This window comes from Hemicordylus capensis, chromosome 6 (genome assembly GCF_027244095.1).
Source record: "Hemicordylus capensis ecotype Gifberg chromosome 6, rHemCap1.1.pri, whole genome shotgun sequence".
Lineage (NCBI taxonomy): Eukaryota > Metazoa > Chordata > Lepidosauria > Squamata > Cordylidae > Hemicordylus > Hemicordylus capensis.
The window spans coordinates 33250139-33312411 of NC_069662.1; the positions used below are offsets into that span (position 1 = coordinate 33250139).

General features: G+C 43.6%; 1 protein-coding gene and 1 pseudogene across 1 annotated transcript; one reads left to right on the top strand and one right to left on the bottom strand.

Annotated features, from left to right (window-relative positions):
* Positions 1–17756: 17756 nt before the first annotated feature.
* LOC128330560 (semaphorin-6A-like) lies at positions 17757–48346 on the bottom strand. The gene is made up of 15 exons (XM_053263624.1): positions 48232–48346; positions 45830–45950; positions 43977–44037; positions 43285–43347; positions 39392–39493; positions 35227–35317; positions 34102–34221; positions 29827–29915; positions 28560–28777; positions 26961–27092; positions 21396–21551; positions 20352–20528; positions 19418–19558; positions 19227–19301; positions 17757–17814 (listed from the first exon to the last, which is right to left on the bottom strand). The coding sequence occupies exons 1-15, from the start codon at positions 48344–48346 to the stop codon at positions 17757–17759; spliced, it is 1719 nt and encodes a 572-aa protein (XP_053119599.1).
* A 10597-nt stretch (positions 48347–58943) lies between these two features.
* Positions 58944–59909, top strand: LOC128331290 (olfactory receptor 1038-like; annotated as a pseudogene).
* The last annotated feature ends 2364 nt before the right edge of the window (positions 59910–62273 follow it).

Here is a 62273-nt window from a genome sequence, read left to right on the forward strand (position 1 = left end):
TTTTGAATTGGTCCTGGAAGCAGATAGGTAACCAATGCAGCGACTGCAAGAGAGGTGTCACAATATCCTAGCACCCATAAACAGGTGGGCCACTGCATTCTAGACCAACTGAAGCTTCTAGGTCATCTTCAAAGGCAACCCCAGGTAGAGCACATTACAGTAATCCAGACGAGAGATGATGAGGGCATGAGTTACCATTGCCAGGGCCTGCAGGTTGAGATAGGGTTGCCACTGGCAGACCAGCCGAAGCTGGGCAAAGGCACCTCTGGCCATGACTTCCACCTGCTGCTCGAGCAGGAGCTGCTAATCCAAGAGGACCCCCAAGTCACGGACCACCTCCTTCAGGGGCAGCGCAACCCCGTTCAGGAAGAGCCTCAAAAAGGGTGAAAATCCAGGAAGAGACCCTCTTGAGCCTCAAAAGTTTATGGTTCCACCATCTTGAATAGGGTGGATGACATTATCACAAACTACACCACTGAGGCGTCCCTGTGGTGCCGCTGAGTGCGTTTGGAGCTTGGCCACACACACTTGTATGGCCACGTCCCACAAGGGGTGAGGCGATGCCTGTACTGGCTCCTCCAGAGCCACACACACACAAAAATCACTGCAAATAAGACTTGTAAATATTTACAACATATTGATATGTAATATTACCCTTCTTTGTCTAACAAAATTGTACTACAAGAAAAGAAACTCAAATAAAAAACTCATTATAATCTGATACTTTAAACAAAACAAAACAAGACTCAAGGAAAACTGTGTTCTGTCACATACCCCTTTGGTCTGAAATCATGTCATCCTGGCATGGAGTACAGTCATAGCAGCAAACTGGTTGCCCCTCCCAAACTCTCCTGCTGTGTCCAAGGTGGCAGCTCTTGACACATGTCGAATGGGGCATCATCTAGCCATTGAGAAATTGGGAGATACCTTGAACCAAACTTTAACCCAAACCCTGCAGACCCTGTGGCTGCCTCCTCAGTTGCCACCTCCACAGTGGCTTACCAGCTGCCCCTCTTCCCCCACCCTGCCAGCCTCTGCCTCCACCTCCTCTTCCACCTCCATTTCCGTGACAACTCCGAAGCCTCCAGCAGGCTCACTAAGTTTTGCCCAGCCTCTCTGCACAGTTTAAAGATGTCCCAGTCCAGTGCTGAGCTGTGTGTGATGTCTTTATACTCTGCAGCAGCTCGACAACTCTTATTGACCTGTGACAGCTCATAAATGTTTGCCCAGCCACTGAACTATATGAAGACTTCACAGGCTAGCGCCTGGTGCCAGACCATGATGTCTTCATACAGTGCAACAGCCATGCAGAATTTAGTGAGCCATTGCAGCTGCTGGAGGCTTTTCAGCCATGGTGGGAGTGGCCTGGGAGCAAGGGGAGGGGAGGGATGATGGGGGGTGCAGGGGAGAGGCAATGGGCAAGCATCACCTGGTGGCTAATGGCCTGTGTCCACAGAGGACAGCTGCTCTGTAGCTCCACCACTGATCTGAGATGAGATGTCAAATACCACCTTGCCCTGCCCCCCAGTTAGGACATGGCCCTCCTGCAGGCTTTAAGGGGAGGAGCAAAGAATGGAATGGAGGATGTCATCAACCCCCGCCCCCTCTCCCCCCCCCCCAGTGCACTATTCAAAGTCAAAAGTGTTGACTGTCAGTGTTCTCAGCTGGCAGTGATACAACAGCTTTCCCCCCAATTTACCTGTACAGTTTAATTGTGGAATTAATTTTACCTGTTGTGGCGTTTATTCCTACCTGCTTAAATTTCTCATTCCACACAATTGCATCCTCATTGATGGTGAATCCTTGCCATGGTGAAATCTTCCCAACACGGACCTTATGGAAGGATTCATTGGGGGAAATGATCCAATTAATGATATCATATCCAGATGACAATCCTTCCTTTTCCAAAAGGACTTCATGCCCAGCACCATTGTTAAAATGGATGTGTTTGAGGAAAGAATGCAGCTAGAGTGGGAGAAAATAAAAAGTTATAAAATGGAGTCCATTTTCTCAGTGTGAACATACTATTCATTTTGATACTACCACCACCACCCAAAAAACCCAGCAACACCTTTGTTATGGACCTGAAGTGTACAGTCTACTGGGCTGTTAAAGTGTGCATGCATTATTTTATTAGTTATCTTCCTTGAGGTTCTAGAGTTTCCTAGTGACAATGCCTGACATATTGCACAGTGCCCCATGGATCCAAGAGCAGGATGCATGCACAGCTTCTGAGCCACTAATTTCTCCTTGCAAATACGGTGTTGTTCCATTTCTCCTAAGGTGTGTGCAATTGCTGGCGTGCCACAACTGTTCCAAAGGCAGTAGTGGTGCTTTAGCAATGATACCCTCCTTAGGAGGCACAGAAAAGCCCCCTATCCTTAGGCAGTAAGTGGTTCAGAACATGTGTATGTTTCCTGCTCTTAGATCCGCAGAGCACTATACAGTGTGTCAGCCGATATTGCTAAACAATGTCACTTTTCAACCATGATTTCATCCACATTAGCAGTGCAATCCCAAGCATGCAGCATGGTGAATATGGAGATTATACTCAGTACTATCTCACTGTGTCATGGGTCCCAAGGAGTCGATGGATTTTCTGAACAAGACAACTGAAATGCTACTGGAGAACTAGAGGCTGTTACTACAGGTTGTGAATCCATTGCCCACCTGGGCTAGGTGGAAGAATAGTCTGACTCAGTATAAGGCAGCTTCCTGTGTTGCTATGTCCCCATGTTGCTACATGTTCTGTTGTAGAACTTCTGTTGCTGTGCTAGTCGTGGCCCTTCCTTCAAACAGAAGACCTATCATTGGCTACTAGTCTGAGGGCTATAGGCCACCTCCAGCTTAAGATGCAAGATGCCTCTGAATAGCAGTTGCAGGGGATTAACAGCAGGAGAGAGGGCATGCCCTCAGCATTGCCAGTGGTCTTCTCAGAGGTTTCTGGTGGGCCACTGTGTGGAACAGATAGGCTGAGCTAGATAGGGTTTGGGCCTGATTCAGCAGGGCTATTCTTAGGTTCTTATGGGAACTGTTACCCATATCTTTTATATGTTGCATCTGGGATACTGCAATGGACTTTGCATAGTGTGTTGCCTATGAAAAATATTTGGAAATTAGAATGGTCAAGTTATTGTCAGGAGCTGCATGTCATGCTAATATAACTCAAATTTTGAAGGCATTACAATGCCTGCAGATTAGTTTCCATGTGCAGTTCAAGATGCAGTTCAAGTTAATATTAGTTTTAGAGCCCTAAATGGTTTGGTTCCCAGATATTGTCAGGCCCTCCTGTCCTCAGCCTATTTTTTCCATTTCCCCAAATTCATCAGGAATGCTCTTTCATGTGCTTATGCCTAGTGAGGTACATTTGGCATACATGTGCGACAAAGTGATAGTCTCAGATTCTAGAAGAGTCTCTGAACTTAAGCATGTGTGTCTCATCCCTCCAAATACTTTGAAAATGAGTGGAAAAGTTGATATTTGCCTGTTTTTTTAGTTGCTAGCGAATATTAATTGCTACCTGTTTGTTTACTATTCACGATTGCTGTTTATTTACTATTTACTGTTACTGTTGTTTTTATATGTGTCATATATTTGCGTTGAGATCAATAAAGAAACCCAATAATGGGAAAGTGACCTGGGATCTTAAATGAATTGAGGTTTTTCAATGGAAAACTAAAGAAATAAATTAAATATATACACCAATGTAGTTCCTCTTGGGACCATTTAAGACATATTCACTATTAAATGTGTTTCGGGCTGCACTGCGGGATATTTGAGGAATTTACCTGCCATGGCTGTATATTTAAGTGCTTCAGTCTGCCTGTATTTAATGCTGTCATTTGTCTGGATGCTAATATGGCATGCAAAGTTTGTGCTATAGCATAGACAGCATTGTAGATATTGTAGCTCTGACTACTCATCTCCATTTCAAACTGAGTACCAGGCAGGTCCTCAAATTTCTCTTCTCCACTACAGGATTTACAATCTTTCACTCCTGTCTTGCCAAGACAACACTTAAATGCAAGTTGCAGAAATACGCAGAGAAACTGTGTCAGGGATCTATCAGGCTTTATGTTCTGAAGAAAGTTCTGGAATTCTGGCACTGGATTTGTATGGCCTACAAAGGACAAGGTGCCATGGAATGTTTTTGTACAAAATCTTGGCACGGCAAGTTGATTAGTGAAATCCCAATGAGGTGGTGTGATCCAAACTTTCCCAATATAGGCCGCTCTGTAAAATTCAGTGTTATACAAGGCTGTTGCTAAAGCATACAGAGACTGAAAATTGCCATTGACAACAATCACATTGGCTTCAGATAAGATAAGTGATGATTGTATCTTTAATACATTTTTAAAGTGAAGTCCGATGTCATCAATCATGATTGATTTTTCCATGAAGGCAACACAAATGCTATTCTGGACAAGCAAAGATGTCAGGATCTGCAAGAAGTTTTCTCCACTGTCACTATCATCAACAATGAGGCCGATCCATGTCCATTTGAAATGCAAGAGCAGTTGGACTATTCCTGTGTGCAGATAACCTTCTCTTGGTGCCATCCAATACAAAGATGTGTAATGCGTTATTTCACTGAGCTGAGTTTCAAAGGCACCATAGGTGAGCTAATGGGCAAAATAAAGTTCAATACAGCTTGGAGAAATAACTACAATATTCTGAAAGAACATACTTATCCCCAATACTAAAACGTCAACTTTTGTTATTGTTTTTAATTATCTTTTCAACTTATGGCATTATTAGTTAGATGATCAACTGATCATTCATTATTGATATCAGAAGACATCCCAGACCCAATCTGCTCACATTCTGTTCAGGATTAATAGGGTGGTGCAGAGCAGTGTGGCTTTACCTGTCTTGGAGCATGGACTTGGAGTTCAGCTCAGGGCATTGCCAAGCAGCCAAACACACATGGAGGGAGAGGAGGAACAATTTTTTCTGTTCTCTCCTCCTCCCAAAAGTATTTCTTGACCTCAGAAATGTGTCCCTGAGATTTGTGCAGCCCTCAGCAAAAGAAGAGAGCTTGAGAGAATCATGGAAACAGGGAGTTGAGAGGGGACTGAGGAAATTCAGAGAAGATTGGAGTGAAATGATTTGAGAGAGGGGGACAGAGGGAGAGACACCTCTTCAAGCAAAGAATAAACCTTGGTCCATCACACAGATGTTATGTTGTTTGCATGTACAGGTGTCTGTACACTCGTACATCTTTTTGTGTCAGCCAAAGCTGGATTCATTTTCAATGTGAACCTGGGTAGGCTCACTTGAATGTAGATAGACTGGATGAGTACTGTTGTACTTGTATTCATGTGAATAACTATGCCGTTATGGAGCTATGTATGAGCATAAACCGAAGTCTTCTATTTACCTCTGTGAAATCTTCTGGAATTCAGACCAGCAGCTGATACATTGGAAGAAATGGTCCAGAGTGTATTAATTCAATGGTCAATTTAACAAGAGAAGAAGGGGATTGGCATTCCACCCCTCACTAGAGGGCAGGATCTACACATAACTGAATGGTCCAGCTGTGAGCCCCTGACCTGCATTTATGCAGCTTATTACATTCTGGTTCAGAACACATCACATCTCTAATTAGGGTGTGCACAAAACTGGGAAGAGAAGAAGGTTCCAAGTTCCTGCGCTGACATCTCCAAGATAGCTCCAGCCTGCCACCTAAATGCCGGCCTGGGAGTGGTAATGGGTTGGATGATGGATAATAAACTGAGACTGAATCCAGATAAGACAGAGGTAGTTATAGTGTGGGGTCAGAACTTCAGAGATGATTTTGATCTGCCTGTTGTAGATGGTGTCACAGTTCCCCAAAAGGCATAGGCATGCAGTCTGGGACTGCTACTGGATACACTCCTCTCTCTGGTATCTCAGGCTGAGGTGGTGGCCAGAGTGCTTTCTGTCAGCTTCAGCTGATATGCCAGCTGCCCCATTTCTTGAGTTGAACGACCTCAGAATGTTGGTACATGCTGGTAACCTCCAGACCTGATTTCTGCAATGCACTCTATGTGGGCCCGCCTTTGTACATAGTCCGGAAACTGCTGTTGGTACAGAATGCGGCAGTCCGGTTGGTCTCTTGGTCATCTCGGAGAGACCACATTACTCCAGTGTTGAAAGAACTACACTGACTGCCGATAAGTTTTCGGGCAAAATACAAAGTGCTGGTTATAACCTATAAAGCCCTAAATGGCTTAGGCCTAGGTATTTACGAGATCGTCATAAATGAGCCCCATCGCCCATTGAGCTGGAGAGGCTTGCCTCTGGTTGCCACCAGCTCATCTGGAGGCCACACGGATATGGGTCTTCTCTGTTGCTGCCACGACACTGTGAAATGTTCTCCCTACTGAAATAAAAGCCTCCCCATCTCTGCCAGCCTTTTAAAAGCACTTGAAAACTTATCTGTTCACCCAAGCTTTTTAATCTGACTTCGGTTTTAAATTGTTTAAACATTTTTATTTTCTGTGTTTTAACCTGTTTTATGAAAGCTTGTGGTGGTGTACAAATTTGATAAACAAACAAATCTCTGAGAAGCCACTGCCAGTCTGTGTAGACAATAATGAGCTAGATTGACCAATGGTCGTCGTGGTGTATGGCAGCTACCAATGTTCCTAAATTCTCCTGCCTGAAATCTTGGACAGCCACTGCTAGTCAACATAGACAACACTGAGCTAGATGTACCAATGTTCTGGCTTGGGTTAAGGCACCTTCCTGTGTTCTTATGCTCCTATAATCTAGGCATTCTCCACCATGCATTGTACATATTCAGAACACATTTAGGCTTTCTGATATAAATCTTCCAGTGAAGTGAATTTCTCATGCAGAAAACAAAGGAATTTGCATTACAAAAATTAGCTAATTACTCCCTTTTCATCATGGTCCCTTTCATAAAAGAATGCAAAAGGGAAAGTAATCCGGATGATCTCATCCTTGACATGAAGTCAAGACTTCGAAGAAGTTTTGGACCAACCCATCAACTCGTGGCTAGCATGCATGCTCTTCACTCATTGTAATATATTAGTAAATGATGCTTTTTACAGATGAATAAACCATCACAAAATATTCACCCCGGTGGGGGGGGGGGGATCATGACACCTGCTGATGAGGCTTAAAATGCTTCTCAGTACTGACAGTTCATACAACTGACTAACAGATATTAGGAGTTCATTGGTGTAGAAATGAATTACTCTATCTGTTTGGATCCATATGCACATACCTGTGGAACCTTGTAGAGACCCAAGATGGTACCCATTTGGATGGTGTTTTCTATAGTGAGACCACCAATGACAGACAGGACATCCTCTTTCTTATGACACTTGTAATTGGATATATTTCTTTGCTCTCTGAAGAGTAGGTCCAGGATGATTTCATATGTGAGCACTGCATGATATAGGTTGTCATAGATTTTAACCCCCAGGGTTATGTTGGGCAAGAGTTTGGAATTTCCATTGATTTCATGAATGGCAAAAATGAAGGTCAGGGCATGCTGATAATCTTTAAACACTCCTCTGCAATGAGATTGACACTGAGACATAGAAACCTCTTTGACAGTTAATATCTACTGCATCATCGTTGTTGCCATATATAAAAAGGCAGAATAAGAAGGGAAGGTAAAAATACAAATATGTGTAAATTAGAGGAGTGGATTTGGGTACTACAAGCGGGAGTAGAGTAAAAACATCATTTACTAGCAGAAAAGGGATGATTAAGAAATATATTTGGTTGGAAATCTTGGTCATAGCCTGGTAATAATCAACCCTGTGAGTGACGGCAGGGGTGTAGCCAATTGTGCAGACGGGTTCAAAGAACCCAGGCCACCAATGGTAGGGGCCACTGAAGCTCCCTAGGGGGCATGGCTTGGGCTCCAGAAGAGCCCTGAGCGAACTCCCCCTGCTCATACCTGGGCTATTAAGAGCCCTGAGAGAGCACTTTTCCTCCTTTTCAGGCAGTGTTTGCTACCTGAAGGCATCTATTTTCCTCTCTCTCCCTCCAGAGAGGGAGAGAAAGGGAGAATAGGTGCTTTCAAGCAGCAAGCGCTGTCTGAAATGACACAGAAGCACTTGTTCAGGCTCTTTGGAGTCCAAGGCCATGCCCCTTTGCATGTGACATCACACGCAAAGGGGGCATAGCCTCAGGTTCCCAAGAGCCTGAGCAGCACTTCCTTGTCATTTCAGGCAGTGCTTGCTGCCTGAAAGCACCTATTCTCCCTTTCTATCCCTCTCTGGAGGGAGGGAGAGGGAAATAGATGCCTTCAGGTAGCACACACTGCGGAAAAAGGAAGGGGAAGTGCTCACTCAGGGCTCTTAGGAGCCCGGGCATGGGCAGGGGGAGTCCGCTCGGGGCTCTTCTAGAGCCTGAGCCAGGCCCCTTTAGGGGCTTCAGAGAAGCACATGGGATGTTGTTGAAGGGGCCAGCAGGCGGGGCCGGACCCAGGCCATCGCTTGGCTGGCTCGGTTTCTAAGTGAGGGGAGAAAGGCAAGCATGCCAACCTCTTGCTTCTACCATCTTTTGGTGTTTACTGCTGCCACCAAGTGAAAGTCTTTATTCCTTGGCTGCTTCCAGAAAACAGCCCACAATATTTCTGAGTCTCCTACAATAACAGGCAGAGTGGTAGGGCAAGTAAGCGTGGGGTGGGGAATAAAACACAGAAAACAAATATCTAGAAGCTATATTCTAAGAAATTGTTTGCTAAAAATTAAATAAATGCACAAAGGATAACAAATTAAAGTAGCTTTATTTTCAGTGACTTTCTTTAATGTGCAATTGAAAGTTTTAAAAACTTATAAACTAAACCACAGATGTTACAAAATAGCAAAAATTGCAAACGTTTCTATGTAAGACACCATCCTCCATGCTATACAAAGGTGGCTGAGTCTTGTTCTTAAATACAACTCCACACTATGTGATGCAGCTAAAGAACTGAAGGCAATCAGCCAATCCTATGCAGCATGTCAGCTCCCAATATCACATACAGGAAAAACAGTGGAAGGAAGGAAAATAACACAAAAGCATGATGAAGTTCATACACACAATAACCAATTTATTTCATTTCTCCCCTCATTTCCTCTTTAACATTTATAGTTGGGTGCATCTGCTCTCTCTCTCTCTCTCTCTCTCTCTCTCTCTCTCTCTCTCTCTCTCTCTCTATATATATATATATATATATATGACTTCTCTGATTTTTCATTTCCTCACATCTGTCTCCACAGCTAAGGTGAATATCTTTGTATTCACTACTCTGCGTTGATGTTGTTCTTTAACATGCACTGCCCGTGGTTTTGTCCTATCTCTATACTGTATGTCTGCCAGATGTTCCTTATATCTGTTTATATCCCCAACCCTAATTAAAAGAAGTATTAGAACTTTTGTGCAACAGTGTGAGCACAAGAGCACTGGGGAAGCCACATGAGAGCTCCCAATGCATTCCCATGGACTGTACTGTGCACGCTTCCTTAGTCAGGATGTCAGCCACTCACTTTATTAGGATCAGAACCAGGAAATATCCTGAAAGATTTAGTGATTTCAGTACCATGCTTTAAGTTTCATTCCTGTTGTGGATTTCCTTATCAGGAAGTGAGTAGCTCATATACGAGTGGCTAGAGAGTCCTTAGAAGGGGAAGCTAAACATGTTTCCCAGGTCCATTGGGACAGCATCATAATTTTTCCCCTGACATCAGAGAAACTTCTTTCTTCTATGGAACCTTCCATCTATCGTACCATTGCTGATTCTACAGCTGCTCCACCACTGAGATTGCAAAGCCAAGGGTAAGGGGGTGGGATGGAGAGCTAGACTGGGAACAGATGGAAAACCTTTTGAGCTGCCCAAATTGACTCTGCAAATGGTGTGAGTTCTTCTCAGTTTTTGTGAAGAACTCATATATTTTCCTGACCAATTCAAGGCAAGCACTGAAAAATTCATCTACCTTGAATAATGAATATCAAACAAAAATAACTTACGTATAAGCAAGCCATTCTCTCTCTTGTGGTTTCTGAAATTTGATCGGAATGAAGACTGGTGCTATAAGAGATAGGACCCCACCAATTATGGTGTCTCCTGGCATATACACTCGGTTTTCAAGGATTCGTTCAAGATCACATTTACCATGCAAATCTTCCCAACACACAACAGAAGGGAGCAGCAGGAACTGTAATAACCACCACCAAGATGTAACTATATGTCTAACACGATGACACTTGCGCCCATACATGCTGCACTCCTTGCTAAAATCATCTCCATGGAAGGCATCTTGCTAGGACTTACTACACACACACACACATATTCAGAGAGCAAGAAACCTATATTTTTTATCTGCATTCATGTGTTGTTACTGATTGTAGAAGCAGGAAAATAATAGTGATTTGGATAATAAGCAGATTGTCCCTGTTGTCACCAATTCTCTGTGGAACTCCAAAAATAAGTTTGCAAGATTTCATAACATTTCTACTCTTTTCCCCAGTGGGACAGGAATTAGAAAAGTTCAGTCACACTGCATGACTTATGAGCATATTGATAGTGAACATGTATGTTTTTTTCTCTCCGTTTAGTGATTGTGAGGGGATAACATTTGAAAAAACCTGGAGAGATACTGACTGGGAGGTCATCATGTCCCTCAGTAACGGCCAATCACATAGTATCAGTGAAGTGTTTGGTAGAAAGAGAAAGGAGCAAGATAACATAGTCCAGATTCAGAAAAAGAAATAATTGCTTCATTAGGCCAAACATCAGCTAGTGCTGCTGGAAGAATTCAGCAAGTTCTTGCAGAGCTGGTATTGGATGTGAACTTCAAGCATTTTTAACCACGCAGGATTGTTGAACATTTCAGTCTTGATACAGTTTGGTAGGGAGGCCTCTTGCAATTTAATGCATTTGCCTAGAACTAACTATGGGTGTGTGCCTGAGACCCAGCTAGGGAAATTAAAGTGAAAGGTTCCATTACAAGTCAGCACAACAACAATAACAACTTCACTTATAGGTACCCCAAAATAATTATTCTCTGGGCAGCTCACAAAATAATGTTCTATTGTCATACAACTTAGTAAAAGGAGAAAGCTAACCAACTTCCTCGATGCAACTGGGGGGGAAATACACACTTTATGTAGGATTCTCCCCAGGATCATGGAGTGTCTGTATGAGGATATCGAAGAAAATATTTCTGTACGCTCCCTGCAAATCTACTGCTGGTTTCTCTGTGAGGCACCATGAAAAAGGATGTTCATTTTGCTGTTTCATATCACTGTATTATTTAATCTTAGGTCATAAATTAAGCATTACTGCATAAATATGATCCATATAATTTGACGTGTGTAATTTTGTCACAGTCTTTCACCTGGAAGAACAATGAGCAATATACTGTATAGCAATTCAGCTCACTCCACTTGTCAATAACAACATCGATTGAGGGATACAATTTTGTTGACTTTTATTTTTAATTGTTGCAGAAATGTAAAAAGAAAAAAAGAGAAAAAGAGATAGAATTCAGCTCAGAAACAAATAAAGTTAATTTTATTATTCTTCCTTCACAATTGATTTAGCATATCTTTCAATACAATTATAAAATATAAATCATTTCAGCTTTTCAGGTCTTGTATGCTCAGGTTTTTTGGCAGCAATACAATTTTTAAAAGTTAGCCAATCTTCCAAAAGCAAATACTTACAACTGGCATGAACCAGAGTCCTTTAGCTGAGAAGAGAGCTTGTCCTATACCAGCAACTTCCAAATTTTATTCAACCAGCTTATAATGTTTGGAGGGTACATTTGATCAGAAATTTAAAAATATTTTGTAAGAGATGTTTGCAATGTATATGGATTTTTCCTATTACTACATTCCTTTTAAAAAAAATCCAGCAAATATTCATGGCCAACAATAGTTAGGATTTTCAGCATTATCCCTAAAGAGATGCAACACAAGATTTATCGTGCCAAGCATGCAAATACAAAAGAATATAGCCCAGATTAAATATTGCACTCTATAGCATCTAAATAGTGAGATGGAAGTAAAGGAACTTGGGCCTATTTCACTATCTTGGGATACACATAGAGTGAGAAGAGGATGGAAGCTATTTGCTTAACTAAAAATAGAAAATAAATTATTTACTAGAGTATTTGGGACTTACAGAGGCCAAAGAAATGAATACACCTATGGAAACAGGTTAACAAAAACAGAAAGAGGAGATGGAACTTCTTCTAGACAACAGTAGTACAGGAAAGCAATTGGAAAACTTCTATATGTAGCCATGATAACAAGACCAGATATAGCTGTATCTGTGGGATTCTTGAATAGGAAAGTGAGCACACCCAGCAAAGATGACTGGACTGTGATAAAGAGACTAGGCAGGTACCTAAAAGGGACAATCCATCAAAAATTAAAATTGTCTTCTAGTAAAATTGTCTGCTATCCCCTCGCACAGGGGATACCCCTCCGGGAGTGGGGGCCTCCTTGTAGTGGGTGGTTTGATCATTAGAGGTATAGAGAGATGGGTTTGTAACCCGCGTGTTGACCACACAGTGACTTCCCTGCCTGGTGCGAAGGTTGCAGACATCACACAGCATCTAGATAGGCTATTAGGCAGTGCTGGGGAGGAGATAGCTGTCGTGGTGCATGTCAGCACCAACGATGTGAGGAAATGTAGTTGGGAGGTCCTGGAAGCCAAATTTAGGCTGATATGTAGTGTATTGAAGTCTAGGACCCCCAAGGTAGCATTGTCTAAAATGCTACCTGTTCCATATGCAGGTACAGTGAGACAGGCAGAGCTGAGGGGTTTCAATGTGTGGATGAGACATTGGTACCAGGAGGAGGGGTTTAGATTTGTTAGGCACTGGGATACATTTTGGAGGGGAAAAAGCTTGTACAAAAGGGACGGGCTGCACCTGACCCAAGATGGAACCAGACTGCTGGTGCTTAAAATCAAAAAGGTTGCAGAGGAGCTTTTTAAATGATGCCTGGGGAATGGCCAATGGGAGCTGGGCAGTTTCCCGTTTGGCAAAAGCCATTCTTTAAATTGCGAGGGTGCAAAGGATTTAGATAAAACAAAAGGGGACAGAGCAGAACTGCATAAGAGCAGATGGGAGCCTGTGCCATCTGGTCAAAGAGTCAGAAGAAAGATAGCATACATCAGGCGAGAGATTCAGCATATAGGTGCTTATATGCCAATGCCAGAAGCCTCCGAGCCAAGACTGGTGAGCTGGAGTGCTTGGTTGCTAATGCAGAAATAGATATAGTGGGCATAACAGAAACATGGTGGAACAGTGAGAACCAGTGGGACACTGTTATCCTGGATATAAACTCTATAGATAGGACAGGGAGGGGCACCTTGGAGGTGGAGTAGCACTGTATGTTAAAGAAGGCATTGAATCTACCAAGCTAGAAAACCTAGGTGGACTGGAGTCCTCCACAGAAACCCTGTGGGTGACAATACAAGGCCTGAAAGGGAATGTGCTACTGGGGATGTGCTATCGCCCTCCGGATCAAAACGCTGACAGTGACTGGGAGTTGCAGCAGGAAATCAGGGAGGCATCAAGGAGAGGCAGGGCTGTAATAATGGATGACTTCAATTACCCACACATAGATTGGGTAAATTCACAGGCAGATCAGGACAAAGAGGTCAAATTTCTAGATACGCTGAATGACTGTGCCCTAGAACAGTTGGTCTTGGAACCAACCAGAGAGAAGGCGACATTGGACTTAATTCTGAGTAGCACCCAGGACCTGGTGCGTGATGTCAGTGTCATCGACCTTTTAGGGAACCGTGACCATAGTGCGATAAAATTCAGCAAACATGCGGGGAGAGAATCACCAAGGAAGTCTAGCACAGCCATTTTGAATTTCAGAGGAGGAAACATCTCCAAAATGAAGAATATGGTGAAAAGAAAGCTGGAAGGGAAAATCAAGAGAGTCACTTCGCTCCAGAGTACATGGAGTTTAATCAAAACCACAATACTAGAAGCCCAGTTAGATTGTATACCCAAAAGGAGGAAAGGTACCACTAAGTCCAGGAGGTTGCAAGCATGGCTAACAGGTATCATCAAGGAAGCCATAAAAGGGAAGAAGACTTCCTTCCAAAATTGGAAGGCCTGTCCAAATGAAGAAAACAGAAAGGAACACAAACTCTGGCAAAATAAATGCAAGGTGACAATAAGGGAGGCAAAAAGAGAATTTGAAAGAACATTTACCAAAGGTATAAAGGGGAATAACAAAAACTTCTTTAAATACATCAGAAGCAGGAAACCTGCCAGGGAAGCGGTTGGACCATTAGACAATGAGGGAGTGAAAGGGATTATTAAGGAAGATATGGATTTTGCAGAGAAGCTAAATGAGTTCTTTGCATCCATCTTCACGGCAGAGGATACTGAGCATATACCTGTTCCTGAAACAGGCTTTTTAAAGATGGAGGCTAAAGAACTGAGTCAGATAGAAGTGACAAGGGATGATTTTCTAAACTGTCCGGAAAAACTGAAAACTAACAAATCGCCAGGGCCAGATGGTAACCATTCAAGACTCCTCAAAGAACTCAAATGTGAAATTGCCGACCTCCTTACTAAATATATATAACTTATCCCTGCAATCAGGCTCTGTACTGAGGACTGGAAAGTAGCAAATGTAACACCATTTATTAAAAGGGCAACAGGGATGAGCCTAAAAATTATTGCCCAATCAGCCTTCTAAACATGATTAGTAAGATCTATGCTAAACATCTATTTTATAAATTGGTGGATTGGATTGAGTCAAATGATGTTCTGGCCCCGGAGCAAGCTGGCTTTCGGGTGGGCCGGTCTACCCTGGAGCACGCCCTCACTCTACAATTTTTATCTGAAAAATACTCCAGTAAGCCAGCTTCCAGACTATGTTGCTTTTATCGACCTTAAATCCGCATTTGACCTTATATCCCGAGAAAGGCTCTGGAGTAAACTGTGGGATCTTTCAATAGACAGAAGGCTGTTATTATTGATCTCTTCTTTGTATGAAGGCACCCTTCTGAAAGTATGCTGCAATGCACTGGGGGCCCTTTCAACTGCAATACCTACATACAGGGGCGTGAGGCATGGTCGCATCCAAGCTCCTTATTATTTAATTCGGTGGTCTCCTTTGTATCTACACCTTCTACGCATCCTCCCAAAATAGCAAACAAGCATGTATCTATCCTCTTATATGCGGATGATATGGCAATTATGTCCCAAACCCCAATCAGTTTGAGACGTGCCCTGGGTCTCCTTTCAAAATTTTGTTCCCAAGAGTTCATTGAGATAAATTATGAAAAAACTAAGGATAGACTGGCCCACCCGAAAGCCAGCCTGCTCTGGGGCCAGAACATCATTTGACTCAATCCAATCCACCAATTTAATTTTCGCAAAACGACCCAGGCAATATTGTTGGTCCATCAATGGTCATAGGATTGCACAGGTCAACTCCTTTAAATATCTAGGAGTGGTTTCCCATTCATCAGGGTCACGCAATGCCCACCTTAAATCGACTTTGCTGATGGCACAACTAACCACAAATCTTATTACATCTTTTCATTTCTCGAGGGGGGCTTCCTACATCCCCTCTGCAGTTAAGTTATTTGAATCTAAAGTCCACCCTCAAGTGTTGTACGGAGCCCAAATAGGATCTGTTAGCAACTTTCTGGCTTTAGAAGGCCTGCAGTCCAAATTCTTGAGATCCATATTGTCAGTTCCCCGATGCATGCCTAATGTTGCACTAAGACGAGAGGTGGGTATGATAAGATTGGAAACCTGTTATTGGAGGAATATCATTTTATTTTGGTTAAAATTCATCTTTTCTCATGTAGGACTGGCCCCCCTTATTAAGACTGATTGCTTTAGATTCAAGTGGAAGACCCAAATTATTGATAAATTGGCTCATTATGGTTTCTCTGAGGATGAGATTATCAAAATGGGATATGATCGAGCCAAGATCGAGATCAAACGACATATCATGGATATGGAACTGCAGGAAGAGGTTGCTTCCTTGCCTAAGAATGTCTTCTTGGGGGATCAAACGCTTAACATTAAACCAGCTAGCTATCTGAGTCTAATTACCTTTCCTAAATTTAGACGTGCTTTGACACTCGCCCATCTAAATGCGCTGCCATCTGCTGTCATGGAGGCAAGATTTAAAGGTATTCTTCTCTCTGCTCGACTTTGCCCCTGTGGGTCTGGTCAAGTGGAGACAAGTGCGCACACTATTTTATATTGTAACTTTTATAGGTACGCCCGCTTAAGATTAGTGTCCCCTTTGCTGCAACGTTTTCCTGGGCATGTGGATGACTTCTATCTGAAGTATTTACTGTCCAGTTTTGATGATGAGCTTATTAACAAAATGGCTAGGTACTGTTATATCATTTGTAACATCCGTTTAGGTTTTCAGTAATGTTTTGCTTTCTTTTTTCTGCGACTTGTTTTATGATTGTATTGGAGGGTGCTTTGTTCCTTTTGGTTACCAGCAAGATCTGTCTGGAGCTTCCCATAAGCGTCTTAGCTTTAATCTGTTAATATTGTGTTGCAATTTGTGTGATTTACTTCGTTGTGTTTCTGCAAGTATGTATGTTTATGTATGTATGTTTTATTATGTGTTGGTCTATGACCGCAATAAAGTATCTGTTCTGTTCTGTAGTTGGCTGATGGTGATTTCTGTGGCCCCTATGGTGTTGAGGTGCTCTTCAAGATGTTTTGGAATTGCACCTAGGGCGCCAATTACTACTGGGATTATTTTGGTATTATTATTTCTTGTTTACACAGTCAGACAGGTGTTATTGACTGGTTTGTTGTTATTTATTTATTTATTTATTTATTTTATTTGATTTCTATACCGCCCTTCCAAAAATGGCCCAGGGTGGTTTAAATAGAGAAATAACAAATAAATAAGATGGATCCCTGCCCCCAAAGGGCTCACAATCTAAAAAGAAACATAAGACAGACACCAGCAACAGTCACTGTTGTCTCTCTCTATTATTATTATTATTATTAGTAGTAGTAGTAGTAGTAGTTGTTGTTGTTGTTGTAGTATTAGGCCAGTTACTCTCCCCCTGCTAAATAAAGAGAATCACCACATTAAAAAGGTGCCTCTTTGCCCAGTTAGCAGGGGACAGGTCTATCAATGCCTGTCCTCCACATTCATGGAGGACAGGTCAATCAATGCCTACAAGTCTAGGGGCTATAGGCCACATCCAAATTCAGAAGCAAGATGCCTCTAAATACCAGGAAGCAACAGAAGTAGAGAGGGCATGTTCATCCGTTACCTGTGGGCCTCTTAGAGGCATCTGTGGGCCACTGTTGGAAACAGGATGCTGGACTAGATAGGCCTTGGGACTCATCCAAAAGAGTAGTTCTTATGTTCTTAGGATGGAAGTACTGGCCATCATGGTTATGCCATGACCCTCTTCACACAAATGGTGCCTTAACCATGAGTGGGACAATTGGAGGGGACGAAACTTCCTACTCACTTTTGACACTGTAACCATGAGGTGGGTGCATTTTTAAAAGTCTGAATGGGGCTACTATCTAGGTAAGAGCTATAATTCAATCTCCTGGGTTTTAATTCTAACATACTTGCCATTTAAACAGATATCTTGATATACCCAATTTCCTTGAATACTTGTCTCACTTTTTTAAGTTGCATTGTTCTAAGTGCTGTTTTACACTACTGTAATGATTGTCCATCATTTCCTTCACTGATTCCAGACTAGGAACATTCAACTCTAATGTCAGAATAAATGAAAGGTTAAAACACTATTGCCTACTTTAGCAGTCTTCCAGGCCATCTGTATTGCCATTCAGTATGTCCTGCTCAAATTTTACTCTAAAAACAGAAAGAAATGAAATGGCGTAAATTACTGAATTTTACAGGCTCTGCCCTTTATAGTTCGTAAAATCTGCAAGTGAAAGAAATGTGATATTCTTCTAACACTTGCATAATGCAAATACACTTTCCCCCCTCTAGTTGCTTCTTTGGATAAACAATATTTGTGAAGATTTTTCTATAAATCTGACTACTATCAGATAGATACATTAACACTTCAGACATATACAGTCCAAAGATACAAATAGGCCAGTCAATCATCCACACCACTGAGAAGTGAGCCAAATTTTGCTCACATGCTATTTCCAGGTGACATTTAAATGGCCTTTATAGTTAATGCAACCTAAGATCAGACCACAAGCACAGCAGGATCCTCACACAATTTTCCAGCACCCACTGCTGGCCAGCTCTTGCTTTCCATGAACCAAGATTATAATAAACATGATTAATGCACTTATGGTGAATGGTGGTTCTTTACAGAAAGCAAGAGCCAACCAGCAGGTGCTGCTAAGAAAATCACACTAGCACCCTGCTGTATATAAGGGGAGAGTTTGGATCCGTGCTGCAAAGGACAATGCAAGCCCACTAGACAATGCAAGCCTGTTAGAGTGTGAGGAAACAGAGTAAAGTTGCACTTGGAAAAGTACTGCCCAAACATTTCTTATTGTTCTCTCTCTATTATTTATTTATTTATTCATTCATTCATTCATTCATTCATTCATTCGATTTCTATACCGCCCTTCCAAAAATGCCTCAGGGTGGTTTACACAGAGAAATAATAAAGAAATATGATGGATCCCTGTCCCCAAAGCAGGGGCGTAACAAGGCTGGAGTGGGCCGAGAGACAAAATTTTAAAATGGGCCCCTCGCTGATACACACACACACACTTCACAATATATAGTCATGTGACTTGCCTCTTGGGGGCCCCTCGAGGCATGGGGGCCCCCAGGCAGCTGCCTCCCCTTGCCTAATAGTAGTTACGCCCCTGCCCCAAAGGGCTCACAATCTAAAAGAAACATAAGATAGATACCAGCAACAGTCACTGGAAGTACTGTGCTGGGGGTGGATAGGGCCAGTTTCTCTCCCCCTGCTAAATAAAGAGAATCACCACATTAAAAGGTGCCTCTTTGCCAAGTTAGCTCTAGACATGGGGTGCCATTGTTTGTGTGCTGAAAATGGAATGTAACTTTTTTGTGCTGTACTGAATGTAATATGTATTTCTAGCAATCAGAAATGATATCTGCATAGGATCATATTGTGGAAGCAGAGAGAATGCAAGTGGGAAGAAAGTGAATATGTATCACGATCTTTTATCATGAAATTCATTAATGCCTGTAGCTTTTCAATGAAGCATATTTGAACATTAGTGTTAGGAAAAATCACAGGATCCTCAATGCTAATTATGACTTACGGAGCTCCAGGTAAGAGATGCATACATGACTCATTCACCCATCCACAATACGGGTCTCGAGAAGCTATGCAGGCCCTTCATAGAGAAAACAAACATGATTTATTCCAGAATTCCTTTCAGGGACTCTCTCTGCTTGGTATCATTTTAAGAAAGGGTATGACAGAGAAAAAAACCATGTCAACAATACCTACTTTTTGCATGCACCGTGACGCTCACAATTTCCCAGAGGAGCCCTTATGATACAGTTTGGAAATGCTACATAAAGAGCACCTCGTTGCTTGTCCAACTCCATGGCTATAATTCTTGTGTCATCCAACCCTTCCGATTTACACCTGATTTGTCAAAAAATAAACAAATCCATAATTCTTGAACAAGTTGATTATAACTCTTGGTCAGGTTGATTATAACAATATATATTTCTAAATCAGAATAAAATCAGGAAAATTTATGTTTTTCTATGACATTACTAACCACAATGTCAATATTTGTATACTGCCTTGAGTTGCGTAAGGGACAGGCTGTGATTTTCCACTCTACATTTGCAGCCTGGCTGATCTTTTGGGCAGGCAAGCTGGGAGTGGAAGGGAGCCGAGCTCTGTACCTCCCTCCCTTGCCAGCAGCAGTGGTGCTTTAGAGCAGAGGAGCCCCTCCCCAGACCGTTATACAGACAGAAATTTCACAACTATAAGCAAGTTTAAGGTTGCTCTAATGGAAAGGTGAGTTTGATGCTGTGCGATATTTTTTTGAAGGTCTTTCAGAAATCATGTTTCTTAACCCTAGATTTCATTATTTGGATTTTGTTTACTTCCAGTGACACAAGAAAGATGGCACTTGTGAACAAGTTCTCTGTGCAGTGTGTGTGTGTGTGTGTGTGTGTGTGTGAGAGAGAGAGAGAGAGAGAGAGAGAGAGAGAGAGAGAGAGAATGAACTGTTGAGATGTTCTAACTTTAAATAAATCATTCTCTCATGACAAAATTAATATCTTCCCTACCATAAAATACATTTTAAAATGTATAGGCCAACTGAAAAAAATACAACATCATCCCATGTTTCCCCCCATGAAAGTAGCACTACAGTTGAGAATGCAGAACTAAGGTTCAAAAAAGCAAAACAGAGAATACACACTTTTCCGGATTATAAATACTCATCTCTTCGAGGAAAAGGCTGCCATCTGGAAAGTGACTTCCTTTTGTCATGGCCAAGAACTTCATAATCTTTCCCTTCTCTGATCCAACAAAAACAACAGTATAATCTTGACTTGGGCCAGCTGTACTATCTGCAATAATTTTTGTCAGGCGGTCTCTGGAATAACAGTATTAGATCTTTAACCACTGGATTCACTTGTCATTTGCTTTATCATTCCTTCCACTTCATAGGTAAGTGTTTAGTAATCTTATAGGCAGAATGTATGTGTACATACATAATATAATTTCCCACTAAAACAGGAAAAGTGTTTCTACGCAGTATTTCTACACAGTACGGAACTTTTGAAATATCCAGAACAGAGTCTATTTGTGTCATCACTCCAGAATGGGAGATGAAGTGGACAGTTCAGGAAGACCCTACTGTTGGGATTTGCAACAGACATTGTCTTAGTTCTGTGTATGGGGCATGCTTGTCTGTATCTGAATGTAGCTATATACTGCCTTCGCAGTAGAGTCTGGGTTTGTTTGCTTCTTCACTTGCTGCCTTGAATTCAGACTGAGAGATTCTCCCTTTCTCTGCATAAGAGACTGTTAGTCTGTTTATTGTTTTCTTAGCCTATGTTTTAGTAAATATAAAACTCTTGTTTCTCAGTTAAAGTTGGCTTCTTGCTCAATTCCTTATAGAGGTTAAATACGGTCTCTGCAATACCTACAACCCAAATCCTGGACAACCTCACAAGTACACACCAGAAGAACCAGAGGACCGAAGCCAGCACTTCCACTACAAGCTGTTCTAAGCAGCCATTGGAACATTATCCCTCTTATGTTACTAGACCCAGTTCTTGTGGTTCCTGCTTGGAACTAGCCAAGGTCCTGGCCCTTTTCTCCTTGGAACTGTCCAAAGTCTGTGGTCCTCCCAGGTCCCTGCCTTGATGGAAACCCCAACTTGGCTTAGAAGAGGATAATCAGCAAACAGGATTGGGGGTGGAGGGAAGAAGACATTAAAAGTATCAGAAATATTTACCTGCCGACTGTCCTCTGAAACCATGGCTTGAAAGCAATTGATGGTACCGATTTATCCATGAGAGTATGTGTTTTACTAAACAGTAGAGTGTTTAGCGGAAATGCATTGGAGGATATGTACCCTTTAAGAGATGCAGAGCCAGCACAAGATCCTGGCCTAAGTAAAAGAGAGGGAGGAAGGAGATGTAATTTTTAATTGCTTGTGTGTAAATAATCTTTGTGTATTGGTTTTTTCCTAAGCTTCTGTCATTAGCTGAAAGTATGCTATAGGCCTTGTAGAATAAACAGAAAAAATGCTTGATGTCACCAGTTGCAGCACTCTTAGATTCCCTCTTAGATTTCCTCTGCTAGTCAGTCTTCGAGGATCACACTTATTCTTCAATAGCTTCACTGGATGCCAGTTTACTTCTGGGTCCAATTCAAAACTCTGGTCTTGACCTTTAAATTCCTACACAGGTGGAGCTGGGGACCACATTTGTCAGACCACATCTGCTGATATGCATCTGCCAGGGCATTTTGTTCATCTCAAGCCGTGCTCACAGCCCCACCATTGACTGAGATTTGGTTGGCAGGGACAAGAGACATGGCCTTCTCGGTTGTGGTCCTTCGGCTGTGGAATGCCCTCCCAGAAAAACTTTGCTATGCTACCTCCGTCTGGGTTTAAAAAAACAAAACACCCTCAAAAACCATCTGTTTAGAGTGGCATTTAAAATCATTTAATGATAAATTGATTGACTTTTAACATTTTATTTTATCTTTATTCATTTGTTTTTAATTGAGTTCGTTTTAACTGATTTTATTCTATGCTGTGTTTTATTTGTTTCATTGTCTTAAACTTTATAATACCTTTACTGCTGGGAGCCACTCCAAGCAGTATTGTACTGGAGGGGTGGTGTGTGTGTGTAATTATTATTATTATTAGTAGTAGTGTTGAGTTCTGAGTATCCTGGGTATACTTAATCTGTGACCATTAGAGCACATCAGTTTCCTAAACAGATTATGAAACCTTTCCCAGATTATGAAATAAGCATCCATAATTCATCCATCTACAGGAAGAATAACATTCACATAGATAATTTGTCAAGGTTCTGCCACAGGCATGTTCCAGATTGACTTTTGTGAGTTCTTGGATTGACAATGCTTTCATATGATTTGCAAGGGTTAAGTGTTTTTCTGAAAGTGTGAAATAAAGCCACTTCAAAATAGTCTTGATAGTGAATCCAAAGAGAATTGTCTTTGTTGTGGGTCCCAAGAACATTTTATCATTGCCAAGTATGAAAACCCTAACCTTTAAGCAAGCACATGCACAGTCGTTTAACAAGACACAGAGGTCATCCACACAATATAAAGCTGAATTCTACCTGGATTTGGGAAATTTGGTGCTCCCAATTTTCTGTTCTGTAGAAGCAAGGTAGGAGGAAAACCTGAGTAGAAGTTGAAGCTGGGTTGCTTTTCCTCCTACCTTGTTCCCACACAATCACTTCTACTAAGGTTTCCCTCTATTTTTGCACCCATACAACCAATAACTGGGATCACACACAGTTTCCAAACGTAGGTAGAACACAGTTTTTGATTGTGTGAATGACCTCACAGGGTTGGATAAGATGATCCTCTGATTGCTCCCCTATCCATGGCAGAGAGTGGGAAAAGATGTAAACGTGTGCCTTGTCTCTCCACCCCCTAGTATGCCTGCCCCATCTCTGACACCACTGGCTGTTCATGCAAAGGTGAAATATCTAATGGGGTGCAATGTTTGAAGGAGGATAGGATCTAAAGTGCATGGGTTCTTTAGTTAGTTTCACCTGCCAGTGGCCTCCCCATGTACTGTAGTATTAAATGTGCCTACATTACATTTCAATGTTACTCTCTATATAGACAGCCAGTAGCATTAGACACGGAGATGAGATGCACACTTGCTTCACTCCCCACTGAGTGTAGGGGAACAAATGGCCTGTTCCACTGACCTATTCCACTGGACTTGTTCTCACAACATATCCAGGGTGAGTGAATATGAATAAGGGGCAGCGTACATGTTATTTATTTTATTTTTATTTATTTAAAACATTTATATAGGCATGTGCCCGAAACATTTTGGAGGCCATTAAAAAGGCCTCTGAAATGTTTCGGTGCTGGGGGGGCGGGTTCGGTGTTTCAGCGCTGGTGGGGGTAGTTATTTAAGGGTGGGGGAGGGTTACTCACCCCTCCCACCACATTCCCCCTGCTGGCGCTCTGTTATCTTTAAGCCCCTCGGGGCGGCAGCGTTCCTCCCTGCCGCCCCTTTTCCCCCATCAGCTGGAAGTGGCCAGAAGTAGTGAGTGCGCATGTGCCCATCGTGTGCATGCATGGCAGATGGGCGTGCGCATGCAATGGGCACACCTGCATTCGCTGCTTCTGGCCACTTCCGGCCAAAGGGGGAAATGGGGCGGCAGGGAGGAACGCTGCCACCCCGAGGGGCTTAAAGATAACAGAGTGCTAGCGGGAGAAATGCAGCAGGAGGGGTGAGTACACCCTCCCCTGCCCTTAAAGTACTACCCCCGCCGGTGCCGAAGTTATTCGTGCACATCCCTACATCTATATACCTCACAAAATGCAAGTCTCTGGGTGGTTTACAACAAAATAATAAAAACAGATAAAAAGATTAAAACATTACAACAATTGAAATTTAAAATTTTAAAACTATTAAAAACACAATTAAAACAATATCTAATTAAAAGCCTGAGTGAACAAATGCGTCTTGACTGCCTTTTTAAAAGCTGTCAGAGATGGGGAGGCTCTTATTTCACTAGGGAGTGCATTCCAAAGCCTCGGGGCAGCAACGGAGAAGGCCCATCCCTGAGTAGCCACCAGATGAGCCGGTGGCAACTGCAGACAAACCACTCCAGATATGTTGAATATCTGTTGAGATATACTGTTATGACATTTAAAATTAATAAAACTATGAATTCACTTGTTCTCCCCTTGACTTGGCCAACACCAAGGTAGAGATACAGTGAGACTAAACGTTTAGGTCCTCCAGACCTATCTTCCCTTTTAGCCCACAGGAAAAATGGTCAAACACAATCAGTTCTGTTAACAAAATACAATCAGTTGTATAGAAACAGGAGCCTTACATCACTGAATATGGAGTGTACACATGAACAACTGTGTGCATTCAGGACTTTCTCCAGACTGCTCCAGATGAACAAGTCAATTTGCCACTCAAACACATAATGAGGAATGAGCTTGCCCCACCTAGCACATGGTCCTTCTGCTGCTTAATTATGCAGGGGCAATTCGTTGTGGCACAAATAATTTTCTAGCCCATTCCAGGAAGCAAAATGTAACTGGAAGCCAGGAGATGAGACAGCTGCCACGAGAAAAGAGTTCCGAATGCTGCTACCTAAAAAATTGTGACTTTTTGCAAGGTTTGTTCGTTTGTGAAATTTGTATGCCGCCCCAAACTTCCATCTCTGGGTGGCTCACAACAACATAAAAAGTTAAAACACAAAAATCAAAAAACCCCTCACAACAATTTAAAACCACAATTAAATTACAAAGCTTGGGTGAAAAGTTAAGTCTTTAAGGATTTTTTAAAAGTTGTCAGAGATGGGGAGGCTCTCATCTTGTCAGGGAGTGCATTCTAGGATTTCAGGGCAGCAACAGAGAAGACCCATCCCCGCATAGCTGCCAAATGGACAGGTGGCAGATGCAGACTGACCTCTCCATATTATCTCAATGGACAATGGGGCTCACGGCGAAGGAGACGTTCTCTTAAATACCCAAGGCCTACATTGCATAAGGGCTTTATAGGTTATAACCAGCACCTTGTATTTTGCCCAGAAACTTATTGGTAGCCAGTGTAGCTCTTTTAGTATAGGAGTAATATGGTCTCTTCAAGATGACCCAGAAACCAATATGGCTGCATTCTGTATGAATTTTCCAGACTACATACAAGGGCAGCCTCACATAGAACGCATTGTAGTAGTCAAGTCTGGAGGTTACCAGCATATGTACCACTGTTCTGAGGTCATTCATCTCAAGAAATGGATGCAGCTGTTTAAGCAAGAAAAACATTGCGTCTGGGCTGAAGTAAGCCCCCCTGCCCCCATCTTCAAATTTAAATAGCACTGATGGAAAACAACTAAAATTCTGGCAAATTACTGGGATCAAACACTTCAAAGTCAGCCCTGGTTCTCCACTTCCCCCTACAATGGTCCACTTGCTTCACTTCCTCTGTCATATAAATGTGAAGCAGGGTTTACTGTGAAAAGCTGGATATATTGTGAGACTCACTTTGTTTGGTCCGCAGGAAGTGAAAGATAACAATGGGCTAACTCTGATAGACGGCAGGGCTAGTGAACTTGATACTTTCCCCCTACCTGTTACCCCCCACCAAAGCAGAACCCTTCCAGTTGCTTGCACTGTCTTCTGTAGAAAAGTAGAGTCCCTACCATTGCATGTTCTTCAGCCAGCAAAACAAAAATAACATATATTTTGAATACTAAGTCACACTGGGACGTAAGTCATTACATAGGCCATTATGGGGACATACGTCATTAGGAGAGTGAGAAAGTCCAAAGCAGCCCCTCCCATCAACTACCTTCATAGCAGCCCCCACTGGGCAGCCATGCCTCCTCCGTTGACATCAAGAGCACATGGGATGTGGCCAGCATTGGGCATGGAAGCATTGTCAGTTGGTGTCTCCTCCTAGCCAGTGAAATGAGTGCTTAGTTTCCTGCTTGGGTACTCATCTTGCCAGTTTGGAAGGGACCAATCAGTGGCACTTCCATTCTGTGCTCAATGCCAGCAATGCCCCATGTGCTGATATGGTTCTAACATCGATGGAAGGGACATGACCAGCCCTGGGTGCAGAAGTGCCACCAATCTCCTTCTCACAGTTGACAAGCATTTAGTTCGCCAGTTGGGTGTCAGGGTGCAGGGGTAAGGGGATGTCCTGGGGGGAGAGGAGACGCTGGGTGGTCCCTGGTCAGCCTCTGGACACTGGCAGCCTAGGGACATTTGTTCCTGATTACTCAAAGGTGCATGGATAAGGCGCATGGATCTCAAGTCATGTTTTTTTCTTACCCAGGCCTTTTCCTGAGGTGATGATTGCCAGGGTTTAAGTTCCCTTTCCCCTAAATATACCTGAGTTCACAAGATGGCCAGAAAATTACTCCTACATTTGTGCATGGCTCTCTTGTGCCACTAGAATATCTTCCGTAGGAAAGAACGGTGCAGACTAGTTGACCAAGTTTTTCACTCTTGTCTGAGCAAACCCATTTTCAAGGGGAAAATTGACAGATGTGAAGAAACCAGCAATGAAATTTATCCAAAATTTCTCCTTGTGAGTAATCTTGACATTCTCAGTGAATTCAGTTTCTCCTAGGAAGAACCCTGACATTCTCTTCTGAATTTCACTTTGGAGAAAATTGGTTCCAACCCTAGGATTACATTTCCACCTCTTCTGCATTTGCCTCTGTATCTTACCCAGCTCTTAATGAACATGTACAATGCATAATTAAGCTCTCATTGCTATAAGAACTATCCAGCTCCTCCACTGACGCACACTTAGCATATCAGAAAGTACCTGGGTGTGGGCACTTCATAGACAGGAACTGCTGTCCATATTGAAACTGAAGACTTTTGTTCTTTGAATTGACCAGCAAATGTTTGATCAACTGTAGCCATATCAAAAGCGCAGACAGCAGAACCGGGGATACTGCAATGCAACATTTCCAGGAACAATTACTCATTCTGAAGTTTAGCATACATTATTGTCTAAGAACTGCACAGAAGAAATTTGAAGGGAAAGGGAAATTTGAAGGGGAAGTCTCTATGCAGCTACACAGCCATAAGAAATGCACCAATGGGTGACTAGTTCTTTTCAGTACTGCTTGCTTCCAAAAGATGAAGAAATAGGGGCTGTTCACACAACCGAAAACTGGGTAGGACAAGTGTCCTACCCAGGTTTGGGAGCTCTGTGCGCTCCCAATTTTTGGTTGTGTGGTACAAACTAGTAGAGAAGAGGAGGGAGAAGTAATTATGTGGGAGAGCAGGGGAGCAATAGCAGGAGACAGGGCATGCCCTCATCTCTAACTGTGGGTTTCTCAGAGGCATCTGATGGGCCACTGTGTGAAACAAGATGCTGGACAAGATAAGGCTTGGGCCTGATCCAGCAGGACATCTTTCTAGCCCCAGCTGGGTAGGACTAATATGCCTGACCCAGATTTGGTCCAGAGCTTCTGAATGAGGTAGGCAGGAAAATCATCCTACCCAGCGGGGACTTGACAGATGTTCAAGCTCCGTAGCTCCTGCTATGTTTTTAATCTAACATAGTGTAGCAAAATGAGAATGCACCCAGTGTAGTATATTGAATTCTCCCATTTCCTAGGTAGGGTTTGCCTTGATTTATCATAAGAACATAAGAACAGCCCTGCTGGATCAGGCCCAAGACCCATCTAGTCCATCATTCTGTTTTGCATATTGGCCCAGCAAAGCAGCCCAACAGATGCCTCTGGGAAGCATTTGGATGAGGGGCAACATATGAACACTTTCTGCCATCAGATATTCCCCTTAGGGGGTAGAGCCATAGTTCAGTGGTCAAGCATCTCTTTGCATGCAGAAGGTCTCAGCTTCACTCCCTGGCATCTCCAGGTAGGGTTGGGTAAGAATCCTGCCTGAAAACATGAAGACAGTACTGAGCTAGATGGACCAAGGGTCTGACTCAGTATAAGGCAGCTTCCTAAGTTCCCAAATCCTTTCAGCCTAGCAGAAGCATTAAATAGAAAACAGAGAAACAGATTTAACAGAGAAAATAATAGATGCTTCCGCTAGGTGCAGGGAGATGTAAACATTCCCAATGGGATCAAGGAAAGAAAGTCTTGCATGCCAAAGGATAGAATCACAGGTGCCTATTTCCCTACACAACTGATTACCACAACAAGATTTAATGTGTATTCTGAAGTCATGCGGTTGAACAAATACAGGCAAAATTCCCACTGACCATGCTTTTAGTGCATATTTGTTCACCCATGTGATTTAGTACATAATTGCACTTTATACAAATGTAGCAATTTAAGAACAATTCATGTTAGACTTTTCTCTTGTTGATTGCATTACTGTTATGTCAGCAGCACACAAATTTTAATTGGTAAAATATGAGAGGAGAGGCTCCTGAAGAAGGTACCTGTTAGCAGGGGTGGAGAAGGTTGCTAAAACCACATCCATGCCATCAAGACTGACCACGTCTGTAACTGAGTGTAGCATGTCAAAGTGGAAGGGTGAGTCACCAGGAACTGAACATTCCAGTCGAGCCTTCAGGAAGGAAGTCCATTCGTTTTCAAGCACGGCCATAGTTCCACCCATGTCATTCTTGCAAACTCGGGCGACTCTGGATACAATCACCTACCATGAGAGAAGTGGGATTAGAAGGTGGGGGTGGGGGACAAAGTAAGAGAAACAATTCCCTACAAGAAGACTTGAATTGAGTTCTCTCTTTTTTCTTCAGAAAAGGCAGAAATGACAGTGCAAGGTGCATAACTTGATCCTTGATGTCTATCATCTGTAACAACCAACAATGAGAAGTGTTGGAGATACAACTCCTAAACAGCATTTAGCACCAGGAACCCTATTGACCACTAGGGGCATTAGAGATAGCCAGTAAGGGCATTCCCTCTCTATCAAAGCTTTCTCTACTCTGATTCCCCTTGGTTAAACTGATAGTCTCAGGTTTCATTCTGTTTCACCTGAGAGGCAGAATCCCTTCTTCGCCCTCCCCCCGCCCACTTCCTGTATGAAGCTAGCAACCAGGCATTTAGGTCTTATCTATCTCCATGATGGATTTCCTAAATAAACTACTTTATTTAGAACTTTAACTCCATGTCTCTAGACAATATCCATTAGCAGTGCTCCCTTACCTGTACACTTCTGCTGTAGCTGGGCAGATAAAGAAATCTCCCCTCCTGAGCTCTCTAACAAGAAGTTCAGCTTTTGCACTGTGTGCTATGAAATATCACCCTGTTGTGGTATTTCATACATTCATACCCATATTAGCTGAAGTGTGTGTTCAACCCTTACACCCTTATCCCATAAGACATGAAAGGAGATATTGGTGGCGGCAGAGACATCATTGGTGGCAGCAAGGACTCCTCCAAACCCCCCACATACAGTCCTGAAGACTAGTCCAGGGCAGCTGTGGCCTCCACGTATGCACAAAGGATTACATATAGGGAATCCCTCTATATTGATTCCCTCAAACCACGGACTGGATTAATGGATTCCATATAGGAAATCCCCCAAAGCAGACTGTGAACCAGTTTGGCCCAGTTCGTTGGCCCGGCCAGACCCAGAAAGGGACTAGGACGGGTCAGTTCGAATTCAGTATGAATTTGAAGTGAACTGGCCAAACTGGTTCCATGCACACCCCTACGCAAAAGAGATTTTTTAACCCCTACCTTTCCGACACTCAGGTGCTCCACTGATACTTCTCTAAAGAAGAAGTAGATATAGTCATGAAGTTCCACTGCATGGACAAAATAAGGTTCTGCAAATAAAACAAAATCTTCTAATAATGCACGCACAAAACAGAAAAATAACATATATGGGCAAAAATTTACCTATTCGCTTCCAAGTTTAATTTAAGGCCCTGGTTTTGACCTTCAAAGCCTTGTGGGGCTTGGCGCCTGTATCTACAGACCTGCCTCTCCCATCCAGTTACATCCTGTCCGGTTAGATCATCTCAGATGGCCCTTTTGTCAGTCCCTGATTCTGAGAGGTTCAGGGCGCTAGGATGCGTGAAAGGGCCTTTTTGGTTTCTGCCCCACTTCTTTGGAACTCTTTCCCCCTTCAGATTAATTTAGCCCCTTCCTTATTGATTTTCAAATCTCTATTGAAGACTTTTCTTTTTTTGCCAGGCTTTTGCCCTGTATTTTACCTATTTGATTTTTTCTTTTTTGTTAGTTATTTAATTCTTAATTTAGAATGTAATTTTTAATGTTGTCTTGTTTTGCATGTTTTGTACACCTCCCGGAGTCTTTGGAGTGGGTGGTATATTAAATGTTTCTAATAAATAAATAAAATTATAAAGCAAAATAAGCAAAGAATATGATCTCAGCACAACATACATTTGGGATAAATTTTAATTTCCATTTATGTGGGAAGAGCTATTTTTGTGCAACAGGAAAATCAGGCTAATCAGTCACACACAATGGAAACAATGTTAACTACAAAATATTGTTTGTTTGTTTATTTAATTTATATACTGCCTGACTCCAAAGACTCTAGGTGGTTCACAAAAACAAACACAACAAAAGCAAAATAAAACTAACTATTTAAAAAAAACCAATTGGAAAATTAAAACATTCAGAGATTACTAAAAGCCTGGCTTAAAAAATGTGTCATAAGGGCTCTTTTGTGGGCTGGTAAAGATGTTGAACCATGAATATCTATAGGGAGTGCATTCCATAGCTCAGGAGCAACAATAGAGAAGGCCCATTCCCCAGTCACTGCCAGACAAGCTGGTGGTATACGGAGACAGACCTCTCATGATGATCTTAATGTGCGGTGGAGATCATGCAGAAGAAGGCGCTCGCCCAGGTAACCCGGTCCTAAGCCATTTAGGGCTTTAAAGGTAATTACCAGCACTTTGTATTTTGTCTGGAAACCTATTGGCATCCAATGCAATTGCTTTAAAAGAGGCTTAATATGGTCTCTCTAAGACACCCCGGAAACCAGTCTAGCTGCTGCATTTTGAGCCAACTGAAGTTTCTGAACCACATACAAAGGCAGCCCCACATAGAGCTCATTGAGGTAGTCAAGCCTAGAGATTACCAGAGAGTGCACAACAGTTCTGAGATCATTATCTTCAAGGAATGGACGCAGCTGTCATATCAACCAAAGTTCATAGAAAGCGCTCTTGGCCATAGGCTCAACCTAAGAAACCAGAGAGAGGCCTGGGAGCAGAAGCACTCCCAAGCTATGGACCTGTTCCTTGCAGGGAGTGCAACCCCATCCAGAACAGAAAGATCTATCACATCTCTCAAAGTATGACTCCTTACCATGACTACTTCTGTATTGCTTGGATTCAGCTTCAATTTATTATCCCTCATCCAGTTCATTACTGTTTGTAGACAGGCATTTAAAGGGGCTATGCCATTTCCTGATGATGATGTCATGGAGAAATAGATTTGGGTGTCATTAGCATATTGATAACACCCTGCTCCAAATCTCCTGATGATCTCACCCAGACGTTTCATGTAGATGTTAAAAAGCATCGGAGATAGGAGGGAGCCCTGAGGGGCACCATACAATAGCTCTCATTTCAGAAAGCAACTATCTCCAAGCAACACCATCTGGAATTTACCAGAAAGATAGGAATGGAACCACTGCAAAGCAGTGCCACTTATTCCCAAATCCCCCAAGCGATCCAGAAGGATACCATGGTCGATAGTATCAAAAGTCGCAGAAAGGTCCAAAAGAACCAAGAGAGTCACACTCCCTCTGTCCATTCCTTGGTAGAGATCATCCATCAGTCCAATCAAGGCTGTCTCCACCCCTTAGCTTGCTCTAAACCAGTTTGAAATGGATATAGATTATCAATATCATACAAAACTGCCTGGAGTTGTGATGTTGGTGATGTTTTATTTATTTATTTATTTAGTCATTCATTCATTCATTCATTCATCCTTTTTATATACCACTCCAAACTCACGGCTCTGGGTGGCTTACAATAAAACAACAAAAATAAAACAAGAATCAAAACATTAAAATGTTAAACATTACAGCAATGTAAAACAATTCCTAATTGCTGTCTAATTGCTGTAGACAGATTCTACATATCTAATTAAAAGCTTGGATGAATAAATGTGTCTTGACAGTCCTTAAGAAAGGTGTCAGAGTTGGGGAGGCTCTTAGTTCTGCAGGAAGTGCATTCCAAAGCCTTTGTGAGGCAACAGAGTGCCTTTCTCAGATTAGCCAACAGATAAGCTGGTGGCAAATGCAGATGGACCTCCTTGGATGTTCAAAATGAAGGGTCAGAATACTAATTTCCTCTGCTAGTATTTGTTTTTATTGAATCAAGGAATCTTACCTACTCATAATTAGATTTATTTATTTATTTATTTATTATATTGTTGTTGTCTATATTGCTTTTCAACAGAAAAGGTTCTCAGAATGGTTTACGGGGGGGGGGATTTTCCTTGTCCCCAAAAGGCTTAAACTCTAAAAAGAAATACAAGGTAAATGCCAGCAACAGCCACCTGAGGAATGATGTGCTGGGGTTGAATAGGACCAGTTGCTCTCCCACTGCTAAATATAAGAGAATCACCATTTTGAAAGATGACTCTTTCCCATTGAGCAGGAGTATTCTTGAGCCAATATCACATGTTTGCACCTCTGCAGTCTCCATTCTTCAGACCAGGCTGGCAAGGCTCCTGTTAGCACATGCTTAGAACTTCCTTACTTTAATACCTTACTTGACTGTGCTGAGAGTTCTATTCTTTCTTTCTGATAGCTGCCTTTTAGTCCATTCTTAGTATCTCCATGGTGCTCAGTGAGTGGGGTGAGGGGGTATGATTTTCCAAACCCATCTTCAGATACTGCCCCACCACCTGCTCAGTGGTGACTCAAGACTTCTGTGCATCTGAGGCTGGGCCTCATATGTTGTCCCCCTTCCACACATCCTCCCCCCTCTATTTTTCTTTGTCAGGGGATGGGGGGCATCTTGCTACCGTGCTGTCACCCCAATAATCCGCTGCCTGAATTGACTGCCTCAACTCGCCTCATGGAAGGGTGGTCCCTGACCTGCCTAAGAACATAAATACAATCCTGCTGGATCAGCCCCAAAGCCTATCTAGTCCAGCATCCTGTTTCCCACAGTGGCCCACCAGATACCTCTGAGAAGCCCACAGGCAAGAGGTGAAGGCATGGCCTCTTTCTTGCTGTTGCTCCCCGCAACTGGTATTTAGAGACATCTTGCCTCTGAGGCTGAAGGTGGCAGATAGGTTATAGCCAACAGACTAGTAGCCATTGATAGACCTGATAGACATGATAGACCGTTGATAGACATGAATTTGTGTAACCCCCTTTTAAAGCAACTCCTGCTTCTATCAGATCCTATGCTGTTACTTAACAAAATCAAGTTCTCCTCCCACATGGAAGGGAGACTGGAGAGACTGGAGGATGCATGCCACTGAAACAGGCACCTGACCGCTCTAGGGGTGGGTCAGAGTGCAGCCAACATTGCTGGAGTTGGTAATATCTCATTCTCCAGGCTGCCAAAGCCAACCCAGGGCTGAGGACATGTGAAGCAAGAGGAGGCTGTGCAGTTCTTTAGGCCACACACTGCGTTCTACTTGCCCTCACACTACAGTTCCCAAGTAGCATTGCAAGAATACACATGTACAAAAAATTATAAGCTAATTTAGAACGCTTTGCAGGGAATTTTTTTTTAATTGCTCACAGAGGAAGTTCATCGCATTAATTTCTATGGAGAAATCTCTGGGAAGCGCTACATGCCCCACTGTTCTGTGCACAGCTTCCCACACACTGCCTATGATGTTAATGGAACTGCACCCTGCTCCTGACCCCTTAGGTACACCATCCCAGCTCTGCAAAGAAACTTCTCTGTGTGCAAGTGAATGAGCAGGGGAAACTGTTGCCTCCAGGTTGGGTCAGGCCTGCAATGCAATTTTTCAAGTTTTGATCCATATATGCACAGGCCTATTACTCACTTTCCAACCATCTTGAATCCTGTTTTACTGTTCGCAGGCGTGGTCTGTCTCCAAGGCTCCGGTAAATGACTGCATCTAGTCCCATGAAGTCTGACGCAGTGGCAGAATACAGATCTCCATCTTTGTGGTAGGAGTGGAAAGAGAGGAAAAGAAAAAGCATACTACTGCTTTCCTCTTCATTCAACAAAACTGGTGGAAATTATTCAAGCAAACTATTTGAACGTAGGAATGAAAAATGTATCAATCTCATAAAGATTACAGAATTTGGTATTTCTTATATTCTCATAGTTGGGAAGTCTCTCAAGTATGCAGTGTTGGAATAGTATTCACAATAGCTCTCAAAAGCCAAAAAGCACAGTTGATTTGCACATCACTTAGCTCACTATGATGCACGCTTTATCAATGAAGCTTGCAGCTGTTGGTAGTTAACCCCACGCCTTGAGGATATTTTATGATGGCACTGCTTAAAGGAATGTCTCAATGGGGAGGGGAAACCAAGGCTGCAAGCCAGATATATTGAGAGTGTAAATGGGAAATATAACACTTGTAGGCAAATCAGAACCTTTGGGGTTAATGTAAAACTCCAGCTTGTATACGATGCGCAGGTGCAAAAGTTGTTTACTCAAGGGTATGAAAAGGGGGGTGGCCTGCTAGTCTAGGCAGATGACTACACCCCAAAGCTTTTGCTAGCACTGAAATGTTTGAAACTTGATACAGGTGTCTGGCAAAATACCTAACCAAGAGACGAGCGAAATATAGGGAGTAAATCTCTCTTCTAACAGCAGGAGCCACAATTTTGGTTTCCGGGGTGGGGTCCATTTCCCTTCCATAGTGAAAGGCACGATTGATAGGTATTAGAACAAAGAGGAAGAAGAGGAAGGTTTTTTTAAAATCAACTGCAAATAACCAAGGGTTTTTGTTTTGTTTTGCTTAAAGTTCATTCATTCATTTGATTTCTATACCACCCTGCTTGAAGAGGGCTCAGGGCAGTTATTTAATTAAAAGCAATGTGACATCACAACAAATAATTATCTCCAGGATCATTCTCTGTACCACCTTCTGGGTGTCAGAATAACTTTACTATTGTAAGCCAAACTTTAAATGAGCCTGTAATTTTTTAATTACCTGAGAACAATGCAATATTGCCATCCTTATAATTATAAGGACACCTGCCATGTCCTTTGATTGGTTCTCCTTCAGGTTCCAGACTGTTCATCTGAAAATAACAAGATGGAAGCTCTTAAGAAACTTCACTGACTTCCTGTAACCTGACCACTGATGACAGTAACTTTTGAGTAGCCAACAAAATTCTTTCTTCTGTTTCTTTTTACTTTTCAATAGTTCTTGGTGTGTATTTAGACTATTGCAAAATCACCAACTCCCTAAGATGACCCAGAATATGGAGTTGCAGAATACTGAACACAAAGCGTTTATAATTTTTTTGTTCTCAAATGAGGTTACAATCCACTCCAGTTTCAAAGAAGTGTTAAAGACAGGGTGTAGACTTCCCTGGGACATGGACTATGTCCACATCCTCTTCTGTTACCTATCTTATTATTAACACATCTTATGGTTCTGGATACAAATTTAACAGAGCTGAAAGAGCAATTTCTTTAGCATTTATGACCTCATGGTTTCAAACTATGCCCATTCAGTTTTTAGAAAAGTAGTGCAAGAGGATGTTCGAGTAATGTTTCTGTATATACAGTATTGCTGAAATTGCTGATATCTTTCACTATTTATTATGTGCTCTGATCTATGACCTCTCAAGGAAGAAACTGCTTGGAGAATGTTTTAATTCATGTCAGGCGAGCTGATGATACGCTTTACTTTCTGGTGTTAATACATTCAATACATTGACAGAAGCCTCCGAGCCAAGATGGGTGAGCTGGAGTGCTTGGTTGCTAATGCAGAAAAAGACATAGTGAGCATAACAGAAACATGGTGGAACAGTGAGAACCGGTGGGACACTGTTATCCCTGGGTATAAACTCTATAGGAAGGACAGGGAGGGGCGCCTTGGAGGAGGGGTAGCACTGTATGTTAAAGAAGGGATAGAATCTAACAAGCTAGAAAACCTAGGTGGACTGGAGTCCTCCACAGAAACCCTGTGGGTGACTATACAAGGCCGGAAAGGAATCGTGCTACTGGGGACATGCTATCGCCCTCCGGATCAAAATGCCGACAGTGACTGGGAGTTGCAGGAGGAAATCAGGGAGGCATCAAGGAGAGGCAGGGCTGTAATTATGGGTGATTTCAACTACCCACACATAGACTGGGTAAATTCACATTCAAGTCAGGACAAAGAGGTCAAATTTCTAGATACGCTAAATGACTGTGCCTTAGAACAGTTGGTCACGGAACCGACCAGAGAGAAGGCGACCTTGGATCTAATTCTGAGTGACACCCAGGACCTGGTGCGTGATGTCAGTGTCATCGACCCTTTAGGGAACAGTGACCACAGTGCCATTAGATTCAGCATACATGCGGGGAGAGAATCACCAAGGATGTCAAACACAGACATTTTAAATGTCAAAAGAGGAAACTTCTCAAAAATGAGGAGTATGGTGAAAAGAAAGCTGAGGGGGGAAATCAGGAGAGTCACTTAGCTCCAGAGTGCATGGTGTTTACTCAAAACCACAATACTAAAAGCCCAGTTAGACTGTATACCCAAAAGGAGGAAAGGTACCACTAAGTCCAGGAGGATGCCAGCATGGCTAACGGGTACCGTCAAGGAAGCCATAAAAGGGAAGAAGACTTCCTTCCGAAATTGGAAGGCCTGTCCAAATGAAAAGAACAGAAAGGAACACAAACTCTGGCAAAAGAAATGCAAGGTGACAATAAGGGAGGCAAAAAGAGAGTTTGAGGAACATTTAGCCAAAAGTATCAAGGGGAATAACAAAAACTTCTTTAAGTACATCAGAAGCAGGAAACCTGCAAGGGAGGTGGTTGGGCCATTAGACAATGAGGGAGTGAAAGGGATTATTAAGGAGGATATGGAGGTTGCAGAGAAACTGAATGAGTTCTTTGCATCTGTCTTCACGGCAGAGGATACTGAGCATATACCTGTTCCTGAACCAGGCTTTTTAGGGATGGAGGCTAGAGAGCTGAGTCTGATAGAAGTGACAAGGGATGATGTTCTAAACTGTCTGGAAAAACTGAAAGCTAACAAATCACCAGGGCCGGATGGCATCCATCCAAGAGTCCTCAAAGAACTCAAATGTGAAATTGCCGACCTCCTTGCTAAAATATTTAACTTATCCCTGAAATCGGGCTCTGTACCAGAGGACTGGAGAGTAGCAAATGTAACACCGATTTTCAAAAAGGGATACAGGGGCGATCCGGGAAATTACAGGGCGGTTAGCCTAACGTCCGTTCCAGGCAAATTGATGGAAAGCATCCTCAAGGATAAAATTGTAAAGCACCTAGAAGAACAGGCCCTGCTGGAAGTGAGCCAGCATGGCTTCCGCAAAGGTAAATCTTGCCTCACCAACCTTTTGGACTTCTTTGAGAGTGTCAACAAGTATGTGGATAAAGGTGATCCAGTTGACATAGTCTACCTGGACTTCCAAAAAGCTTTTGACAAAGTTCCTCATCAAAGACTCCTGAGGAAACTTAGCTGTCATGGAATAAAGGGACAAGTACATGTGTGGATTGCTAACTGGTTGAAAGACAGAAAACAGAGGGTAGGTATCAATGGAGAGTTTTCACAATGGAGGGAAGTAAGAAGTGGGGTCCCCCAGGGATCTGTACTGGGACCGGTGCTTTTTAATTTATTCATAAATGATCTAGAAGCAGGGGTAAGCAGCGATGTGGCCGAATTTGCAGATGATACCAAACTCTTCCGGGTAGTGAAATCCAAAACGGATTGTGAGCAGCTCCAAAAGGATCTCTCCAAACTGGGGAAGTGGGTGACAAAATGGCAAATGCAGTTCAATGTTAGCAAGTGTAAAGTGATGCACATTGGGACGAAAAACCCCAACTTCAAGTATATGCTGATGGGATCTGAGCTGTTGGTGACGGACCAGGAAAGGGATCTTGGGGTTGTGGTTGAGAGCTCGTTGAAAGAGTCTATTCAATGTGTGGCAGCTGTGAAAAAGGCAAATTCCATGCTAGGGATCATTAGGAAGGGGATTGAAAATAAAACGGCTAACATTATAATGCCCTTATTCAAAACTATGGTGCGACCACACTTGGAGTACTGCGTACAATTCTGGTCACCACATCTTAAAAAGGACATTGTTGAACTGGAGAAGGTACAGAAGAGGGCAACCAAGATGATCAGGGGCCTATAGCATCTTTCTTACGAGGCAAGACTACAGCACCTGGGGCTTTTTAGTTTAGAAAAAAGACGACTGCGGGGAGACATGATAGAGGTCTATAAAATCATGCATGGCGTGGAGAAAGTGGAGAGAGAGAGATTCTTTTCCCTCTCACACAACACTAGAACCAGGGGTCACTCCATGAAATTGATTGCCAGGAGGTCTAGGACCAACAAACGGAAGTACTTTTTCACACAATGCGTGATCCACTTGTGGAACTCTCTGCCACAGGATGTGGTGATGGCCAACAACCTGGATGGCTTTAAGAGGGATTTGGATGACTTCATGGAGGAGAGGTCTATCAATGGCTACTAGTCAGAGGGCTGTGGGCCACCTCCAGCCTCAAGGGTGTGCCTCTGAGTACCAGTTGCAGGGGAGCAATGGCAGGAGAGAGGGCACGCCCTCAACTCCTGCCTGTGGCTTCCAGCAGCATCTGGTGGGCCACTGTGCAAAACAGGATCCTGGACTAGGTGGGCCTTGAGCCTGATCCAGCAGGGCTGTTCTTATGTTCTTATGACAATGACCAGATTTCCTGGCCAAGCCTGGAAACTTGGGGTGGGGGGGTGGGGATCACATGGTTTCAGGGATCAGTTGTCGATTTAATAATCTATATTCAGGGTTTGCCATCTGTTATGTACTTGGTTCACGTTGTTTTAAAGCTTGATTGTTGTAAGTTGTCAAAACATTTTGGCTAATTTCAAAACTGCTTCCCAAAGACAAAGAAACGTTATGCTGATTTAACTAAGGCTTTATTCAGAAGCAACTCCATTTTTTCTCCTCCTCCTTTTCCTTTCTCTACAGGATCCCCACTGGGACAAACACCCAAACAACAAAACATAAAAGATAACTAGATCAAAGACAACAGCTAACCAATACACTGAGCCGAGCTTTGGGGATCTCAGTCCATCATGATAACTTGTAGCAAGCTTTTTCATTGTGCATATCCTTTCTTACTAATTCAATACATACCTTAAAATATCTGCAATATGGATTTGCGGCATATGTCCCACATATAAGTAAAGTTTCGTCATTTTTTCTTAGGAGAACCTTAATAAAATTATGGCACTCATTCTGCGGAGTGACGGGGAAGACAGGAAGAAAAAGGTGATTTCAGCAAGTACATTTCAAATGTTCTTGTTTATATTTTTGCAAGGCGATGTCATTGCTAAGAGTATGAAACTGGCTACTGCGAACAAGGTACTCTGGGATTTCCTTCAGCACTTTTTAAAAAACCAAACTGTGATTTATTTCCATCAGTGCTATGATACACATAGGCTTTTTCCAGATTACAAGAATTGCACTGCTTCACGTGTTGCAAAGTGCAGTGGTATTGGGTAGTGGCTGGAAACCACAAGCACAGCATTTTTCAATGTGTTTCTTAATGTATTGTGAAGTGGTTGTGACTGTTCTTATTGTCCACCACTGCAGCGGGTTTTCCAGGCAGGGACTGTCCATATTCCTCTGGAATCGCATTCACTGCCCCCTCCTTCTCCTCCATTCCGGGCCAATGGGATCTCAGAGTGGGGATGATGTGAGGATTTTTTTAAAAAAAAATTCTCTGAGCACTTTTGCACAAAACCACCACTAGGGGGAGCAGCATAGTGCAAACTGCAATCCCTTGATTGCCTCTATATTAAGGAAACAGAAAGGGATTGTGCATTTGCACAAGTACCCGAGCAAAAAATAAAAAAAAAACAATCATATATGGAGAGGGGCTTTAGATATTAACAAATCCTTGAAATGCGGAATGAGACCTCCACACCACATGGCACTGAGAACAGTTTGCAGGCTTGCTGGTGAATGATTCACATGGGGGCCTCATCTTGTTCTTCTTTTGCCCCAGTGCAAAAGCCTTAGTGCACACACGCATACCCTGCTGCCAAGCCCATCTAAGAGACCTCTTAGAAGAGAGGCTGCTTTTCTAGCCTCTTCTCTAAATATGTGGATTGAGGGAGGCAGGCAGGCAGGAGGTGGGGCTCTTTCCAGAGGCTGAACCCCCCCCCCCCCAATTCCATGGGTCCCCGTCTCTACAGGCTTGTCCCTCTCCCTCCCTCCCTCCTTCCTTCCGTCCCTGTCCGCCCGCCTACTCACTCCACTGTCTACACTACACTACGTTGCAATGCACAAACTATGGAAAAAGCCTCCTAAAAATGGGAAAATACAGCTACTTTCCTGCAACACGTTTACCACACTATAGGGCTGAAGCGCATCAATAAGATTCAAAACAATGCATTGGAAATACGGACGGCACCCTGCTGACAGTGCAGTGACCATGATGTCGAAACACGGGCAATTGGGAGGGGCACTTAGCAGGCACGTTGCGAACCTGTTGCATGGAGTAATCTGGAAAACACCATAGAAACTAGCTGCTATGAACTGTGCTTCTGCAAGCATACTTGCACTTGCATTATAATTGGGCAACCTATGGCATGCCTCTCTCTTTTTGAAGGGAACCTTTGCAGCTGAGCACTACAGCGCAACACAGTTTCGCAAATCCCCAAATTTTTTTTAAGCCCAATGATGGGGTGTGTGTGTGTGCGCGCGCGCGCATGCTAGAACAACTTTGCTCATAATGCAAGTGCTTCTTTAGTCATGATGTCAGCCCAGATCACAAATAATGTTCTCAGATAACAGTCAAGAAACTAGAGCTAAGTGGAAATGCCCCCCACTACTCCATTCACACGGGTACATAGCTAGGGAGAATAGGCTTGTGTTTGCTGCTCTCCTCAGCAAACCCTTGTGCATTCAAGCCACACCTCTTTGTGTGATGTCACATGCAGGGGGCATGGCCAGCTTCTGGAAGTTAGGGATGTGCACAAAACCGGGTTGCCTGGTTCAGTTCATATTCGAACTGGGTTCGAACCAGGAGGTGGTGGTTCGGTTTTGGTTTTGTTTGAACCACCCCCTGATTTGAATTTGAATTCAAACCGGTTAGAACCGGTTTGAACTGGTTTGAACCAGTTCAGACACCCAAAAATTGGTAGGATGGTAGCTGGCACCCAGGGGTACCTGTCAACCAAACCCCAAAGCAATCAGACACTCGTACGATTTTTTATGAATTTTTGAAAATTATTATTATTTTTTTCTCATAGGGTATAATGGGACTCGAACCAGACCATTATACCTTATTGTGGAGCACCCATGGGTGCCAACAACCATGCAAACCCTGAAGCAATTGGACAGTCCTACGATATTTAATGAATATTTGAAATATTTTTAATTATTTTTCTCATAGAGTATAATGGGACCCGAACCAGTCCATATCCCCTATTGTGGAGCACCTAGGGGCACAAAAGCAGGGTGGGTGGTAGACAGACAGGGGTGCCTACCACCCACAAAACCCCAAGGCAATTGGACACTCCTCTGATAATTGGTGAATTGTTAAAGTGTTTTTGAATTCCTCATAGAGAATAATTAGGATTGCAGCAAATGTATAGCTTCACGTTGGGGGGAAAGGGGTATCGTAGAGTGGAGTGTGGTGGGTGGTAGTTCCTAGGGTGGGCAAGGAAGCTATCAGAATTATTTGAAAGGAATTGGGCAAAGGGATGATTTTTAAGTGATTTTTGAAGTTTATGAGTCTAAGGTTTTTCTCCATAAAGAAGCATGGAGGTGTCAGCAAATGTATAGCTTCACGTCGGGGGCAAAGGGGTGGCCTAGAGCAGTGTGGGGTTGGTGGTAGTGCCAGGTAGGAGCAAGGAAGCTACCTGAAATTTTTCAAAGGATTTGGGCAGAGGGCTGATTTTTGGTGAATTGTTGAAGTTTACGCGTCTTTAAGGTTTTCCCCCATTAGGTATAATGGAGGGTGTATTGCTTCACGTCAGGGGGAAAGGGGTGGCCTAGAGCAGTGCCAGGTAGAGGCAAGGAAGCTACCTGAATTTTTTCAAAGGATTTGGGCAGAGGGCTGATATTTGAATATTTCAAATATTCATTAAATATCGTAGGACTGTCCGATTGCTTCAGGATTTGGATCGTTGTTGGCACCCATGGGTGCTCCACAATAAGGTATAATGGCCTGTTTCGAGTCCCATTATACCCTATGAGAAGAAAATAAAAACAATTTTCAAAAATTCATAAAAAATCGTATGAGTGTCTGATTGCTTTGGGGTTTGGGTGACAGGTACCCCAGGGTGCCAGCTACCATCCTTCCAATTTTTGGATTTCTGAACTGGATTGAACTGGTTTAAACCGGTTCATATCAAACCACCCCCTGGTTTGGTTCAAATTCGAACCTGATGGCTGGTTCGGTTTGAATTCGAACCTTCGAACCACCCTGGTTCAAATTTGAACTGGTTCGCACATCCTTACTGGAAGTGCCTGTATGGCCTTCTGGAGCTCATTTCCCAGCCAGCTTCATTGTTGCCTGAGTGTTTTCTTTGTTTCCTTCCTCATTCGGGGGAGAATGAAGAAAACACCCAGCTGGCAACTAAGCCAGCTAGGAATTAGGCTGGCCAGAACCCAGGGGGCAGGGTGAGCCAGGCAGCTCCCAGGAGCTGAGGGGGCTTATGTTCTTTGAACTCATCCACCTAATTATAGCTCTGCCCCAGCATTCATAAATAGGGATTATGTGATTATTGAGGGGGAATGGTAAAACCCTCCCCCTCCATTTTTAAAAAAGATCCACACCTCTTTAGCAACAGCAAGAGCAGGCACCTCCTACATTTTCGCTCAAAGTGTTCCTTGGTCAATGATATGTCATGACCACCTTCCTCCTGCCATCTGCAAATAAGGGCGCCAACCAAATTTTCTTCCTGAAATTGACCCCAGTTTCTCCCTCCACCACCCCTGCTTTGGATCCATTGAGATTTTTGACTCACCCACAATCAAGCCAGTATTGCAGTGCTGGAGATATGAAAATGCCCTACCTCTGGCTTCCCCCTTATGAGGCAATTGTCTACACCATCTCTTCCGACTTTCCATGACAAGCTCTTAAAGGATCAAGCAGGAAATCAGTTAGAGATCAAGAGGTCATTGTACTTGATTTTCAAATGTAAAAACATGAGCTGCTGAATATAAACCTATTGAAAACTTTCTGCCCTATTTGGCATGGTTAATTGAGCATGATAATGGAAGCACTCTGTTATTTATTAAACTGTTATCTATTAAACATATCTTCATTTCTAAAGCTGGAACCAAGCATGCTTGGTAAGAGGTATCAATTAAACTCACATCTGTGAAGTTTTTCTTTTATCTTCTAATTTCTTAACTCTTTGGTGAAGGAGTGTTCATAATGAATTGGGAAGTGAAATCCCAATTAAGTACATAAAATATACTCCTCCAGCTTTACTCAGTGTGATTAACATACACTATCCTCCTTGATCATGGTAAATTTACGGGTGAGATTGGAAAGATATGTGGAAGAAAAGGCATTATAAAACAAATAATCATGATGAAGTCCCATTGAAATGAAAGGGACTTCGGTTAATCTTGACTAACTGAATTCCTATTAATGTCAATGGAACTACTACTTTTGTTTGTATATAACCCAGTCATTTTTCATCAGATATCTCCTATTTTTCTACTGTCATTGGCTTGAGGATGATAAAATACGACTTACATCACTAAAATAAATATCTTTTGTATATTCTATGTCCAAACCAACAGAATAAGCATAGTCTCTGTGAATGAAGGAGGAAATGGATGACATGATTAATGGTGAAAGTTCATATTTTGTAGGAAGAGGTTCTTGGAGAAGGCACTGCCAGTTTGTGCAGAAAATCCTGAGCTACATAGATAAAGGGTCTGACTCGGTAGAAGGCAGTTTCCTATGTTCCTATGATCTTTGTGGTCAGGGAAAACATTGTTCATTGTGTGGGGACAAATATAATAGCCAGTAAAATTAGGAGGTGGGCCTTCTACTTTCTTTGCTTTACAAAAGAAAGTGGAACAAATTTAAATTTACTAGAGGAAGTCTTCTTGAAATATAGTAGTCTGAGTAGTATTATTCAGTTACTTTGGGCCGGTTCATATGAGACACAGCCAAGCTTGTGCTATCCGGACAGGGACATGCCAAAAGCATGCCTGGCCTGACATTACTGGAGGATGTCCCAATGTGCTGTCACTGCCTGTCTGTATAGACCAGGCCTACTCAACTTAGGCCCCTCTAGCTGTTTTTGAACTACAACTCCCATAATTCCCAGCCACAGTGGTCAATAGCCAGGGATTGTGGGAACTGTAGGCCAACACCTACAGGAGGGCTGAAGTTGAGCAGCCCTGGTGTAGACAATACTGAGCTAGGAGGACCCATGGTCTGACTCGGGAGAAAGCAGACTCCTATATTCCTATGGTCCTATGCTTCAGAGATAGACTGGACCTCCACAGTTGGGCAGCACAGTTCTAGGGATGTGCACGGAACCAGTTCCGTACACTCTCAGGAGGGCAGGGGGTTCCTTTAAGGGGCAGGGGATGCACTGTCTACCTGCCAGCCCCTGCCCCGACACTTCCCCCCGCCCGACGCTAAAAAACAGTCACACAGGACTTCAACATCCCTCCCTGCACCCCGGTCAGTGTCGCCAAGGAAGTGGCCAATGCGTGTACGTGTGTGTGTGTGTGTGTGTGTGTGTGTGTGTGTGTGTACACACACGTGCGCTGGCCACTTCCATGGTGACACTGACTGGGGCACAGGAAGGGATGCTGAAGTCTCGTGTGACTGCTTTTTACAAGAGCACCAGCAGGAAGACAGCATTGGGCCAGGGGCTAGCAGCTAGGCAGTGACACCCCTGCCCCTTAAAGAAAACCTTCCCCACCCTTCAAACCGGTTCGAACTCCAGCCCACGGATCCAGTTTGGCGCTCTTAGAATAGAGCGCCAAACAGTTTCGTGCACATCTCTACACAGTTCAGATACTATACAAAAGGGGAGGGGGAAGAGTCTTTTTCTTGGACTTTCTCCTTTGTTATTATTAGCCCAGGGGACAGGGGTGTAGCAAGGTAGCAAGCCACCAAGGCCACTGATCGCTGTACTGCATGCTGGCCCCATCTCTTCTCCTGAATCATCACACGGATACAGGGGGCATGGCCAGCACTGGGAAGAACGCTGAGAACATGTGCTGCTGATATGACACTGTCCCTCTTTCCATTTGAGAAGCAGCTGTACATCTTGCCGCTTGGGATGGTAACAGAAAGGGGGAAATGGCTACAACATTACGTGTATACACAAGCCCTGAGTTAGATGGGCTTCCAGGTAGATGATATGAAACTGATGCAGGCAGTGAGTTTTTTGTGAATCACTAGAAATAGTGTCAATTCACACCATTCTGGAGGACCTCGTGTCCCTCTACCCCGCCCATGTGACAGTCTTTCTTAGAAGAATGAAAGACACCTAGAAGAAGTGGAAATGCCAGATGAGGACAACTCAGAGAGGTCCATGCTGTTAAGAAGTGGAAGATGAGAGTATGGGACAGACAACTGACTTAGCACCAATGTAGAGCGTCCGGTCAATGATCTTGAGCAGCTGGATATCCAGCCTGTCCATTGTTTCAGGGCTCTCTCCAGCCTGATTTTTACCCAGGAACACTGGAAAAGTTCCTGTATCTGTGAAAATAGAAGAGAAGATTGAGAGAGAGAGAGAGAGAGAGAGAGAGAGAGAGAGAGAGAGAGAGAGAGAGAGAGAGAGAAGGAAAGAAGTAGAGCCTGCTCAACAAAAGCATGCTTATATAGAATAGGGCTGCAGAACTTTGGCTCTCTAGCTGTTTTAGTACTACAACTCCCATTATCCCCTGCTACAGTGGTGAATTGTCAGGTGTGATGGGTGTTGTAGTCAAACATCTGCAGAAGAGTCGAAGCAGCACAGCCCTGGTATAGACAGTCTCTATCATCAGTTGTCAGATCTATAGTAGGGATGTGCATCCACCGCCACCCCCCCCTTTTCCAGTGTGGCACTCACTATACAAAACACCGCACACAGCTGTAGCACTGTTCCCTGGAGCCTCCGCGCAGCATTGGCATGCACATAGCCGCCACACTTGCATGGTGGCCATTTGCATTGTCAACAACACCATGCTGACCACGCACATAGCAGAGCGGTCATGTGCACACCACTGCCATGCGCAGGCTGCAGCAACAGCGCCTGCAACCACGTGCAGCCTTTGCAGAGCAAGCACCATGCCCAGAAAAGCAATGGGCTGGCAGCCGAGCAGGTAAGGAGCTGCTTACCTGCTTTTTAAAGTAACCACTCCCCATCCTGCCATACCAGTGGGAATGTCAGGTCCCAAGCCGGTTCGGTTCTTCCCTCAGGAGGCGCCAAACCAGCTTGTGCCCAACCCTAATCTGTAGCTTCTGCCCTGGCTTCCTCTGGCAGCACACCAAAGAAATTACTCAGTGGATTACATTGCTCATTAAGATCTCCTCAGTATCTGTTTGTCATAAGCCTGCTCCTACTCTATGACCCCTGCTTTGACTTCTCAGGTACTTCATGTAGCGAGTCAGTTCTACTTCCCTTTCTCCTTGGAGAGCAGATGGAAGCATCTCCTCCCCCGTCCTATTCACTATATAGCTCATAGTTAGATCTTTCCTATCTCACATGTAAAGTAAAGTGTGCCGTCGAGTCGATGTCAACTCCTGGCAATCACAGAGCCCCGTGGTTGTCTTTGGTAGAATACAGGAGGGGTTTCCCACCTAATAAATCTTATTTACTTTATATTGCACTACAACCCCCATGCTTGTTCTTGACTAACTGCAAGGTTAAGGCTCTGCACTACTTTGTAACTGGAGTGGGCAGCCCACTCTTGGTGCTTTGCTAAACAATCACAAATTACAACAAAGCCGCCACCACCTCATTCAAAAGCTGGGGACAGAATTTGGATAGGGTGTGCTCATCCTACCCAGCTGAGGCTTGATTGATGATCAAGCTCCTCACCTAGAACCTTATTTTTATCCAACACATGATTTTAAAAAATCAGGCATGCATCCAGCTCCCAGATTAGAGTAGAAGGCTTCTCCTGCCCATGTGAACTGCCCTTATTACTTGCAACTTTCAGTCTCACTGATTTGGAGCTTGGGGGCAGAAAGGGTCCCTAATGTACCCCCCACTCCTTTCATACCTACCTTTACTCAACATGTATCCAACATATCCAACACAGGGGTGTAACTATAATAGGGCAAGGGAAGACAGTTGTCTGGGGGCCCACTGCTTTGGGCAGCCTCCCAGAGGCAAGTCACATGACTGACTCCCCCAGCTTCTCACCTGCCCAGGCTTCCTTCAGTTGTATTCATCCTCCACAATTGATGTGAGCAGGGACGTAGCTATAATTGAGCAAAAGGGTTCAAAGAACACGGGCCCCCAGCTCCTGAGGGCCCTCCAGCTCCACCCCTCCCTATTTTCTTCACTATCTCCCTCATTCTGGGGGGCGCCAGAGAGAGGGATGAACACGGGCCCCCTCTCCCCTAGCTACGTCCCTGGATGTGAGTGTTAAGACCTGGAGCTACCAGAACAGCATGTCGTTCTCTAGTACCATTAAATGACTTGCATCGTCCACAATTTACAAAACCTTTTAAAAATAATTTAGGGTGAGGTTCTATTGTGGCACGTAGGTTACACACACACACACACACACACACACACACACACACACACACTTTACTTCAGTGAGGGGGGGGCATTTTAAAATCTTGTCTCTGGGCCCACTCCAATCTGGCTACACCCCTGATCCAACATACAATTTTAAAAAAATCAAGCATGCATCCAGCTCCCAAATTAGGGTAGAAGGCTTCTCCTGCCCATGTGAACTGCCTTTATTACTTGCAACTTTCAGTCTCACTGATTTGGAGTTTGGGGGCAGAAAGAGTCCCTAATGTATCCCCCCACCCCTTTCACACCTACCTGTAACAGGAACAATATTTATGGGCTCAGGATCTTCAGGGAAAAACGCTCCAGTAAAGTGTAGCAATATGAGACTTGAGCAATGTTGCAGGAAAGCTTTGGATCTCATGGTCATTCAGCTGAAGACTTTAAATCTCCACTTCACCTTGTGAAAGGCAAGCAAAGATGTAAGATCTTTCAAAGCTCCTATATTAGCTATTATAAATATAAATATGACATATTTATATACTTCTACAAAAGGTCCCAAGCAATAGATAGATAGATAGATAGATAGATAGATAGATAGATAGATAGATAGATAGATAGGCTGCCTGTACCCAAAGGGCTCACAATCTAAAAATGAAATAGAAGACAGCAGCAACAGCCACTGGAGGGATGCTGTGCTGGGGATGGATAGGACCAGTTGCTCTCCCCCTGCTAAATAAAGAGAATCACCACTTTTAAAAGGTGCCTCTTTGCTCATTTAGCATTTATTTATAAATTGAAAAAAAGGATAAAGGCTATTCTCCTGCCCATCTGGTATTCAGTCAGAAATAAGATATAGGGTCATTTTAAAGAAAACAACCACCCCCAACATGTCCCAGTGGGTTCTAATCCATAAGTATAACATGACTAAAGGAACTGAAGTTAAGGAGGTGAGATTCCCAAACTGTTTCCGGTTGAACAGCTCCCACTCTCATTCTGCCTTTGACTCTCAGTTCACTCTGTTAGGCTCTGTATGCCACTCTGTATGTCTGGGCATGTGCCGTTGTTCCAGATCCAGGTCAACCACAGCCAAAAGCCCTCTTCAGTCATTCAAAAAGAAGAGATGTTGCACTCACCTACACGGTCCTGCTAGCATACCCACAAGCCCTGCACTGGGAGTGATATGCTCAAAAACCTGCCCTCCCTGAGCTATCCATGCTTATGATGTTTGTCTGAAGAAGCAAACACTGCAAGCAAGGAGGTTGTTTCAGTGCTCAGAAGGCTGGGGCATGCTCTCAGGATGCTGTAGGCAAGTACGTCCAAAGAGGGCAAAAGTGACTGGCAAAAAAGGATACCATCTTAGGGCAGCCTAATTTGCATGCTATTGACTGATTATGCAGGCTTCACTCTTACTTGATGTGAAAGAAGTATTTTTTTTAAATTTACTAATTGATTTACTAATGATATTTACTAATTATTCAGGCTTTCCTCTTATTTCACGTGAAACATATTTTTTAAGCTCAAAAGTTACTCAGAAGAGCAACTGTCATGCCCCACCATCTTCCAATCAAGACCAGTCAAAAAGTGGATGAGACTTCCTCTCTGGAGACAAAAGGGAGTCTATAGACATTGAGACATCCCCTCTACCCCCAAGACTGTATACTCACAAAAACGGTAAATTCAAGGGACCTGCTACATCCTGATTGTCTCCACCTTCCAGCTAGTGGTCACTAGTGCCCCACTTAAGAGGGTTCCATCCCCTTCAAAATCACCCCTGGAACCCCAGAAGAAGATAAAGTGGAGTTGTAGAGATGAATCCACACAGAGGATGTTGTCCTTTGGTAGCATTGGTAGCATGAGGCCTCAAATCCCTGAGCTCTACTGAGAAGGAGGACTCCAGAACCAGTGTGGACTGCAAAACAGGGCCCCGTCAATATTTCAGGAGGACCTGGGCCACAGCCAAATATAAAAGCACTATACTGGGGTCTAGTAGTTGCTAATGAAATACCTCATCTGGTTCCTCCTAAGCTAGTCAGCTCCCTCATTCTGGTTGGATTTTACCTGCAGGTATTGCCAGTGAGGGTGAAACTGAGCCACACAGCTGCTTATAAGTCAAAGTAAAACAAGATTTCTGCATACAACTGAATACTGGATTTGGGCTGCAAGGGGCATCTGGGTCATTTCTCAGTTTTAGGTACCTCCTAGTCCTAAGCTAGATAGCTCCCTTATTCTTGTGGAATTTTACTCCCAGGACTTGCCAATAAGGGGGGAATTGAGCCACACAGCTGCATGTAAGTCAATGGAACACAAGACCTTTGCATACAACTGAATGCTCAATTTGGGCTGCAAGGGGCATAGAGGGGGCCATTGAACTAAATTGGCCTTGGCTCAAACCCAAGGGGTGTCTTGTATGGGAGACCTGGGGCTGGAAATCCAAAGCTGCTTGAGTCATATTTCTAAAAGGGAACACCGACACAGTTGCAGGGAACACCTCCCAGAACGACGCCCATGCACAATGCTATGGAATGTTACGCACAAGGATCCAGATGGCTGCATAACCAGACCCACCAAATGTGAAAGATTCCTATCTGTGCGCACCTGGGAACAGATTCTCTGGACTTGTTTAAACTTTGCCCGGTGACTGAAGCTCCCTCTGGTATATATTGTGCTGAGAGAAATGAGGTCCCCTGATTTTGGCTGGTGACTCTAGGCCAGGGCTGCTCAACTTTGACTCTCCTGCAGATGTCGGCCTACAACTCCCACAATCCGTGACTATTGGCCACTGGGGCTAGGGATTGTGGGAATTGTGGTCCAAAAACAGCTGTGGGATCTAAGTAGAGCAGGCCTGCTCTAGGCTCTCCACCCATTGTAATATTAGCCAAGTTCTTTGGTGAATGGGTAAACTAAAGCTCTCATAGGCACATAACCACAATGCAATGGAGAAAGTCACTTCAACCATGATAATTGTCGTAGCATTTTAGAATTGGAAGGGGCCTTGGAGGTCTTCTAATCTAACCCCCTGCTCAGAGCAGGAGACCTCTACAGCAGGGATTCTCAATGTTGGGTTCCCAGATGTTATTGGACTTCAACTCCCATAATCCCAAGCCCCAGTGGCCTTTGGTTGGGGATTATGGGAGTTGAAGTCCAGGAACATCTGGGGACCCAACATTGAGAATCCCTGCCCTACAGTATCCCTGACAGATGGCCATCCAGCCTCTGTCTGAAAACCTCCAGTGTAGGGGAGTCACAAAGCTGGCTCTTAGAATTCTTCCTAATGTCTAGCCTTGCTTGTATTTTCAGTCCATTGGTTCTAATCAAGGGTAGCTCAAGGGCAGTGGCAGGGGTGGCAAGCCACCCCCCCCCCAAAGTGGCTTCCTCCCACACCACTCCCCCATTTCTGATTCAGAAATCGAATATGTGGGACGCAGCTCACCCAACCATAAATGTACTTTGCCCTCTATTTTTCCCCCTGGTGCTACCAATAGTTGTATTCCTACCCTCAGAAGCAACAGTTCCTTCTATATGACAATATAATGACAACACAAATGGTATTCAGCTGTCAGTCATAATGGCAGTCATATCTTCTCCTTAAGCTTCTCTGCTCTAGGCTAAACATATACAGGCCTTTTACCAGTTATTCATAAGACTTGGGTTTCAGATCACTCACTATCTTAGCTGCCCTCCTGTGAACCTGTTCTCATTTATCTGTCTCCTTAAAATGCAGTGCCCAGAATTGGTCACAGCATTCCAAGTGAGGTCTGACCAGCATAGAATAGAACCAAACAATTACTTCTCATCACCTGGACACTATGTCTTTGTGAATGTAGTTTAAGTATTGCTTTAGCAGAATGTGTGAGCCAGCTCAATTTGAACCATGGTTCAAATCAATCCAGCCTGGTTTGAGCAACCTGACTTCAAACCAGACCAGTCCCTGGTCTAAAGAACTGGTTCACGGGCTTTTGGGGGTATATACTTGTAAAGGGGAATCTTGCAAGGATTATCCATGACAAGTAAAGGAGCAATCCCTAGAATAATGATGGGGGGTTGAAAGAAAAGGTGCCTGCAGGCAGGCAGTAGTGGAGATCATGCACGGAGGTGACAGAAATTGCCTCTGTGTGTGCTTGGAGGCCCAAACTGGGCTGCAGCCAGTCCAATCTGATGTCTGAGAGGCCAACCAAAGGTTTGGAGAAGCTCCCGACATCTCCCCCACCATCTCCACCACAACCTGCCTGCAGGTATCTAACTTTTCTATCACCCTAGCGAATCCTTTAGGCTAGGGATTGCCCCTTTACTTGTAAATGGGAATGTTTGCTGGTTTGGCCCAGTTCGGTGGTTGAACCGAACCAGACCCATTTCAGCCAGACCCTGAACTGGACCAGACTTGGGTTGGTTCAAATCTGGTTCAGATTCGAAGCGAACCAACAAAACAATTCTGTGAACACCCCTATTTAGCTTTACAAGAGATTGTGCTGGTTTTTCATCATTATGGCCAGAAGAATGAAGCAAAGGGATTGCACTTTTTAAGCTAATATGATTTGAAGGTTTGACATCTACAAACCTTACCAAGTAACACATGAGTTACCTGGAATTTTGGCAAAGAGTTGTTGAATTGGGCACACATGGACACACTACACACTGATGGACTTCCAATCATATTTACTCAATTTGCTAATAGTAGTTACACAATACAATACCGATTATAGTTGGTCAAGTCTTCTAGATGGTGAATCACCTTTGCCGGGACCGTTGACCCCTCTCTCAGGTTATTCTTGTCTCACATTGAGTGTTTTCTCTTTTCAAGTTACAATGTCCTAAAACTGTTCCTTTAATATTTATACCCCTTGATTAATCATTCCCCTACCAAAAGCTCTAACCAACCATAATCAAGAAAATAAAAGGTTTCACCATGTTCTGGAAATGTTGTAGGTGGGTGGTGCATGGTGCATGCTGACCTCCTTATCAAAAGGCTATGTTCCAGATACAAAATATTCAAGGTACATCATTTGCCTCATGGTTGTCTTAGGACAAAAAGAGTTACAGATCGACAGTAGCCCAAGGTCGACATGCTTTACTGAGAGTTTTGACAAACCTGATTTGAAAACTGAAATGAGAAGGCATTAGAAAGTAAATAGTGGACCAGGTCTCACGATCCGTGAGACCCAGTTTGGGGCGCTGAGTGGGGAGGGAGCCCTGGGTGGCTAGATCAGCCGCCCACATGATTGCCAGCTCCGAGATGGAGCCGCAGGGGGCTGGGGAGCTTGGGGGCCGTACGGGGTCTCTCTATACTGGGGAGACTTTTGGAGCTGGGAGGCGGCTTTTCGCCTCCTGGTCGGGGGTCTACTCGCGAGTAGCCATGGCGCTGAGCTAGGCTAGGCTCTCCTAGCCCTATTTTTGTTAATCGTGAGAATAGCCCCACTGTATGATATCCCTCCTCCATCAGCTTTATGACAAAGTATGAATTGGAAGACAATATAGCAGGATTGTTCTCACAAGCATCCATTTCAGGCTAGGAGGCAGTAAACCCAGCTATTCAGGTTCGTGAGGAGCCAAGGGAAACCCTACAACCCAGCTTTTTCAAACCTGGGTAATCCAGAGTCTCTACCCTGCTCTTAACCCATGTTGGAGGAAAAGAACCCTTACCTACCTTTTCTCCTTTGTTGTGTGGGCACATGTAGCCTTTTCACTTAGCAAAGCACTGTGCTGCCCACTCCCCTTACATGGATATCACAGAGTTCTTTGGCCAGAGAGTTCGGGAGGAAGCAGCCGCAGTCACCATGAGGTTTTTCTAGGATTCTGGTTGTACAGTGCATGCTGGGAAGGTAGGGATGTGTTTGGAGAACCATCCAAGAAAATGTGGGGCTTGCAGCTCAATTTCAATGAAGTTTGCCACAGGGGCCTCAGTCATATAGTAATGGGGTTTACAGCCCAAAACAAAGGTCCTGGTTGTCTGGGAATGAGTCATGAGGTAGGAGTGATCTTGCTCTTATAGAAGGTTGGTTTGTCCATAACTTGTCATCTTAACTTTTGTCAGATGCTCATGTTCCCCTTCTTAGTTCTGGGTAACCAGAGTCTCTACCCTGCTCTTAACCCATGTAGGAGGAAAAGAGCTTTCACCTACCTTTCTCCTTGGTGGTGTGAGCACATATAGCCTTTTCACTTAGCACAACGGTGTGCTGCCCACTCGCCCCACATAGCTATCATAGAGTTCCATGGCCAGAGCAATTGGGAGGGAGCAGCCACTGTCACCATGAGGTTCTTCTAGCATTCTGCTAGTGCAGCAAATTCTGGAAGGTTGGGGTGTGTTTGGAGGACCATTCACAGAGAAGTGGTGCTTGCAACTCTCATTTTCAATGAAGTTTGCAACCAGAGTCTCATTTGTGTGGGTGCTGGGTTTGCAATCCAAAACAAAGGTCCTGGTTGTCTGTGAGTTATGAGGTAGGGGAGACCTTGCCCTTCTACTCAGCACCAGATGGTTATGTGAACATGTCTAGTGTCTTCTTCTCATATCTATCTAATGCCTTCTTTTCAGCAATATGTCTTTTATAATAACATTAAGAAATAGGCAAGCCATTACTCATCCAGTTACTGGATCGATGTTCATGGCATTGCATTTCCCCTACATTTCTATGCAAATCTTTCTGAAGCTGATGGAGTCCTTGCAAACCTTTTACAATAGGGCTATATTCAGTGACTGACATGCTCCGCAGCATAACAAGGGTGGTGCAGACCTGTCTGTACCACTGCAGGGCTCCAACACATTGATCCCGCTGTACAAGAGGACTGTTCTGATACAGCTTACCCTTGCATGGTTGTGTGCTACTTGCATTATTCCCAATGCAAGAACAGCACACCTTGCAATCACACAAGGGTAAATTGGACTGGAACAGCCTCTTGTGCAGCAACATTGCTACAGGTGTTAGAGCCCTAAACAGGTGCAGGCAGGTCTGTACCACCGACATTACACTGTGAAACACATCGACCAGAATCAGCAGTCCAGAACTCTCAGTTAACCTTGTTCTATTTGAGATATTTTCTTCTTATACTTCTTCTGAAACTATTGTAGATACTGAGGCTGTGTGTCACATGAGCCAGCTTGCATATTGTCTCTCTGCAAATGTTCAGGTCTCCTTTATGTATTACAGACTTTCTCATCCTATAGAGATTCTCCGAAACATTAAACTCTCCCAAAGGTAGGTTGCATGCTGAGTTTTGCCTACAAACAGGACCCCTGCTCTCTTTGATCATCAGGTAGAAGCACCAGTCTTGTCCGGGTTGGTTTGTCCACAACTTGTCATCTTAACTTTTGTCAGATGGGCATGTTCCCCTTCTTAGTTCATATGACTGCATATGACGTAGTTCCTGTGTTAGCCATGCAAATATGGGAGGCTGAATATCTGGAAGTGCTGAACTTAGGTTTACACTGAGCCAGTATAGTGCCTTGACTAGGACTAAACTCATGTTGACATCCCCAGTCAACATAAAAATGCACTAGGTGACCATGGGCTGGCCATGATCAGTTAGCCTAATCCACCTCACAGGGAGTTGTGAAGGCAGAACAGGGTGGCATATATGCAGCATTGAGTTCCTTAAAAGAAGGATAAAATTTTTAAAAAGTGATCACTAGGGCTGATAATTTTTGTTGTTATTGTTGTATTCTAACCAGTATCTTTTATGTTTTGTTGTTTAGAAGTTGGTCCCATTGGGGATCCTGTAGAGTGTGTCAGGTGTGGAACTGTTGGAAATGGAGTTCCAGTGCACCGCCATTTTCTCCCCCACCCCCACCGACATTTTCTCCCCACCCCCAACCCGCATGCCTGTCCGCCACCATTTCTCTCTCCCCCTCCCGGCAACTTGCTCATAAACTCTCGCAAGAGCCGCCACACATGGGATTAGCAACTGGTATGTCTAAAAGAATTTTTTATATATACAATAGATAATGAATAAAGCCTTGGTGAGACAAGGATCCTCCACAGAAGATCAAGACAGTGTATGGGTGGCTTCACACATAACATGGCATCAGAGGTTGCCATGAGTGACCGCAGCCCTGGGAGCATGCGGGAACCCTATAATATGTCAAGACGGGGTACGTTGTATGAATCCACCAATCTTGACATAGCCTGTCATGTTTGTGGCATGAAATCGGACATCTATAACTTAGATTTGAAGTGAGGGAGGACAGATGACTGGATCCATGCCACAAGTACAGTAGGATATGCCAAGATTGCTGGGTTCACATGACATGCCCAATTTCGGCATATCATTGCTAAGACCAGAAGTAGGGCTCCCATGCATTCCAGGGCTGCAGCTGCTTGTGGCAAACTCAGATGCAGTGTTATTTGTGAAGCTGCCCAATGTATGCTGTGCCAAGTTGATCTATCTAAGCACTGACAGGTCCCAGACCTGATAAGCTTCAGCAAAGTTGCTGTATTAAACTCTGCTATGAGCCTTCTTTCATATATTCGTTTCATGCTTTCTCTTGAAAACTAGTCTCCATTACTAATCACATCTTGTAATCTTAGTTCTCTTGTACCTTTCCCATGTATCTTGTGAATGGATATGTTTGCACTCCTTAACAGATTCAATTTGGTTATACTTCCCATGAAATCCAGTGGCGACTTTGCGGTAGTCCAGAAACCCCTTGAGATATCTCGGTCATTTAGTTTCCCTTTGGTTGTTTTGCCTGAGGGGATGTTCCTCAAAGAGACAATCATTCTATACTGTCTCTAAACTAACATCAAGCATTTCTCAAGAGCTTAATTAGGACAAATATAACTGCTGCATCACACTTTCTTCTTAAGAGATTGTACCCTAAACAAGAAACCTGGGCATGAAGGTGAGAGTCAGCCATCCTCAGTGTAGCTAATCCACTAGAGTAACTAAGGAACTTCATCTCCCTACGTAAATAACATGATTTGGTCTGAAAACAAACCCAAAGCTCTCTGTAGCTAGGCCTTGTAGGTTGTTAATCCTAGAATGTGACTGACTGAAGATTGGAAAGCAGAAGCTTCCCTTCCCAGATTTCTACTGCCTTGATTTTCCAGGTAAGATATATACTTCCTCCTCCGGCTGCCTGCTCTGTTGCTTGCTGCAGCACCAGTTGTGTGTTGTGTGAGTGCAGAGCCTATAAACAGAAGTCCATTACATGCAGGGAGTCAGCGGCGGGAGGACTGCCTCCCCACCAGCCCTCCGCCCCACCAACCCATATGGTTGTGTGCATGACCTTATTGTATTGTTAGCAGAATAACCTCTTTTTGCAGGTGGCGGGGGGGGGAGCTCTCAATATTCATGGATCTTCTTGTTGGAGATCATTTTGAGAATGTATGAAGGGAAGGTATTCAACTCCAGCTCACCTACTTGGTTTTGTTTTACAAGATATGGAGGTCATTCACAGAAGTGAAAGCTGTGTTCTACCCAGGTTTGGGAGCTGTGTGTGCTCCCAATTTTCAATAGTGTAGGTGCAGACAATTAGGTAGGAGGAGGGAGAAGTGATTGTGTGGATGCAAGGTGGAAGGAAAAACTAGGTAGCTTTTCCTCCTACCTTGCTTCCACACATTTACTTCTCCCTTGTCCTACCTAATTGATTGCACACATACAACTGAGAATTGGAAGCACGCACAGCTCCTAAACCTGTATAGGACACAGTTTTTGCTTCTGTGAATGACCTCATGATCTATTTTGACTGACACCCTTTCAGTCCTGCTGCATCAGAGTAGCACAAAGGAATGGGGGTTGTGGACTTGCTATACATTTTTTTCCTCGTTTCTTAAGACTATTTATTTTATTTATTTATTTTATTTATTCATCACATTTATATACCACCCAAACTTTCATCTCTGGGTGGTTAACATAAAACAATTAAAACACATATAAAAATTAAAACAATTCAACAATTTAAAATCAATCAAAAAATTAAAACCAACAAATTTTAAAAGGCTGAGAAAGCTTGGTTAAAAAGATGGGTTTTTAGATGTTTTTTTAAAAATTGCCAGAGATGGGGAGGATCGTATCTTAGTGGGGAGGGCATTCCACAATCTCGGGGCAGCAACCAAGAAGGCCCGTCTCTGTGTAGCCATCAGACAAGTTGGCGGTAACTGGAGATGGACCTCCTCAGATGACCTCAGTGGGCGGTGGGGCTCATAGTGAAGAAGACACTCTCTTAAATACCCAAGGCCTAAGTCGTTTAGGGCTTTATAAGTTATAACTAGCACTTTGTATTTTGCCTGGAAACATATTGGCAGCCAGTGTAACTCCATCAGCAAAGGAGTAATGTGGTCTCTCTGAGATGACCCAGAGACCAACCTGGCTGCTGCATTCTGAACCAACTGAAGTTTCCGGACTACGTACAAAGGCAGACCCACATAGAACGCATTGTAAAAGTCAAGTCTGGAGGTCACCGACAGATGTACCACTGTTTTGAGGTCATTGATCTCAAGAAACGGACACAGCTGACATATCAGCCAGAGCTGATAGAAAGCACCCCTGGCCACCACCTCAACCTGAGAAATAGGGGTGTGCACGGAACCGTCTGGCCCGGTTCGGTTCGAGGCCAAACTGGCTGCAAAAGGAACCGGGCCAGTTTGGTCCAGCCCCCATCGCACCCAACCCCCTGGTACCATCCCGGACCGGTCTGTGAACTTTTTTTAAACAAAAAATTTTAACGTAAAAGCATGAAGGACATTGGACCCACAGTTCCACAGTACATCTGAACCCAGCTCTCATCTCAACAGATGGGAGTTGTACTCCAACAACATCTGGGGACACAAATTAGGGAACCCCCTTCTCCATAGCTTCAGTGATGGTGAGTAAAAATTCTGAAAGCTGCTGAGAGCCAACCAGGAATTATTTTCAACTGACCCTGATTCAATGGACCATGAAGTCCTCCTTTGTACTAAGGTGCCTTGTACACAGCACCACCTAAATCTGAAATCAAGACAAACCCTACAAACTCTGCAGGAAACTATTGGAATGGGATGCTGGGAATTAGTGTTAATTTAGCAAATTGTGTTCTCTTTATCTGTTAGATGAAACCCAAACAGAGACTGGAGTGGAGAAATGAAACTATCATCACAGAATTCATCCTTCTTGGATTTGGAGATCTCAAGGGGCTACAGATTATTCTCTTCTTGGTATTTCTAATCATCTACATCATGACCATGGTGGGGAATCTCTAGATTGTTGTTCTAGTTGTGACTGATCAGCACTTGCACACCCCTATGTATTTCTTCCTGGGCAATTTGTCCTGCTTGGAAACATGCTACAGCTCCACTATCCTCCCCAGAATGTTGGCCGGTTTCTTTACTGAGAACCAAAGCGTTTCTGTTAATAGCTGCATTACACAGTTATGGGCTTTTGTTTTCTTAGCAGTAACGGAATGCTATCTCCTGGCAGCAATGTCTTACAATCGCTACATTGCAATATGTAAGCCTCTGCACTATTCGGTCCTCATGAATTTCAAGGTTTGCCTTCAGCTGGTGGCTGGATCTTGGATAGGCAGTTTTGTGATAGACACAATCTTATTAATATCTATATTACAGTTAACCTTCTGTGGACATAATGGGATTGATCATTTCTTTTGTGATTTCCTTCCAATGATGGACCTGGCCTGTAGTGATGCAGATCGAATAAAACTTATATCAGCTGTTCTGACTGCCATCTCCACCCTCCCTCCCTTCATTTCAACCATAGCATCATATGTATACATCATTACTGCCATTCTTCAAATTCCATCCACCACAGGAAAGCAAAAGGCTTTTTCTACCTGCTCTTCTCATCTCATTGTGGTGACTATCTTCTATGGTACCCTCATCATCGTGTATCTTTTGCCAGACACCAATGAATTGCGAGAGCTAAACAAAGTCTTCTCTCTCTTTTATACCATCCTGACCCCTCTGGTCAATCCCCTCATATATAGCCTGAGGAACAAAGAGGTGAAGGATGCCCTGAAAAGGGCAGCCAATAGATGTGCAAACTGCTTAAGAGTTCATTGAGCTCTTATATATCCACCATATAATGAAAAGGGCATTGTCATGTGGAAGCATTTCCTCCTGAATATAAACAAATTCATGCCTGGACAGTAAATGAATGGGAGCATCATCCAGTTCTAAGGTAACTTCATATATTTCAGTTTGAGCTTTCTGGAGGAAGAGTGGAGTAACATAGCAAATAAATTAAATACCAATCTTGTACTAATTTTAAAATATGTATGTGTCATCAAAATATTTGCATATGTAACTTACTTTGATTCTATGGGGCTATTCTTACGATCACAAAAATCGGGCTAGGAAAATCCTAGCCCGATTTTTGTGATCGTCAGAACCACTGGGCTCGCAGCCGAGCCCAGTGGTTCTGGAGTGGCTAACCCACTCCTGTAGCCCGCCCCTTAGCCCGGGTTTGCGGAGCGAGCGCTCCACAAACCCGGGCTATCTGCTCGTGAGTAGCCGCAGCATGACTCCACGCTGCAGCTACTTGTGAGTAGACCCCTGGCCGGGAGGCTCAAAAACAGCCTCCCGGTTCGGGGGTCTCCCCAGTATGCCCTGCGCGCTTGCACAGGGCATACTGGGGCTTCCGGGGACTGCGCAGCCCCCGAGCTCCCCAGCCCCTACTGGCTCCAAGCTGGCCATTGTGTGGGCGGCCGATCCGGCCGCCCAGGGCTCCTTGCCCCCTCGTGAGCAGGGAGAGCGGGCTTAGCCCATTCTTCCCGCTCACTGCTAGGAACCTGGTCTCACTGATCATGAGACCCGGTCCCATGACTTTCCTGTTGAGTTATTAGGACATTCAATTGATATTTCACTTGAAGCCTAACATATCTATGCAGACAATTGGTCTGTCTTGCCCAGGAGTAAAGCTACTCAAACATCGTGGTGGATGGGTGAGAAGGCAGGGTTTCACATATTTTCCCCCCAGACAATCTTTCTTTCTATCTTCACAATCTACCCTGCTCTATGCAGCATGGATTGGCAGAGGTCAGGACTCATTTTCCCAGCCTCCAGGAATCTCATAAGACACCACACAGAGAGCATGGTGCCTTGGATGATTTCCCTGGAATCAGGCACTCTAGGTGCCCAACTCTGTGTATGCTCATACCCTCTAACCCAGGTAAAAGCCCGGGTACCAAAAACAACAACAAACCACCCAGGTAGGTCTGCGCATGTGCACAACCTTGTTGTCTGCTCTGTCTGGCAACATTCCTTTCACATAGCACATTCAGGAACATCTCATGCACACATGCATAGAATACATGTGCTATTCTTTCACACAGACACCTATTCAGATTACTCAGTCTACAGGTGAAACTCGGAAAATTAGAATATCGTGCAAAAGTCCATTAATTTCAGTAATGCAAATTAAAAGGTGAAACTGATATATGAGACAGACGCATTACATGCAAAGTGAGATAAGTCAAGCCTTAATTTGTTATAATTGTGATGATCATGGCGTACAGCTTGTGAAAACCCCAAATCCACAATCTCAGAAAATTAGAATATTACATGGAACCAGGAAGACAAGGATAGAAGAATAGAACAATATCAGACCTCTGAAAAGTATACAGTGTACTGTGCTTGATTGGCCAGCAAACTCGCCTGACCTGACCCCATAGAGAATCTATGGGGCATTGCCAAGAGAAGGATGAGAGACATGAGACCAAACAATGCAGAATTGCTGAAGGCCGCTAATGAAGCATCCTGGTCTTCCATAATACTCATCAGTGCCACAGGCTGATAGCATCCATGCCACGCCGCATTGAGGCAGTAATTGCTGCAAAAGGGGCCCAAACCAAGTACTGAATACATATGCATGTTTATACTTTTCAGAGGTCCGATATTGTTCTATTCTTCAATCCTTGTCTTCTTGGTTCCATGTAATATTCTAATTTTCTGAGATTGTGGATTTGGGGCTTTCATGAGCTGTATGCCATGATCATCACAATTATAACAAATTAAGGCTTGACTTATCTCGCTTTGCATGTAATGCGTCTGTCTCATATATCAGTTTCACCTTTTAATTTGCATTACTGAAATTAATGGACTTTTGCACGATATTCTAATTTTCCGAGTTTCACCTGTAAATGTAGATCACCAAAAATGAAGCTTCTTTCTCTGCAATCCTTCCATTCAGGAGTGCAATCTGGCCTTAGGCCTTGTGTGCTGACATGAAAGAAGAGGAAGGAGCGGGGGGACATTTAAGCCGTTGGAGTGTTCATAACCCACCCCAAAAGAGTTTGACCAGTGGCTGAGGAGGGTTCATTTCAGTCAGCTGAAGCTAGTACAGTCATAGCCAATCACACAGCCTTTCAGACAATGCAACCACCTTTTTCTTCCTCTCCCCTTCCCCGGTTTCTTCCCATCTGCCCC

Coding starts and splice junctions, on each gene's coding strand:
- LOC128330560 (XM_053263624.1), bottom strand. CDS start 48,346: ATGAGATCCAAAGCTTTCCTGCAACATTGCTCAAGTCTCATATTGCTA. Junction 44,038..45,829: donor ACGCTCTACATTGGTGCTAA/GTCAGTTGTCTG, acceptor CTTCATTCACAG/AGACTATGCTTATTCTGTTG. Junction 28,778..29,826: donor AGCACCTGAGTGTCGGAAAG/GTAGGGGTTAAA, acceptor CTCTCATGGTAG/GTGATTGTATCCAGAGTCGC.